The 71,305-nt window shown below is 44.4% G+C and overlaps 2 protein-coding genes and 1 long non-coding RNA gene across 3 annotated transcripts; 1 reads left to right on the top strand and 2 right to left on the bottom strand.

Moving 5' to 3' along the window:
• Positions 1-32,079: 32,079 nt before the first annotated feature.
• Positions 32,080-34,102, bottom strand: LOC115903610 (homeobox protein HMX1-like). Its single transcript, XM_030948220.1, has 2 exons — positions 33,608-34,102; positions 32,080-32,993 (listed from the first exon to the last, which is right to left on the bottom strand). Exons 1-2 carry the CDS (start codon positions 33,807-33,809, stop codon positions 32,416-32,418), a joined length of 780 nt encoding a protein of 259 aa, XP_030804080.1. The 5' UTR covers positions 33,810-34,102; the 3' UTR covers positions 32,080-32,415.
• Positions 34,103-40,076: 5,974 nt separating this feature from the next.
• LOC115903609 (homeobox protein HMX1) lies at positions 40,077-45,816 on the bottom strand. Its single transcript, XM_030948218.1, has 2 exons — positions 45,101-45,816; positions 40,077-43,516 (listed from the first exon to the last, which is right to left on the bottom strand). The coding sequence occupies exons 1-2, from the start codon at positions 45,363-45,365 to the stop codon at positions 42,942-42,944; spliced, it is 840 nt and encodes a 279-aa protein (XP_030804078.1). The 5' UTR covers positions 45,366-45,816; the 3' UTR covers positions 40,077-42,941.
• A 306-nt stretch (positions 45,817-46,122) lies between these two features.
• LOC115903474 lies at positions 46,123-66,812 on the top strand. The gene is made up of 4 exons (XR_004060693.1): positions 46,123-46,332; positions 46,672-46,845; positions 49,164-49,337; positions 66,722-66,812. It is a non-coding gene; the product is annotated as an uncharacterized LOC115903474 (long non-coding RNA).
• Positions 66,813-71,305: the final 4,493 nt, after the last annotated feature.

Genomic DNA, 71,305 nt, shown 5'->3' with positions numbered 1-71,305 from the left:
CTGAGACCATCCTGAAAGATCACAGAAAGAAATGGCCCCAGCATGTCAGTCACCTGGTCAGGGCCAGTATTTCTCTTGTATGCACCACTGGAAAGAAGTGTTTTAAGGAAGTTTGATGTAGAGGACAGTAAATAGGCAAATTTACTGAAGGACCCTTGAATCCTAAAGAAGTTCAAGTGTGATTGCCCTCAGAGCTGCAAGACACTTTCAGGAAATTAGAAACACATACCACAGGAGAAAGGAAACTGGGAGTGGGGGAAGGCTTTGAGGATGAGGACACATCTTACAAGCTGTCAGATCAGCCTAAAGGGCTTGGAGACCATAACAGGGGAATCCTGAAGAAATACATGTCTGTGAAGAAAGTATACAACAGATATAAGCTACAGCAAGACGTTTAGAAATGTGGAGCACCTCTGCTGAGGAAAGGCATTAATGGGCTCTTCCTAGAACTTACTTGCCACTTACTTCCCACTTACTAAAACCCTGCAGAGAATTCATTTGGTAAATACATTCTTTAAGTATTAGCTTCTGATTAAAATCTCACAGAGATTTTGCAGAAGAAAAGCAGTTGTTTCTAATTCTGAAAGTATTTGAAGTATCTGAAGGTTTTTTATAAAGGTGCAATAACAGCAGTCTGCAAGCAGCACTTCATCATTTGTGACTAATCAGCAAATTCAGATGGCACATAAATTGACAAGAAATGTCATCAATGTAAATTAACTTTTTCAAGCCATAAGAAAAGAGCACCAGCTTCATGTTACAACCAAAAGAATGGCTCCATTTTGGAAAGTCATTCACTATCATGGTATAGACAATCACCCCTGTCAAAAGATTTAACAAAGTTCACAGGTCAATGCTGTGGGAGGATCTCTGCTGTCCTGATTCTTAGTAATAGTCTAATCATGCAGAAAAAGTTTTAAGTGTTGATAATTTAGTGAATGAAATTCATGCCTTTTGACCCTGAATGAAGAGACAAGCAAGATTCATCTTGTCTTCAATTAAGTTTATTTTTAAGCACCTTATCTGAGCCAAGACTCAGGGGATCCCAGTACATTAAGCCTTTTTTTCAAGCTGTACCCTAAATTAAATCTGTAGATACTGGGTGTTGGGAAAACTTTTCCACCCAACAGCCATGAAATCCTGATTCTGCTGAAGCCAGTGGGAGTGCTGCCATTTCTTCCACGGGGCCTGGACTTCAGCCATGCTGTTTAAAGTCTCTGAGCGCTGCCTTGGCCACGCTGCCCACATGCTGTTCCCAATGGGTTCACTGGCAGGAAAAAAGACAAAGCTATGGAAATGCTGAATATTGCAGCTGAAGAAGAGGCAATATCACAATCTGAAGAATATTTCTGAGCTCAGTTATGAAATTTCTAAGATGCAGAAACCGTTTCATTATTGAAGCGATAAGCGGCACGCAATCTATCGGCGCTGAAACCAAGCTTATGTTAAGATGCTACATGAGGGTTTCACAGCACTCCAAATGTAAATAGTCTTGGTGTCACTGCATAGCAGAAAACTACAAGGCTCATTGACACTATGGACTACATAGATGCAAAAATTTCCACCCTAAGAATCTGTGATAAGCATAAGCTGAACCCAGAGAGTGACATCCACTCTCAAATTTCAGTAAAGGCTATACAGATAAATTATCTACACATTATTTTGGGTTTTTTGTGTACTGAGATGAAGGGATCATCTGTATGTATACAAAGCCAAGATTTCAGATTCCAGACTGCTTTGCTGTAAGGTCAGAGCTGTGAGAAGCAACACAGAAACATCCTAGTCAGGGCCACAGCAAGGGGGCAAGAGAAGTGGATAACACCCCCATCTTGCTGCCTTTAAACCTTCAAGCAAAAGGACAAATCAATGGGCACCAGAATATCTAAGATTTTCCCTGTAGCTTAGATAAACTTCTGCCAGCAATAGTTGCCTTTGTGACTGAGCTTGTCTGGCTTTCAGGGGTGTATTTACTCTATTGGCATTTTGATGCTAAATGCTTTACTCAACCACAACTGTATTAGCAGAGAAGGAACATCACCTGCCCATAATTTTGTGTTCCTGTGCAGCAAGGCATTCTTAGTGTAGTCAGTGTCTTACTTGCTCATTTTAAACACCTCCCCAAATTCATTGGAACTATATATCTATGCAAAATTAAACACTTACGTCAAGTGTTTGCAGAACAGAGCCTAAAGGTAGAAGAAAATCTTGTACTGGAAATAGCTGTAGCATAAATTGTTTATATTTTGCCTTTGGCTAGATTAGTGCATCTCTATTATCATTACTTTTTCATTTTAACATTATACCACTGAAGACTTAGAGTAGCACCCATAATAATCATATTTGAGGACTTAGGATAACATACCTATTAATTATATCACTTCACTCCTCTGTGTTTCTGGGTATGGGTCATGTTTGCCCTGCTGGAAGTCACAGCCCTCCAGCTTCCATGGACCTCCCAGCCATCACACAGAGAGCCCCAGCAGCCTGGTGTCCTGCCCACCATCACCTGCTGTGCCACCAGGCACAGGGAGCCTCCTGCCTCCAGACACTGCAGGATGATGAGCTCCAGCTCACAATTCCTTGCCCAAGACCAGCAAGCATCCCTGGGCCACAGCCAGCCACATGTTAGCTGTTAGCTCAGGCTGCTCGTAAATAACTTGTTAATGGCTGTACAGTTTTTCCAGGGCTAGGAGTTCTGCTCTCTGCTTTGATAAGAGCATGTTTTTGTTCAGGGAGGGTTCCTCAAGGACATGTTGGGATCTACTGGCTGAGCCAAACTAAACCAGGCCTGAGACATATGCATATGTCTGTGTGTCTGTGAGCAGCAGGCAGCTGCCATTGAAAGCTCCAGCCTGGCACACCAGGCTCAGGACTTTTTCCTCTTGAAGTCTCCCTCCTCTCTGTATCCTGTTCTCTTTACTTCTTGCACAGAAAGAAAAAAGTATTCCTGACTTCATTTTATGCAGGGGAAATTAATTTAAAATGTCTGTTGGTTCCCCATGAAGAGTATGTAACATGAAGGAAATTCTGAATGTGATATTAAAGAACAAAAAGGCCAGAATTTCAAAAGTTTTTGATGCCTCAGTTTTTAAGAGTATTACACAAACACATCAAATATTGCCCCATAAAAACAAAGGATTCTACTTTAGAAGGGTCCAAACTCTCAGACAGCCACAGCACATCTGTGGCAGGTATAGAGCAGCCTGCAGCAGTGTCCTGAGTGCTGCTGGGGGGCACAGATGGGGCCCACATCTTCCACTCCTTCCCCAGGTGATGCCTCCAGCACAGTGGGGTGGAGTTTTGAGCATCAATCCTGCTCGTGAGGGAGTCACTGCCTTCAGGCAATGGAGGGCTGACCTGGGTGACAGTACACATCAAATTGAAGGTATCCAGGGGATGATTTCCAAAACCTTTTCCAGCACAGGCCTCTCTGAGGACACAGATGCATTAGACCATATCAGACCTGCATCAAACACCTCATGCATTAGACCCTGTAAAATTAGAGATGTGCTCCTCCTTCACTGAGGTTTCCCAGTGAGCTGCATCACCCTGGGGCGGTGCACTGGCTGTCAGGGCAGTTACCCCTCTGTCCTGCTTTGGGAGGACAGAATTTGGACACAGCCATTCCTCAGACACCCAAATAACCTGAGCTGCCAGTAGGAAGCCATGGACAGAAGATCTCCTCTTGATGTTGCCTGCTACACAGCTAGGAGTAAGCCCTGCTGTGGGAATTTAGCTTTGGGAGCACTTTTTAGGGCTGAGCAAGTCAGGCAGAGCACTATGTGTGCTGTGGGGCAGTGAGAGCTCCCAGCACATTAGGATTGAGATTCTTAAGAGACAATTCCTGCCCCAGTGGGAAGCAGCCTGCCTACCTGTGGGCTGTCCCATGTCCCAGGCTGTTCTGCTGTTGCACCACTGCCCTGGCAGCAATGCTGTGCAAAGGTTGGCACCCCCAGGGCCAAAACCACAGGGAGAGTAGATGAGCTTGCCTGGGTGCTGATGTCTCTCAGAAATGAGCTGCCAGCACTGGGGAGAACAGGAGCAGCACTCCCTACACCCTCTTGGCTGAGGATAACTTTTCTCTCACTGGCACAGTGCTCCTCTTTCTTAATGGCCTTCCTTAGGCTCCTAGAAAACAGCTCCTCAGCAAAATTTAAGAACCAAGCTCTGGCCTTGAGGCTCCTCCTTTAGCTTTGTCATTAGCCTGTGACAAGCAACTCATTAAGAAGTACCCTGCATTTTTTCTGTATGTTTCTGTCTTGGCACTTGTAAGATGACAGCATGTGACAGAGCAGATGGGCGTTAGCCTTTTCAGCCTGACAGCTACGAGCAGGGGTTGCTGCTGGAGCCACAGGGCATCTTCCGAGAGAAATCATCCTCCAGAGTGTGATAGACGGACAGAAACTTGAAACATCTGTGGAGGCTGTAAAAATCTTGTGATAGGAGCCCCTTCAGAGTGAGGAAACGCAGTGCCTGTGAGACAGTGATCTATAGGGGCTGCCCTCTGCATGCTGCTCTGCCACAGTGACGGGGGTTCAGCTGTCCCTCTCCACACTGACTTGTTCCTTTTCATTAGTATGACTGAGACAAACTGGAAACTACAAGTGGGAGTTTATCCTGTCCTTTGCTGTAACCCAGGCAAATCCAAAATGCCAACTGATTTCAAGGGAGATTTTCCTTTTAGGGACTGGGCTTGCATATATTATATCTCTTATTATTATTATAAAAAAAATTGGTCACAGCTGTGGGTGCTTTATAGATGTCTGCCATGTAGATTTCTACTGCCCTTCCATATTTTTAGCGCTCTAAAATATGTTTGCCATCTGTTCCTGCCACAGCATTAAAAACAATCACAGTGACTCTTTACACAGAGGCCTTAGGATGGAAGTTGAATGGAGCCCACTAGATCACAAGTGACATGATGCCAAGTACAGTGAATATAATGAGTGTGTGGCCAGATTTTTAAAGAGCACTGTTGGTAACCCCCTTCCCTCCAGTGCTAAGGGTCATTTATATACATGTGTCAGTACAAAAATGTGCCTCTAAGAGCCAGTCTCAGAATCCAAATGGATGAAGCAACTGGTGAAAAGGCCTGAAGTTCTATGCCATGTTTTATCCTATTACACACATCTCAATTTCTAACCAGTCAATAGGAGAAACGATGGAAAACAGATCAGAAAGAGAGGACTTGTATTATGGCAATGCAGAAATGAATTTGTATCCTGAGAGGAATGTCTCCTTTCCCCCCAGCTCCACAGAGGATAACAGCTGATAACTTGTTAAGTCTTTGCCAAAAGCACTGCACTGAGCTAATATTGATGAAGTGGCTTTTTGTCTCCACCAAGCTAAATACCATACCCTGGGCCAAAATATTTCTTATTGTTCAAAGACAAGGCTCTCAATTTCCTTTGATTTTTAATATACAGGCAATCATCTGCTTCCATTTTTTAATTGCCCTAATTTCTCATTTTGTTGGAAAACTGGCTGTCAGCCAGATCCTTAAAAATCCCTCAATGATTACAAACAAGGAATAGTGAAGTGAAAGCAGATGATCTCTTTCCATGTCCTAAAAAGTACTAGATGACAGATGAATGCTATTTTCTTTGGTGGACTCTTTTGTTTTTCTAATGCTTGGCACAATTAGATTTGCAGGTAGGCCAACAGCATGGAACCAGCTTGTTTAATTCAGAGGGTACCTTTAGTCTGCACCCCTGGTTTTCTTCCCAGAGTTGCAGGCTGTCATTTCCATCCATTTTATCTGCCCGTATTTTTAAATGTGCCACTCCCTCTCATAGTCTGGATGATGAAGCATGCAATCATGATGCTCAATTCTGGGCACACCACAAAGAATTCCTCCCTAATTTGACATTAATGTCAATGTGGAGTGATTATAATCATAGCACTGAAGTTTTGTTGTGGAAACTAGACAAAGATGAATATAAGACTCAGAATCAAGGAATGTAAAGACAGAAACTACCCTCCCCCATTGTTTTTTCTGTTCCAAGAGGTGATAAACTTCTAGAAGTTCTGGGTCTGGGCTGCATTGTCGCTCACACTGCCCACAAATGTTTTACACAAGCATACAGGAACCCTGGGAAACAGAGACTCACTATTTTTATGGCACTTTTAACATCTGCTCACAGAAACCTCACACTGCAGAAAACCAGAAATAGCACATCTTACCATAACAGTATAAGTACCATGATAAATGAGGCACTGGTGGCACTATTCTGCCTCTGTTAAGACCAATGTAAAATCCAGTGTGAACAGGGCCATGAGGTTTTGCTACCAAGGACCAGGAGACTTGGCCCTGACTCCAAGGACAGGACCCTCAGCTGATAGTAACAGAATTATGGAAATTAGAGAATAGCTCTATATTTTAACAGAGCTACATAATTTATTACACTTTGTTTTCTTCTAGTCCTAATTCTTTCAGGTGCCTTTTTTAGACTGCACATATTACAGTCACAAAATAGACAATGTATCTACTTCAGCCATGATTTTTGATATTTTATTACACTGTGGAAAGCATTCTCAAGGCCAGTTCCCTGTGCTTGAAGCCTTGCAAATGCTCATCCCATGTCTGGAGATATCTTGATCTTGGCTCCACATTTCAAACATCTCTTCTGGACATTTCAACTGCTGTGACACTACACTGGAAGGCCTCTGGAAAGTTCCTTGATGGGAAATTCCTGATCTCAATCATCTCTTTCAATATGAGGTTTGAGAAATGCAAAAGTACTGAGCAAATCTATTGCTTAAAACTTCAGACCAAGGCATGCATTCGTCCTCCAAAATTCCCTGGCACAGAGCCACATTTCATCACTCCTGACCAAAAACTGCACTTTGTTCTATCACAGCAGTGCATACAAAATCATTCCATGGGAAGCTTTCCCATGTAATGCCTGTAATTTAAATTTTTTCAAGCTGTTCACAAGCTACTTCCTGTAGTAGCTTCCTATAGTAATAGTTCCATCTTTAAAAAAAAAAGGTTTGATAATGCTATCTTTCATGTTTTCCAACAGTCACAAAGTCCTTTAACAGTCAACCTGGTGCTGTGGAAGTTGGCAGGTGAGCACAGACCCTTTGTTTTCCTGTCCCACTTGCAGCACTGGGGTTTCATTTCTTTCTCTTGCCCCACGGCGCTGCGCAGATCTTGCTTCTCATGGATGAGCCAACCAGTGAACCTTTCTTAGGACAAAACTGAGTAATCCTGCTGCAATGTCACAGAATCATTAGGAAAAGACCTCCAAGATCATCAAGTCCATCCTTTGAGCGACTGCCCCCTTTTCAACTAGACCACAGCAGTAAGTGCCACATCCAGTCATTTCTTGAACTCCTCCAGGGATGGTGATTCTAAGCCAGAGAAGTTCAGCAAAGCAACAATATTTGTGGGATGGTTTAGAACTTTTTCTTTTAAGACAACGTTCTTAATGTGTTCAATGCCTCTCTTTCACTGAATGAACCTGCCCTAGACGTGGGGCAGCCATTTGTTTTTAATGCTTTTTAGAGTAGTCTATTCCTGATGTTCAACAGAGGGGAAGTGTGAGCAATCCAAGTGATAAGAAATCATATCACTATTTAAGTACTGCCCTACATATGGGAACTGTGGTTGTGAAGGACTTTATTGGGGAAATGTGGACTCATTTATTCAGGCAGAGACAAGGGAAAAAAGTTTATGTTTCTGCAATGATTTACATTTATGTTTCTGCAATGATTTACATTTTATTGAAATCAATTATATAAAAATAGTTGCTTGATTTTCTTTAGACACTCCTTGATAAATTTTTTCTGTTTGCAAGGAATAGTCTCTTCCAAATCTTTCCTATGCATTTTTATTCTTTATGGAGTACACCTGTGGAAATAATCAATCTTTTCATTGGCATTTGAAGATCTGCTTCCTGGGTTTGACATTATTATGTTAAAGGTTATTAGAACACATAGTAGTATCAATGACTTATTGCTGCAAAGTTACTCTTCTACCATCCAAAACCCTTTAAAGAACAGCAATGAAAATAACTCTGCTGTTATCCAGAAACAGCTTTTACCCAAACAGCTCATCCAGCTGAGTGCTGCCTGCACTGAATTTCATTTTACAGGCTAGGTGTCTGATAATTAATAAATCAAATCTTCACTAAATCTTTCAGCTGATTTTTCATCTTTTTCTGAAAATTAAGCTGTTTAAGTCTGAAGTTCATTCAAGCCATTAAAAATAGAGATCTAGCCATTTCTGCTTCGTACCCCGGCAGGTTTTTAATCAGCCATGCATGGCAGCGAGGAGCCAGGGATAGGAGCAGACTCTGCACAACATCCACATTTGTTTTTGGATGGGGTCTTCTACAGATGCTCCAGAAGAGGCTCCTCAGAGTCACATTAGAGGCAGCAGATCTACAGACATTGTTACCCTCTCACATCTGCCAAACACATGGAGAAAAGGCACCTTCCAGTTCTGCTCTCTCCCCAGGGATAGAGCACTGCAGCTTGCAAGGTGCATGCAGGCACTACAAGAGGATATGGTTGAAAATTAAAAGAGGAGAGGTTTAGATTACATGCCAGAAAGAAATTCTTTATTCAGAGCATGGTGAGGCACACAAATATGTTGCCCAGAGAAGTTGTGGGTGCTCCATCCCTGAAAGTGTTCAAGGCCAGGTTGGATGGGGCCCTGAGCAAACTGCTCTAGAGAGTGGCATCCTGTCCATGGAAGGAAGGTTAGGACTGGAAAATCCTCAATGTCCCTTCTAATCCAAGCCTTTCTATGGTTCTATGATATGATTCTATAAATAAAAAGCTACTACACCAAAATATATTCCTTTCACTGGTTTGGAAGGACAGGGCAGTTAATATTCTGAAGCATTTTGAGGACATCCACTTGTTCCTGTTCCTCTGGGGAATTGTTTCTCTTTTCCCCTGGGTTTGTACAGCAGCTCTCACAGTAGCACCTTCCAAGTCTTTGCTGGCTCAGAAACTCACCCCCAGTGTCAGTGATAGAAATCCTGTCTATGATTACATGGATGCTGCCATTCCAAGCTTTCATGACAGATTTATCTAGATATTTTGTAACTTTAAACAGATATTAATGGATCAAACATGTTTTTTCTTGTTGTGGGTGATGGTCTGCTTTTCAGAAGATAAATGCATCTATCCGCAGGTCTTAACCTGATTTTGTGCTTAAATGCTTTGCTGAGCCACAATCTGATTAACTCTTGCAGAAGTTTCTTCTAAATGGTAGCAGGCAGAAACAATAATGTTAATTAATATCTTTTCAATGATATTACATTTTTTTTCCTTTTGAACTGATTCTAAAAAAAACAATTGGTTTCATCTTCTTAGGCTTAACCAGGAAAACACTTTACATTTTCAAGTGGAATATTGAAGTATATATGAAGTGCAAAATCCATGCTTGCTGAAAATACCCCATGCTTCAGTAATTTTTCCTTTACCACTGACATGTATTTCCATGGCCAGAACTCATCTAATTACTTGTCAGTTAGGCTGGCTTTGAGCACCTACTCATACCAAGATGCAAGTAGACAGGTCTGTGACCATGCTGCCAGCTCTGAAGCAGGAGCTGAACACAAGCAGAACAAAAATACAGAGCCAAACTAATAGGGATCTCCTCCACAACAACCCTCTCCAGTGATGCAAAATGTACAGCTACTGCTAAAAATAGCAGGTAAGCACAAAGAGATGAGACTTGAATAAAATCATAGATTTAAACAGATTTCTCCACTGTGGACACTGGGAAACTAAATATATTAACAGATGAAACTGTGAAAAGATAACTGCAATGTATACTATTCAACAGTATTTCAATCATTTTAAAGGCAGATAGTTCAAACAGAGTCTTTGAAAGCTTCTGGGTAAGGAGGAGGGTGGGAAAGAAAGCACCTGGAGATTGCAGATGGGAAATCTGATGCTCAACCTTAAAACTGAATAGTGTCTGTAAGAGCTACAAATGAAGGCAATCAATACTATGTACAAAATGCCCCTGTAATGCTCTCTAGTCCTAGATATTGCTAAATGAATACAGATGGCATGAAGTACTTTGATCAGATGGAATATAACGTAGATTTTTGTCCCTAACAAAGCTCGACTCAACACAGGACACAAAATGGAATGGGCCAGAAGGTCATGTTAACCTTGTGGTTTTATAGCAAAGTGCAGTGGGAGACAAAAGTGGCCCAATGTTTGGAAGTTTTGCACATGGGTAGAGCCAGAAAGTCTGGCTGCTATCTGTTATCCTCACATTAGCAGGCAAGGGAAGAAGCATTAATGGGGGTTCAAGGCAAAGATTGGTAACCTAATATTAGTGAACCAACATGTCTGTCACTTTTGTGTTCATTAGTTTGATCAAGCTGTCAAAACTTTAGGAGACTGAATGATGGAAATAGATCCAGCTATTCCCGTTTAATTGCCAGCACTATTTCTGTCTGTATCCAGTGTACTTCAGCATTCTCCACCAGTGTGGGACCATAGCAGTGTCAGATGCTACAGCACTTCACATACAGGCCATGACAAGATGTCGAATGGTTTGGAAGCGGCAGAAAAAGACTGATCAGTAAGTTATATGTCATGTAGAGAAAATACTGAGAACCCAGATTCATCTTCTGAAAATACCAGTAAGTTTCACAGAGGCATTTCTATTCAATGCAAACTGTAGCTGCTTCAATTCAGAAATATCATTTTACAAACACCACTGGATGCAGTTTCCCAGCAGCCTTTTGAGATAACTCAGAGACAATCTCAGCTCTTTGGCAAACAGAAGCAGAAGGATCCATTTTTCCAAAGACAGTAGCCTGCAATTGAGCTTACGGCACTCTGTTTTTATACAGTCAGAGATTCAAGTGCCTGGCAAAGCCATCTGTCAGCTTGTAGGCACAAGGCTGAGACTCTGAAGACTCCTCAGTTCCTAAATTCATTTCCAAATCAGGATAGCTACAAATGGAAATGATTCTTCGAAATGAGAGACCAGTAGAGGATATCTACCACCACCTATGGCCTTGATGCTCAGGACTGACTTGTGTTTGAGATACAACTTCTATCCTTAAATGTCATTGAGTAAGGGATTTCTCTAGAAATACCATCATTAGTCTCTTATAAAAATCAATCCCTTGCCCTTCATAACTTCATGACTTTTGAAAATACTTTTTCCCAGTTTTGTGAAGAAACCCATAGATGACAAAAAGCATTGCTGCCTCCATAGTGTCATTATCTTCACTATAACAAAGTCTTTATTGCCTCAAGCTAAATGTAATATTTCAGAGTTAAAGAGCCCAAATCAATATTTTCATTATCCACACTATAAATTATCCATTAATGGAAGCTCATTAGGAAAGGACCATCTTTGTCTCCACCTCCGAGCGTTGCTCTGGGCTCACAGCTGGCATTGCAGGCTGTGCAGCATTCTGGAGAGTGTTTGCCCTGGAAATTACAGGGAAGCCTGCTGGTTCAGGGCTTCAGAAAGCAAGAAGGTAAGAAAATAAGGCAAAGCCAGAGCTCTCTTTCTCTTTCCTGTAGGCTCAGCTGGAAGGTAACAAATAAATCATGAATACTCACCTGCTTTGCAAGCTTTGAGCAGGAATGAAGCTGATGGGAAGGATTTTCTTTGAAAGGTGAGAGTGCATCAGGACCACATTCTCCACCCATGTTCAGACAAGCTGTATTTAAATCAGTTGCCTCCAAGAAGCAGAATATGGAGCTTGAAATCCACAGAGTGGTCACCACAGCTAGATTAAAATACCACAGGGTACTTAATTCTGCTGATTTCACTGAATCCATTCTCAGATCTCTGAGGTGCCCACTAATTCCACCAGAAAAGTAAATAATAGCCAAAGTTGGCAGATTCAAGTATCAGATGACTTTTCATGCACATTGAGCTAATTAAGGTAAAAGGGGAAGTAGATTGACTTAATCAGCTATTTTCCTAACATGAAGAACTGAAATATTTCATCCACATGAAAAATGTATCTGAATTTTTAATTTTTTTAAGTCTAGATTATATTTTATTGGATTTAAACTATGTTATTTAGAAAAGAAAGACAAATCCAGTACATAGGGATGTTACTTCAAACCACAGTGTTGAAGGGAGCTAGTGCTTCCTGAAGATCTCTCTTCTGGTACCCACTGGCAGGGTAGTTTAAAAGTTCAAACCTTTCATAGCTCTGACACGTTCAAGAAATCTGGAAAGTGGTAATATCATGCAACCATGTAACTGGGTGTTTTGCATTACCTTCTCCTGTGCTTGAGCACATCCAGCCTGACCATATACCAGCTAAACAGAAAAAAACGTGTAAAAGAAAAAACAGCAGATAACACAGAGCTGGGGAAGTGGTGGGAAACTTCATTTGAGCAGGTTATGTTGCCTGGTTAAGACACAGTGAGAAAATATGGGAGCAAGTCCACAATTTTTGCCATTCATGTGCTGATCAGACCACTCAAAAATGTGCAAGTTCATGTTCTGTAAAAATGTTCCTAACAGGCAGTTGCATTTCTTCTGGGGCTTTTTCCAAGTTGCCTTTTAAGATATTGCTGCTGAAGGAGAAACCAGAGGAAGTAGCTGCAATACAGAATGAAAGAGTTCTTTAATCCCAGAACATCCCAAAGGACAGGTTTCTAGGGCTGCTGAAAGAAGCAGAGCAGCAATGGACGTTGCTCTGGAGCAGAGGTCCTGGCCATTCCAGTGCTGCTGCGGGCTCCAGGGACAGGGTGGTGTGAGCTTCCAAAACAAGATGCAAAGGACTCCTAGAAGCACGTCAAAGGTATTTATAATTGTTCAACATTTGGGTGCAAGGCAGACACCCAGCATGTTCGTTTCAGCTGCTCTTCCTGGAGCAAAGGGTGTGAGAGGTGTTCCCACCACCGCATCCCGTTGGAGAGCTGCCCCAAGGACAGGCAGAACTGCAGCTACACAAATACTCATTTTCTTTTCTCCTCTATGCCAAAAATAATTGCTGAAGGATCAACTTCTTTATTGTTTTCTTATGGTATTGACAAAAAGTTTTACTTTCTTAAACTTCATCCAAGGTGACTCAACCTTTTAAAGAGCCTCTTAATTCTCATCAAGCCCCTCAGATCAGACTTGATGCCAAATGACCCGAGTGGACCTATAAGTAGATTTTATAACTATGACATGATAAGTCCATAATTAATTTCATTTATATTGTCAAAGTGCTTACAACTATGCCTTTTGTGCCAAGTAAAGGAAGAAACCCAGGTGCAATAGATTTTAATTTGGATGAGGAAAATACAGCTGAGTCACCTTCTGAGTTTCTAAGACAAACATTTCTTGGTTTATGCCAGTGATGCACCAAACTTTTGGTCTCAATTATTTTGACTGAAACATTTCTCAGGGGAAAAAAAAGTGCTATTTTATTTAAAATTTATTTTGCAGATATCCAGACTGAATGGAAAAATACTTTTCTCGTTCTTATTCAACCCAAACTTCCTCATTTTACTTGGATTAAAAATAAAAAGGAGTTACAGATCTCTCCTCTCATATTTATAGTGCAGAAAATTCACTTTTTTTGAGGGGAAAATACCAGGAATAACAGTTTCAAGCTGTCTAATATTTTCACCTGGAAAGCACCATGTCATTGAAGAGAATCTATTTCTATCTTCTCCATTCAACACTGTGACCTCACTCTCCAACCTCCAGGCTGCCCATGTGCTCCTGCCTTTTCTTTCCCCCGTGCAGCTCCATAACTTCACCCCATATCCTGAATCTGTTTGTGTGGGTGGCCATGGAGACACAGCTGAGCACTGGGGTTACCTCATTCTTCACTCAGGAACAAACAATCTGCTGCTGTTGCTGCAAGCAACCAAAATATGTGATATTGCTCCATCCTAGCTCTTCAAAGCTGCTTTTTTTGGTTCCTCTCTCTAATCTGTTTGCTATAATGGACTCCAACTTAAATTTGGCTTAAAGGCAATTTGAGGCAAGCATATTTACTTTGTGATACATTTGTGCAGTTGTAGCCCAGCCATAATGCATATGAGGGGTATTTCACTCCAGGCATTCAGGCTGAAGTCAGGAGGGTGGGATGAGCAGAGGTCCAGGTTCTCTAGAAAGCTTCAGAGGATTGCTATGGGGAGCCTGCTCACCTGTGGAAAGGCAGGTGAGGACCCAAGCAATTCATCCTCTTTCCCACAGCAGGCAGAGAGTTATGAGCAAAACCAGCTCTTGCCTCCAGCTTCCCATCTCCAGAGCCCTCTGGCATCTGCCAAGTCACACCTTTCTCCCTAGGGGCACAGAAAATCTTCAGAGTATTCAGTGTTTGTATTTACCATGGATAAAAAAAATCAGCTGGAAGGAAAACCCCATACAGCCAAATTTTCTATTTGTTCTGCTCTCTGTACCTCTGCTACAGACCTGACAGTGAGTTGAGTATGGACATTGTGGGAATCTGAGGCAGTGAATTTGTAAATATCCCTAGGACAGTTTGAATAAGTCAATAGCTAGGAGTGCTCAGCACCTTGGCAGGGGTCTTAGCATGATACAAAATTTAATATTCTCATTTTTAATTTCCTTCTTCAGATATTTCAAATTATTCTTATGAGCATCCATGCTTCACACCACAGCTCTACAGTTATTTGCAAAATGTTTCATATTCTTGGTAAGAGTGTATTTATCTGTTAGCTTCCCTTCTGCTTAATTTTATAATTCCTTTCTTTGGTGGTGACATTTCAGCACTTTTCCTACTGCTGTTTCCTTGGGTTCTGAGCAAGCCTGAAGTCCAAGGTATGATTACAAGTTTTCATCTAGTTATCATCTCTCCAGCAGCAATGTTTCCCCTGCAGCTGCCATCCAAAGCAAACCTCCACTGCTGTTCTGTGACTCCAGCCACTGCACTGGTTCACTTGTACTGTAGGAAATTCATCCATGTTAATAGCCACATATTTCAGAATTGATCTATGCTTTCAAGACTCATAAGCACAGACACTGTGGAAAAAAACAAAAACTGAGACTCACCAGGAGTGCTGGCAGGAGCCACGTTCCCTGTTTGCATTCATAAATCTTCACTGGCATACACAGCCATGGGCTCAATAATACATTATTTACCTGAGCAATTACCACTGATCAATAACTCCCATGGAGAATTCTTGAGTGGAGAGTTCTTGTGTGCGTGTGGGCTGAACACAGTGCATGAACTGAAAACCTCCAAACACTGTTTATTTAGATGGGAATAGCTGATTTCTCACAATGAATATTGGGGCAATCACAGTCTGTTTCTAGACATTCTTCTTATAGAAAACATGGCAAACTCTTGTGAGTCATTTGTGAGTTTCTCTCTGCTACAGCTGGAAGTACATAGAGAAGACATTGTGGCAAATGTACATTACAACTCCATCTCATAACTCAAACCTGCAGAAACAGTCAGATGGCAAAAAATCTCTATCATGCTCTGCTAAATAATATAAACTTGGTAATAATCACAATAAAAGAGAATGTTATAGAAGGAAAGGAAACAATGGCAGCTACATCTTGCATCAACTGGCCTCGGGATTAAGACACAACTTCTCATTCACTGGGCTTGTTTCAGCTCTTAGTTTTGGTAGAAATTTGCTTTGTTTCCCATCCCTTTACAGATTAGGGAAAACACACTATTTTTCTCACTTATTTAAATCAACAGTGATGAACAGTAAAATCAGTTTTAGACTGCCACCAAGCTATCACAGATGACAAATTAGCCAAACAAAACGCACTTGATAGTGACAGGTTGAGTTTTGAATCAATTTTCCAGTTGAAACACTTGCATGGAAGCAGCTACTGGTCTGTCTCAGAGCTCACAGTCCAGTTCACACAGGGGGAGAGTGAGCTCAAGACAGGACTAACAAGGCTGCACTGAACAGTCTGAGTGAAAAACCAGGGAATCCTACAAATTGCACCATGTTCCCAGCATAGGAATACAATAGAACTGCTTCTAGAAAACTTGGTTTATTGAGAGCATCCAATGGCTTTAAGACTTAAGAATGACTGGAGCAATGCAAAACCAAAGACTTAGTGGACACATGTGTGAAGCAGATCAGATAGAAAGAAAAAGAACAGGAAATAAACACTTAAGTCACAGAAAGATCTCTAGGGAGTCTGCACAACCTCTGGAGCATCGTGGGTTTTCCAGACTGCATGCAAACTGAGATTTTCAGGATTTGTCTAATTAACTGCCACAAAGTTATGACCATTAAAATAAGGCCAGAAATTATTCCAAGACTGATTACAGAGGAGTACAGCAAAATGGCACAAAAGGGTCTTGATGCCAGTCAAAGATAAAAATTATCTGGATGGAAGCTTTTTAGGATTTATTCCCAATCTTTATGATTTAATATAGAAAGAAAACATTTTGCATTCAGTATTTCTGATATCTGTTATGAGGCAACAGGGCCTTAAGTCCTGAATGGACAACACTGATGTGGCATCACGTTTCTCATTCAGCTTTAAGCTAAGACACATGGAAGTTATTTTTGTTTGTATTGGGCTGGCAGATGCATCCTTTTGAAAAAAACCTGCAATGGGAAGCTTGCTAGACAGTGACGCAACACAATGTGCAGTGCCAAAGCAAACTTTGTGTCTGTTTCTTTTCACAATGACATTAAATGAATTGGAAATAAATCCACTGAAGTGACTAGAATTATGCTCATCTAGAAAGCAAGCTCGAGTGAGACTCCCACATTGTTTCTTTGCATAAGCAAGGGAGCCAAGAGGTCCTTGTTCTGCAGATCTCCTTTTCCCCTGCTCCATTGGGGTGTGTGGGCAATGCTGTGACACTAAGAACAGTCAAAGCTTCACTTCAAATAAAATTTCATCCCCTCTCCTGCCTTTAAACACCCTGAATTTCATAGGAGGGAGATGATAGGATTCATTACTATCTTAGAGTGATTTTACTCAAAGCCATGTACAATAAATCAATATAGAATACAGTCTGCAAATTTTCAAATTTGTATGCAAAAACCCAAAGAAGTAAAGCACATTTAAACTTTCTCTCTTTAGCTATTCCCATATAGCAACTACCAATATCAACCTCCAGCTGAAAGTTGGGAAGACCCCATACTATAAGTCATCCTAAAAAAGAGTATCCGTCAGCAACCTCCCCATCATCCAGGACTTGTGTGCTTACCTTCAAAAACAAGAAGTCTGTGCAGTCCTGTGCTTCCAACCCAGGAAGTTTCCTTACAGACATCCCCTTGCCAGCAAAGGCTGTTAAATGTTCTCAAAAAGCACACAACAGCCTTTTCCTCTCTCTAAATCTCGTAACAGGTGTTTTTATTCTTTGCCTGCTACAAATGAAGCTCAGTTCCTGCCCAGGTACTTTATGTAGGTGTATAGCCAAGCTGAGGAGCTTTGCCTTTCTAGCTGGCATTTAGCCATTATGGTTGCTGCTCCTTTGGGGCAGCATGCTTACAGACCCATATGGATCTTTATCTTGTGCAGTTTGAGCTTTTTTTTGCTCTCAAAAAATTGTCAGTCAGAACACTGATCCAGAGCTAAATAAACATGGTCAGAGCTGAGCTTTTTCATAGGGCAATAGTTGGATCTATTCATGCATTCTATGAATCTCTTGGATGAATTTCAGTTAAAAAATATGTAAAAATGTTCTTATAGACTTTTCCAGGCCAATTTCAGGCTTTAAATCTAAACCCTCTTATTCATATATTTAACTTGTCACACATGACCAGTTCTATTGATTTCTCTTTATATTGAGTTCAGTGGAGCTACTCACGTGTGTCAGGGTAAGCAAAAGCATAAGTGTTTGTGGGACAGTGATTTAATTGCTCTGATCTCCTTTTTTTTAGCTATTCTTCATGAAGGATTGACTGTTAGAGGGACTGTTAAAAGGGGACAGTAAAGTTTCAGTCTCTGGTATTTTCAGCTTAAGTTTGCAAACATCTCCTGGAAATATGCATCACCAGTCCAAGGCAACTTAAATGAGAGTTAACTGGGTGAAATTTAACAGCCTGAAACAGGCAGAAAATCAGGATAAAGTTTTCTTTTTCATCTTAAATGTAGTGATCCACTGGAAAGAGTCTTCAACACTAAATATTTGACTCTAGCAACCTTTTTAATCTTACTAATATTTTCATGTTTTTACACTTATATGTGTACACATATGCAGTATGTAGTAAAACATATGATGTGATCACACACCTATTTCTATGTATTTAAATTCTATTCATGTATACAACATATTTCTATGTTGCATACCTACTAAATATATTTTCTTTGGACTCAAGGCAGAAGACAGAATATTATGCATACTATAGATTAATCTGACAAATACTTATTCCTTTGATTTTATTTCCCATTTCAAAGCAATCACATATTTGTTTTCACAAAATACTGATAATCCTGCACAAAATTGTACCTTGTTCTCATTCCTTTTCAAAATTTAAGACCACTGTTGGCTTTTCCTGCCCAATCAGTAGCTGGAACATTAAGAGAAAAGGCTGAACACTGAACCTATTTCTCAGTGTACACCAGCCTACCCTCGTGCTGACCATGTTCAAGAAACTGCACTAGGAATTTTCTTTTTCCTGCTGAGGAGAGGATGAAGGACGAAAGAATGACCAATTATAAACTTTGTTGTCTTTAGATGAAAGAACCTTTTTGTGGTGTTCTTCAATCTCTTGTTTGGGCTGTCAACAGCAATTTGATAAAGAATGTTCCTATGTCTGACCTGTTTTTTCAAGATAGTAACCTATATTGTGTATCATCTAAAGCCAGGGGATAAGCATCCATTATACTCTGTACCACTGTTCCTGCAAGCTGAGCACAGCCTTTAAAACCCAGATAAGTTGATTGATAGTTGTGTTGGGAAAGCTGCTACTAACGATATTTTAGTTAAAGGGGGAAAAATTAAAGTTTCTTTAATCTGATTCTCCCCCACCCCCAACACCACACTTCAGAGGCCAAAGCTCATGATAACTGTTTTGTGGTGAATGGTCAATTGTTACAAAATTCTAATTGGTTCTGGGTCAGTCCCTTTGAAATGGCTGCTGTGCTCTAGTAATTTTTTCAATTAATTCTTAACAACTGACAAAACTTTGGATCTTGTCAAAAATCGTTCAGATTTTTATAGTAGGCAAGAACATGGAACAAGATTAGCCTGGATTAAGAAAGATTCCTACATACATTATCACCAAGGTTATAATTATAGTTTAGCTCTCCCTTTTTCTTTGCTCTCAAAATAATGAGTAACTAGCTCAGCAGGGTTTTCTTCCCTGCAAGTACTTACTGAATACTTTTATAAGGATAGATTGTAGAAACATATATGTGGATTCCTTGGTTGACTTGTGAATAAATTGGGCAGATGCTATGCTCAGCTAGGAAACTTATTAGATATATTTTCTCAGAACTAGATTTTTGGACATGTCCAGTAGAGAACAGAACATGTGTTAGTCACTCCTATGTCCTTACTAAGTCAAGATGTGGCCAAGCACCAGTTCTCCAGCACTGTTACTCAGAGAAACCTCAAGATTGTTTTTCTATTGAGTTCAGACCTCAAACAGGTAGAGCATGTTGAAGGGCAAAGTCAGACCACATCTTCTTTCACCAGAAACTCTTCAGACAGACAATGAAACTACCTTTAAAGCCTCTTCTCCACAGGAAAAAAAAATCTGAGTATAGTGGCTGATAATATCAATTGCTTGTCTGTAAAACAAGCACATAAGTATGAACAACAGTGTGAATTTTTATTGGTCCCTCCTTCAGCAGAATTCTTAGAAATACTCAGCCAGGCATGTCAGATAACAAGAGTTCATTAGTAAATCAGATTAGATTATAGACACTAAATTATCTATAACTAATGTCACAAACGTTCTAATCACTTAAGCTTAATTATTTACATAGGATCTAGTTCATAGCTCTGCCATTTGCTCATGAAGCCTGAAGAAATGAAGTTTGAATCCTCTGCAACTCCAGACTGTGGTGTGAATCCTCCTGTCATAACTCAGGAACAGACACATGACTTAACTGAAGTTACCACAGCTTTAAATCATTGCACCTGATCAGAAGTGGCCACCCACTGCACCGAGATCAACTTTAATCCACATCACACATTTTCAGCCAGTTTGACCTGCTCTACATTTTCTATACAAACATCTATTTTGATGGTGGTTTAATAAACTCATTTTGATCACATTCATTTAAAACCAGAATATCACCATTGCTAATATCCAATATATAAGTTATAATGTAAACTAAACACATTTTAATCTAACAGAAAAGAAATGTCACTAGTAGTTATACAGACTGGTAACTTCCACTGAATCTTTCTCCAGATGTTGTAACAATGTGCAATTCCCTTCCCCTCCTTTTGAGCTCTCTTTCTATTCAAACAAAGCCAATTAAAACTGTGAATTTCTGACTTCTTTTTCAGGACTCATTTATTTGGTTTCTGGCATAACAACTACTTTACTAATGGTAGTTACTTTTCATGCCATTGGTACTTATTTTGCTTTACAGGCAAGTGGGGTCCAAATTCTGGAACATTTTTCTCAGAATTACTCCAACAGGAGTTTTTCCATCTGGGGAGCTTGCACAATTGAGCCCTTAACTATTAAGAAACATGATTTCCAATGACAACATGTTTTCCTCGTGGGATCTACAATTTGAATTTTGATGACACTAAATCTGATATATATAGGTTTTAAAATATTTTGAAGCAGATTTCAGTCTCCTCCCCAGGAATGTGAAAACTTCTGTTCAGTTTCTGCATTCCAAGTTCTCTAAAGTTTACATTATTTCAACTGTTCATAAAAACTGTGTATGCTACTTCTTCAGCAGGGTTGCTTAAGTCATGGAGAAAGAACCCAATTTCTCACTCTCTTCAGGGAAAAACAACCAAAGAATGGTGAAACATGTACACTCTTAACAGATTTGCAGTCACACTTAACACCTTTATTTCATGCTCCAGAGAGTGGTCAAGAAGCTCTTTCAAAGTGCACAAAGCTGGGCAAGCAGAACCATTTCTTACTGCTTGTGTAGACTCCATTTCTTACACTTGTAATGTTGAACTCCAATTTATTTCTTGTAAGCTAATCCATGGAGTGCTTCCAAAGCATAATTAAAATCAACATTGATTTCACCATACTGCCATTGGAAATACTGCTTGAACAGTCTTCATGCATTTACCTGTGCAGTAAAATGTGCCTGTGGGGTCTGGATTTTCTGGGTATCCAGACAACTTGAGAACCCAAAGCCTGGCTTTGGGTTGGGTTGGCCGCTAACATGACAAGAAGACAGCCTTAAATACAAGAACCAAACACAGTTTTGAATGGTGAAATTAGAGAGAAATGCTCAGAAGGATCTGAATTTTGCTCCTCTTTTATCCTTTTTGATTTTTTTAATTTGTTAATGAAATTATTTTACATGTCCACAAAAATAGTGATTTTTAAAATATTTGTCTTCCAAATAAATCTGTCAGAAATGGAAAAATAATCACAAATATTTGAAAATTAGTTTCTCTAATTGGTCAACGTTTTGTTTCTACTTCAAACATTTGAAATTTCATTCAGTTGATCTGTAATTCTCTTTCCTCTTTCAATGCTTTTCTCTTTCAATGCTTTCCTCTTTCAATGCTCAAAAATGTTTGAATACAAACATTGTTTCAAATCCCAAAATTAACACTTGCCATTTTAACAACCCTGCATCTAAAAGCTCTGATGATTTTGCCATGTTTCCAGAATGGCCAAGAGCCAATATATTTAGCCAAATACTTCCTTTCTCATGATACATTTCAGACAAATCAGCATTTACATTTAAAGAAATATTTTAGTGAAAGAATTCTCATCAGATCTGTAGCCAGTATTCCTTGTCTGAGGAGAAATAATAAAAAGGAAACAAGAACTTTGATATTCTAGACATTAAGATTGTCTTCCACCTGTCAGGATATCAAATTTCTGTGAGCCTGGGATCTCATCTTCACCCTGTCACAGATCTCCCACATAACCCTGAGCAGCTTGGTAGTTCTTCTTTAATTCTTCCCTCTTCAGTTTTTTCATCCCTGGTTAAATATTGCCCACTAAATACATGGCAAGGCAATATATATTATATAAGGCCAAATTAACCCCTGAAGTGCCCTGACACCCTGACAGAATGAGATCAGCTGGTCAGAAGCAGTGGGAGGGCGCCAGCACCAGCCCTGGGTGGTGAACAGGTTGTGCACTTCACATTCTGCAGCCCTTTTCTCCCACAGCAGGAATAGAAGGAAATTGGCCCAAATGTGAGTCTACAGTGCCCCTCTCCTAGAGATCAGCCAGCCCTACATGTGTGCACTCTCCCCTGACGTCTCTCTTGCACCTTCTGCCCTAAGGAATTTTGCTGCTCTTCCAGTCATTCCCCTCTGTTCCCAGGTATCCACAGCAAAATGCTAGAGTGTATTGCATGCAGATGCAATAGAGACTATGCCTGTATGTAACCATGGAAATCTTGGAAATCTTCAGGGATAGAAGGAGGTTCTGCTTTGCATATCTGTGTGTGGTGACATCCAGGACCTCCCCAACTGGGCTTTGTTCTCCAGCACACATGGTGAGAAATCTGCAATAGATTCCAAGTTACTTCTTGCGTTCTCTGAAGAGGATCCCTAACCACACCATCAGCATCCTTGTTGATGTGTGATACATTTGTGTTTGTCAGCACTAAGATCACAGCCAAGATGGGTCCCATTTTGCTATGCTAAACACATAATAAGCCATATTTCTTCTTTAGCACTTTCCCTTGGATATAGTATTCAGGGCAGTGGCGTCACTGGCAGATGCTCTTGAGAGAAATGCTGCTTACTTGAAATTAAGGGTAGGAGCCATAGATCTGCTTCTGTGAGCAAAATCTGTGGTGATGTCAATATGCTGCGGAGGGATTGCACAGCAGGAGTGAGTGAGATAGATATATTGATAGCCAGACAAGAGGTGGGTGGATATAGAGTGTAGAGGTAGGTGAATGATAGAGCCAGGTGTAGAGTGTAGAAGTAGGTGCCTTGATAAAAATATTTCCTCTACAAATAAATCTAACCAACTTATTAAAACACAGACCTTGAACAAAAATAATGAAATTATCAAGTTGCAGTGTATTGTGTCACTGAAATATGAAGAAAAGGGGATATTAGCAACTTTTTTAAACTTTGTACATCACCAGCTTAGGTACTACTTCCCTGCAGTATGGGCATTTCTAGCTGTGCATTTGGGAAGACAAGGCAGAACACATACAGTAAATACTTCAGAAAAGGGTAAAGAAGATCCACATCAATGGTAGGAGGATTGGATGGGATCCCAGCTCATAAACTTGAGGATGGAAGAAACTACACAAATTCTGATGACACGGCAAACCTTTCAAAAGTGAGGGATTCTAAGAATGTGAGAGCAATCAAACCAAGAAATAGAGCCTAAAACCAACCATGACACAACGGGAGCCGTTCAGTGTGGGGCAGGAGGGAATCATGTCAGACACAGCGTCAAGCCTTGGGAGAGAGTAATGGAGGTAATTGAGGCACCAGCACCAGAACTATTCAATAATAGATTAGATAAGTAGTAGAAATAATGTAGGGGAATATCCTGCATGGCACAGGGAGTTGAACTAAATCACCCAGGAGGAGAATAATTGCAATTATAGATCTGTTCCACCACCACTAGAAAAGAGTGGTACCAGGTGCAAGTATTAATTTTATCAAAAACTAAACTGGAATGTACACACTCTCAAACATAGCCAAAAGCCATGTATAATCTATTTCAGAATGAAACTCAACCCTCTTTCACAGATCTATATATTATTGTGTTAATTTTAATTTTTGCAAAGCTGGTGCTGTGTCACACTGGAAAAGGATTTGATCTATAAAGTCTGTTAAAGATAAGTCTCTGCTCCCTCATTTCATTCATGTTGGAAGTGTGTTGTGTTTGATTTGTGAATCTGACATTTCATTGTAGGTTTTTTATATTCATAAAGGATGGCTTGGAATAATCTGAATATATAAAGCAGTCTGAAAATACAAACCATGTATTCCTCTGATCCTTGTAGCACAAAGCAGAAACAGCACTGGAAAATTAACACACACAACCTCTCACATGATGCAAGAGTTTCTCTGTTAACCATTTCTCAGAGCCTGGTGTGTTACACATCTCAGGTCCTGCACCCAGCAAATTAAACCATGCATTTCTCAGCATTTTTATTGAGAGAAGGACTCATTTTATTTTTAGGAAAAAAAAAAAGACCATCAAAAGAAACTCATTCCAAGCCACTTGACTTACTTTGGTATCAATACCCCAATGAGTTTGCTAGATGTGTTATTCAGCCTCCAAGCAGATCTGAGGATCAGGATAATCTAGTCTAGCCTGACAATGGCACTTCTTCAAAATGCAGCTGTAGAGTGAAAAGCCACATGGTTACATCTGCATTCCTTTCAGAAGCTGCCAAAGTCTCTCCCCAAATTGCTTTCACTTACAAAGTTTCTGGGTTTGCTTACAGCAATCCCCAGCCAGATTTACTGTGCAAGGTGCTCTCAGTTCAAGAGCTGTCCCCTGCCACTGCTGTCACCATCCTAAGTTACCCCTTCCACACTGGACTCAGAGAATCCAGCAAAAAACATGAGGATCCATTGATCCTGGCATCTGACCCAGGGCAAAAGATTTTTCAATAAATGGACAAGTAGGCATATGAGGGGACACTTCCCCATTGATTTAGATCAGAGCCCAATGACATGACAAAGGGGACTGATGTTTTAACTGTATCAGTCATCTGCTATTTCTGATAGCAATGCTTATAGACTCTCTGTGTCCCTTGAGACGTGCAAGTGACTGAGAGATTGAGTTTCATTAAAGGTGGCATTTGTCTTGATAAGTGAGTTGCTAATTTTAATACCTATTTTCAAAATTTGCATTTCTAAATCAGATTTTATTAATCATTATTTTATTATAATATTCTACTAACAAAATAGCATCATGGAAATGCTAAGAAACAGTCTGAAAACAGCCTGTTGCTTGCTATGTTTTTAATTCTGTGATCTTCTTAACATGAAAATATAACTGAATTTTCCAGATATTTTTTCATAGGTTTTATGATGCAATCTGTAAGATTACAATGGTGAGCATACTTATTTTTTAATTTAGCTGTTATCTTTTCATCTATTTTGCCTGCATCCCAATTTTACAACTTCACCACATGGTTATTAAAAGCTTGTTAACACAAGGATATATAAACTAGTGCCATTCTCCTTTCCCACTTAAATGTCAGGTTTGGTAGTCTTGGGAGCAAATACATATGTGAAGTAATTATTTAATAATGGAAATTGAATGCAGATATTTAGTTACAAATCCACAAATTGCAGAGTGTTTTAAAAACACATGCACATCCTACCACATAGCATTTCCTACAGGGTAATTAGGGTTCTTTGCATCTATAATTTCACATTGATGACTCTCTAAACAAACACTGAAATTACACAGTAATGTACCATAACAGCTCCAGACTTCTTTCCTTGTGCTGCACAAAAAGGCAGAGTTATGTCACTGTATGGGACAAACAATCCTACATGTACAAAGCATGGGAGACTGCTAAAAACAAAACTTTTTCAACCATGCAGAGTTTTTCAGTGTTTTATTATATGCTAAAGCACACACAAACAATACCTGAAAATACAGGAGCACCAGTATTTACTCAGCTGATAATTGGGAATCACTGTAAAGATATTATAAATTTGTTTCCATGAAAGAACATGGGGATGTTCAGATCTTTATTCACACAAAGGATTCACTAAAATTCAGACAGTGAAAGATTCAGTAGACATTGCAACCATTGCAAGGGAAGAGTGAAAGACATTTATCCATGGGTTCCAGCTGTTTATTTGCAAAATAGATCTAAACTCATCATTTATTTACAAAAAATAATATGATAAAAATTGAATATTTATATTGTCAGGAGTGATTTAAGGAAGAGTATATATCTCACAGTGAGTATAGTCTATACATGTGTAGGCTGATCTGCATTTCCCAGAGGACTGGATTGCAGACAACATTCTGATTAACTGCCAGGCAAATCTCCTTTCTGATTTGAGCATTGGTGTCAATTTAGAAAGATATAATAACTGCATACAGTGATTATTTTTTAGTAAAATATTTTTGTTCATGACATTTAGAAAGAGCTAAGAGTTCACACCAATCTCACGGTCATGTTGGCTCTGTGTGTAACTTTGTTTTTCTCATTAGTGGTCACAAATGAAACTTTGAGTATTCTCAGATAAAATCTATAGGCAGAACTGAGGTTCTTATAGCTGCCCCATAGCTGGTTGTTAAAAGAAATGAGGAGCTGGATCTGGCAGATTTGGGGAGAACAGCCAGGATGAAAGCTGATCCAGATTCAATCAAGTGTTGATGTTCATCAATTATTGAATGACATCCCCACTTGATAAGAGCCATGCTGGTTCAATAATTTAATTCAAAATAGAAGACAGCCATGAAAAAGAACCCCCCCAGATGATTTCTCATATGATGCATCCTCTATAAAGGTTATACTTCTGATCTCTAGATCTAAGTGTGTAAGTAATGAAAAAATCAAAACTGTGGGAGAGGATGTGCTGTTTACTAAAGTGTAACTTCTTTCTGTAAAACAATTCACAAACTGATGAAAAACCTTTGAGCAGGCTAGGGTGGCCTCTGCTCCAACCAGAACAGCTCAGAAATTGCTGTCCCAAAGGACACATCTGACTGCAGCAGACTGAGGAACCAAAATTCAAAGGTAGGTCTGTACAATGAGCTTTACACAGTGTTCACAATGAGGTTTACACAGTGATTTACACGGGCATCATTGCCACCACACTTGTCCTCAGAGTCCCCCACCATTTCTGGTCTGGCACAATATTATAGATCCAATTGTCCTGGTAGACTCATGATTTGTAACTGCTTTATTGAGTTGCTGACTCTGGGTACACCTCTTGCTACTCTGACCACACAGCTGCTCCTCCTAAAAGCAACCTCCATTGCCCACCAGGACCTAAAGGTCTCACAGATGAGCACAACAAAATTTTGCTTGAAAATCTCTTACCTGCTGCTGTGGTTCTGCCCTCCTTAGAGCCACCTTCAGGCATGTCCATGCCTTCCCCTCCTGCAGATCCCTCTCTTCTAATTAACTGCTGATTTTCTGATCTTGCAGACTTTCTCTGCTTGTATAGTCTCAACTGCTTATTGTGCTAAAAACTTGATTTTAATGATACGGCTGGGAATGTTGTGCTGTGATTACAGTGGACATTCCTTTAAGTGTTTGGGTTTTTTCTAGAATGTCTGGTAATGTTTTCTGGTCCCCATTGGATTTTACGTAAAGATCATCACTAATGTAACTGATGTGTGGAGAGCAGAGAAGAGGCAGATATGATTGTTCCCTCTGTGCACAGATTACATTACAATCACCATTTCCCATTACAGAACTCACTATTTCCTCTAGAGTTAAATTCTTCTCTGAAATAAAAGGCTTTCTCCTTTTAGGAACAGTGCACTCCCAGGTACTGCAACCCAGAATAGGACAAAAGATAAATATTCCTGAATTTATGCTCCTTGATGGACCCTATCTTTAGTAATAAACACTTCACAGGTTTTTATTTTAAGCTATTTATATGATCTCTAAAGTGACAGATGAACTGGTTGACAACCACATCTCAGGATGCAAGAGCATGTTCAACATCAGTGTTGAGACAAACGTAAATGCACATTTGGGTTCAGGCATTTCCAAACCTTCCCAGTAAATCCATAAATTATTTTTTCAATATGGTTACTATTTTACATTGCAGCTATGAGGATATTATAACTTCAGATTCTTCAAAAAGGAAAAGATCTTAAGGATTCAATCTGACAAATTCTGCTCTGAGTCAGACATATTCTAGAGGTCTCATCCTTGTCTTCTCGCCATGTGTTTGTAAGGGAAAGCAGAATCAGTGCAAGCCCAAGTTTAACCTGCAAAAGGAGCCCACTGCATATATTCACATGAATATAAAAGGGAAATAAACTACTGACTTTCCAAGAAATAGTGCAGTTAGACCTCCACTGCACAGAAGAGGCAGAGGGATCATTTTTACTGTGTGCCTCTTTCCAAAATGATTTCTTCCTGTTCGTAATGATTTTCGATCATCCATGTTATTCTTCTTCTGAGGTTCTGCAATGAATTTTTATCTTCCTTAAGTTTTATTAATCTTGCCTAGATTCAAATTAATCTCTCCTGGGGGATAAAGCTGTGACTCCTGTTTCTTTGTCTAATTCCTCTATTGTCAATCATTGGTGGCTTTCTTGCACAACATAAAACATTACTACTTTTGGGGGTAACACTGTAAGCCTTCCTCTAGGTAGATAAAACCCTTCTTTAGCATACAAACATATAAAATGTTGGTATGCTAAAATATATAAAATGTTCATGCCTTTCCTTAAAAATTGAAGATAACTTGTCATTTCAAGTTAGCAAAACAAAACAAAAAAACAAACAAAAAACCAACCAAACAAACAAAGAGTCCCAAATCCATGAAAAGGGGAGAAGAAGCAGGAAAGTTTTCATATTCTAGATCAACACCTAGTAAGGCCATGGAGCTGTGCTGAGCAACTCTTCTCTCTCTGGTCTGCAGCACATCTTCCCTCACCTACTGCAGGTGAGCCCCAGTCTGGTCAGGAGCAGAAATATGAACTGCATGGGGTGGAAAAGGCCGGCACAGTGTCCTTGTGCTGGCCCATCAAGGTGTTTGTGTATGTGATGGTTGGAGCACAACAAAGCAAAGCAAAATAAAATGATAACGAGTGTCTGGTCCAGCCTCCTGATCACGAGACTCCAGTGGGAAACCAGTCCTAGGGGAGTTTGCTAAAACCTTCCAGCAGAGCAGAGAAGTCAGAAGGCTTGCTCTTCAGTAGAAAAATTTGAATTTTCTAATTCTCAGCACACTTTCATACAAGAAAAATAATGTGATTTATCATCCTAAGCTCTGTGAATTTTACAGGATAACAGGTGATCTGAAAATCAAGTTTTCTGGCGGTGCTGCACTTAGGATGAGCCTTGTGAGGCTTTTATGAATAGGTGGAGGAGAGAGAGATTGAGCAGATTTTTAAAGCCCTTTTATTGCTCTCTTTCAATGAGCAGTGCAGTTGTGTATGTATCCAACACATTTGTGTATGTATCCAACTGATTTTTAAATATATTTTCCTGGTGATAAATGTCATATTTAATTGCCATCTTTTTTTTTTTTTGGGGAGATTCAGGTGCCAGGTCTTACCCATATCTCTCTTTCCTATTCAGTTGATAGAGAATTCTGAGGGAGCCTGCTGGTGCATATGCACCATGCTAACACAGGGGATCTCCCAGAACAGGCAGGGGTTCTTGTTATTCTAATAATCATTTTAAAAAATCATTTTATATGAGCTTTTGATAGATGGTATCAAAAAAACCCAAACTTCTCAAGCAGTTGCACCACCTCTCTTCACTGTGTCAAACCTTCACAGTACGTTTTTAAATCTCAGTTCCAGCAACTAATCAGCTCTAGCACTGTTTGGAGTTGGGATGGGTTGTTTGGTTTGGTTTGGTTGGTTGGTTGGTTGGTTGGTTGGATTTTTTTTCTTTTTTTTTCTCAAATTCGTTGCTACCTCTGTCAGAGTTTTTTGGGACTTGAGGGTTTGGGGTTTTTTGGGTTTTTTTGGTTTTTTATTTTGGGGGTTTTTTTAGGTGTTTGTTTTTGGGAGTTTTGTTTTTGTTTTTGTTTTTGTTTTTTATTGAGGTTTGGAGGTTTTTGGTTGATTGGCTGGTCTGGGGATTGTTTGGGTTTATTTGCCTGTTTTCTTGTTTAGTTCTGCTGTGGTCTGTTTCATTCCTTGAAGTCTCTTATCAACAGGTTAGCTGTACAGTGGCTTGTAGCAATCTCCTGTTGCAATAAGGAGCAATTAATAATTGCAAACACAATTGTTTCGAGCTGTGAAAGAAATGTCAGTAACATTCAGTGTGACAAGCATTGACTGCTCGGCTGGGAATCCCGATGCATCCTGAACTTGGTTTGCTCCAGAGAAAGCCCCATTGCCACTGGCCGTGTTACCCTGAGTAGCAACAGGATAATTTGGATAATACTTCTGGCCAGTAGTCTCAGAACCAGCACTTCTACCTTGATAGGAAACGAATAATTTGGGGGAGTTATTTATTTTGCTTGGCTCCACGGCTGTTTCAGGCGTTCGTTGTTCATTAACTCCTGACGAGCTGGTCCGAGAGCAGCAAGCTGCGAAACCTGACCCGTGCTAACTCCTCTTGCCTGCAGAATTACTCTGCCCCTTGTTTCTGTTGACAAAAACAAACCTCCCGCCGTTTCCGTGGGTTCGTATTTTCCTTCCTTTTGCTTCTGTAACACCAGAAAAAATTTGAAAGGAAAAATAATAAAGCAGGGACAAGACTGAAAATGGTCGATAAATGTAGTGAAAAGTAGATTAATTGCAGAATAACGATTTCTTATATGGTTATTTTTCACCACGGAGACGTAGAAGGCTGAAGTGATGTGGAAGGACAGTGTCTTTAAATAAAGTTTAGTTTCATGTTAAAGAACTAAAGGAAGGGACCCTAGTGTATAGCTGTTGCATCTGGTTAAACTTCCATTGGTAGGGATTTAGAAAAAGGATTTGCTTCTATTGGTATTAATTAATATGGTAACAGTAGTCAAGTAAGGGGGTATAGACATGGAAACATTAGAACAAACAACCAAAGGAAGGTTCCAAAACAGATCACCAGTTATGAAATACAGACAAACAGGAATCACAGATTCCTGGAACCACAGCAACCACTCTGGGAAATGTGTTTTTTAGCCACGGAGCAACTCGCAGACTCAGACGATTTTAATTTCTTTGGCTATCACTGTACATTCAGACGAGAGAAGAGTGAGTCGTGCAGTCCAGACCGTCAGTTCGTCCCCTGCACCTTCCCGGGAGCGGCAGTTTGGGGAAACCTGAGCTATGAAGTGCCCCCGGCAGGTTCCCTTAAGCCTCTCCGCTTGCTGACACCACCCTCACCACAGCCTCGACCTTTTTATTATTTTTTTCCTTCCCAGAGCGAGGGGACCCTGTGAGTCACCTCTTACTGCTTGACACTGATTCAAAACGGATTTAAAAGCGAGAGGAGAGGTCTAACAACACTTCTAGATCACCGCAGCGGCCAGAAAACTTCAGAGAGCCGAGGAAAGCGTTTCCCCGAGCTCGGCCGGAGCCAGGCTCGGCTCGGCTGTCTCACCTCCCCGGCTGGGAGAGGAGCCCTGCAGCCGCCCCGAGCCGCGGGGATTCGCCTGCGTCTGTTCCTTGTGCACCTGCATCTATTGCCCACGGAAAGACAAACGGAAGAGTGAGAAAATGCAAGAAAACCTCTTCTTGTCTAGCCGAAACAACTATCGTTCTTTTTTCCCCCACTGGGAAAATCGATGAGTCTCCATTCGCGCGTGCAAGGGCGAATTTCGTAATGTCACGATTGTGTTTTTATTTTTAAATTGTGCCCTTTATTTGTAAAATAAAAACCATGGATGCACTCTAGGAAGTATCTTTCCTTTGATATTACCTAGTAGTGACTATTGAAAAGGCAGGAGTTTCAACTTTCTGAAAAGTTTCAACTTTCTTTATTTCCAACCTTAGGATATAAAGCGTGTTAACGTAGAAACCAAAGGACGACAAAAGCGTTTGCAAATTTATGTGTAGATAGATATAAAAAAAAATTTAAATCGCACTTCTTTACCCTAAGATAGCAGGTAAAACCGTCCCACGAGATTTCGGGGGCGGGATTAGCACAAGAGACAGCTTATCTTGTTCTGTAAAAACATCACACGACCCCCAGTCTGAGAACCAGTTAGCACAAAACATGTGAGAGGGATCTTGGGGTGTTCCTTCCGAAGGGGAAAAAAGCAGGAAAGTCACAGTTTAAGAACCAGATCTGAGGAAAGGTGTCTACATTTTGATAACGTAAAAGATGGGGAGAAGCTACTCGGAGGGATATTAGAGGAGGAGAGTTTGAGAGACAGAGAAGTACAGAAGGGCCCTCGCCATTACCAATCTGTATGAAACGTGACTCGGTTCACGGTAAAGCGACCACCACGAGGCTTGGGACAGATAGGGGGACACGGTCCCCACGGCCTGAGGCAGAGCATCGGCCCTCCGGTAAAACCGGGACGGGATAATTTGGAAGGGCGGCAGGCAGAACACGTCCCCGTTTCTTTGGTGGCTCCGTGTTATCTCCTCCGTCCTGACCACCGAAAAAGCGCTGCAAGAGGGAGAGCGGCTTGGCAGCGCCCTTCCGAGCTTTGGCAGCGTGTCGGCAGCCACGGACACGCGCGGGGGGAGCCCGGGCGGCCCTTCCGTGGGCCGGGTGGTGGCTGTGGCGAAGACGAACACTCCACCTGCACAGCGGGGTCATAAATAAAATCGGGGCGGCTCCCGGCCAGGGAAGGTCGGAGGCCAGGGCTATACATCCCCGTCCGCCAGGCTGAAGCGTTTGCCCGGCCCGGGCAGGCAGAGGTAGGGGATGGCGCTGCCCGGGCAGAGCAGGGGGAAAGGCAGCGGCAGCAGGCAGCGGCTGAGCAGGGGGCTGTCCTTGTAGAGGGCCGGGAAGGAGAGAGCCGAGGCGGCACTGGGGGGCTGCGGCTCCCCGGGGGGCTCGGCCGGCCCCGGGCCCTCGGGCTCGGATGACATTTGTCTCTTGAGCTTGTTGCGGCGGTTCTGGAACCAGATCTTCACCTGGGTCTCGGTGAGGTGCAGCGAGGCGGCCAGCCCGGCCCGCTCGGAGCTGCTCAGGTAGCGCTTCACATCGAAGGTGGACTCCAGCTGGAACACCTGGCTCTTGGAGAAGATGGTCCGTGTCTTCTTCCTGCCGCCCACCGCCGGCGATCTGCCGTTCTCCGCGCCGGAGCCCCCGGCCTCCCGCGGCGGCGGCTGCCGGGGACGGCGCAGCCCCTCCGTGGGGAGCGGGGACCCCGCATCGCCGCCCTCGGGGCCGAGGCCGCGGCTCGTCCCCTCTGCCAGGGGCCGGCGGGGCTCGCTGCCTGCAAGGGCAAAGCACAGCATCAGTCCCGGCCGCAGCCCGCCCGCGCCCCCGCCCCGCATGCACGCACGGCCCGGCGGAGCGCAGGGAGAGGCTGGGGGACAGGATGGGGAGGGGGCTGCCGAGGGCTGGCCGCGGTCCCACACCCTCCAGAGGGGAGAAGAAGGGTGAGGCGCTTCCATAAGGATCCAAGGGAATCCGTCTGCCAGCTGTATGACAGGAAAGTGAGAGGCTCCTGAGCACGGGCCAGCCGCAGGAGGCCGGGAGGGGGGCACAACACGCTGGAAGCAGGTGGGTGCGTGTGCGGCATCCCCCCGCGTCCGCCCGCGGAGCCTCCCCTCCTCCTCCTGCGTGTGCGTGTGTGTCTGTGTCCGTGTCTGTATCTGTGTGTGCCTACATCTGTGTCTCTGTGTCTGTGTCTGTGTCTGTGTCTGTGTCTGTGTCTGTGTCTGTGTCTGTATTTGTGTGTGTCCGTGTCTATGTCTGTGTGTCTGTCTGTGTGTGAGTGTGCGCTGGCCTGGCCCGGCCCGGCCCGGCGGCACTGGGGGTGCCCAGGTGGGGGCCGGACTGCGACCCGACCTGCGGGACAGCCTGAGGCGGCTGCTGGCTCCGTACCCGAGTCGCTGGAGCCTTTACTGGGCTCTTGCTCCTCAGGCCCCTCTCCCTCCTCTTCCTCCTCCTCCTCCTGTTCCTCCGGCACCGCGCAGCGGGCTGTGCCCCGCTCCCTGGCCGGCCGCTGTAGGATGCTGTCGATGCTGAAGGACGGCGGCGCGCCCGGGGCCGGAGGAGCTCGGCGGCCGCCGCCGAGCTGCACCATGGCGCGGAGAGCCGAGCCTGTCCGAGCCGAGCCTGTCCGAGCCGAACCTGTCCGGGCCGAGCCTGTCCGGGCCGAGCCTGTCCGAGCCGAGCCTGTCCGGGCCAAGCCTGTCCGGGCCGGGCGCGTCCGAACCGAGCGTGTCCGGGCCGAGCGTGTCCAGGCCAGGCGTGTCCGAGCCGGGCGTGTCCGAACCGAGTGCGTCCGGGCCGAACCGCGCGGAGCCGAGCCGGGCCGAGCCGGGCCGGGCCGAGCCGAGGCGCGGCACTGTCGGCGGCGGCGGGAGAGCGGCAGCGCAGCCGGGGCGGAGGGAAGGACGGGTCCGCAGGAGGAGGGGTCGGGGTGACGGAGGGAGGGGATGGAGCTAGAGGGAGCCAAAGGACTGAGGACGGGGGGAGCCGTGCAGGGGAGGGAAGACTGCAGAGAGGAGAGGAGAGGAGAAGGAAAAGGAGCAGGGACTGAGGGAAGAGGGGAGGAAGGGACGGGCGGGGGGCGCGCCGAGGTGTCCCGAAAGGTGCCCCGGGCAGCCGAGGCTGGGCAGGGCCGGCTGCCCTCCTGCCTTGGCCCTTCAGTGTAAGGGGGCGGAGGGAGGGCAGAGCCAGAGCCCACGGCAAAGGCGAGGAGGAGGTGGGATAGCAGAAGGGAGATCCCTGGATTGAAGGAGAAGAATGGAGCGAGAGGAATGGGAAGAGGGGAATGACGAGGAGTCCGGCGAGGAAAAGCAGCGATGGATGGATGGATGGATGGATGGATGGATGGATGGATGGATGGATGGATGGATGGATGGATGGATGGATGGATGGATGGATGGATGGATGGATGGATGGATAAGAAAGGAAGGAAGGAAGGAAGGAAGGAAGGAAGGAAGGAAGGAAGGAAGGAAGGAAGGAAGGAAGGAAGGAAGGAAGGAAGGAAGGAAGGAAGGAAGGAAGGAAGGAAGGAAGGAAGGAAGGAAGGAAGGAAGGAAGGAAGGAAGGAAGGAAGGAAGGAAGGAAGGAAGGAAGGAAGGAAGGAAGGAAGGAAGGAAGGAAGGAAGGAAGGAAGGAAGGAAGGAAGGAAGGAAGGAAGGAAGGAAGGAAGGAAGGAAGGAAGGAAGGAAGGAAGGAAGGAAGGAAGGAAGGAAGGAAGGAAGGAAGGAAGGAAGGAAGGAAGGAAGGAAGGAAGGAAGGAAGGAAGGAAGGAAGGAAGGAAGGAAGGAAGGAAGGAAGGAAGGAAGGAAGGAAGGAAGGAAGGAAGGAAGGAAGGAAGGAAGGAAGGAAGGAAGGAAGGAAGGAAGGAAGGAAGGAAGGAAGGAAGGAAGGAAGGAAGGAAGGAAGGAAGGAAGGAAGGAAGGAAGGAAGGAAGGAAGGAAGGAAGGAAGGAAGGAAGGAAGGAAGGAAGGAAGGAAGGAAGGAAGGAAGGAAGGAAGGAAGGAAGCTGTGAACCCTTCTCTGTGTTTGTACAGCCCCTGGTATGACCCCCGGCAGTCTGCCGAGGGCATTTTCTGCAGACTGTCCCTGCCGCTGCTCGGCAGCGGGGTAGGCTGTGGGAGTGCAGTTCATACAGCCAGAGTCTCTTTCCTGTGGTCCTTTCACCTGCAGACTCAGACTGAATACACATAGTTCCCCTGGGGAGAAAGGGACCCTTTCTTCCTCCCAAGGAGCCCCCTGGTGTCAGGCCACCCCAAAATCCACACATAACTTCCACACATTCCCCCCACACCTCACCATCCCCTCTACATCCCCTGCTCTCCCCGCGGGTCAGCAGAACCCTTCTGCAGCTTCCAAACGAGAAAGTGGCGGCCGGCTGCGTGGGGTGTGTGAGTTCTCCGAGGTGAATTCGCCTTTGGGAGATGGAGAAGCGTTCACCCGAGCTCTGCAACCTGGGGAAGGATCGATGTGTTTCTGTACTACCTTGAGAACTCTTGCTTCCCACACCTCCCAGCCCTGCAGCGTTTAAAACCCGTTTGCACCACTCGAGGCAGGACGCCCAGCGATTTTAGAGCCGCCATCCGTTGTGCATGGCAGGGAAACCTCTCCCCTTCTGCTGCCCCGTGTAAAGCCAGGGAAATGCTTCCAACGGCTTTTAGTGCCAGTCTCGAGGTTTCCACCACGAAACCTGCTGAGGGAAAGCGAGAAGTCCTTGAAAAAGAGTTGACAATAGAAATGCTGACAGGCTTTTAGAAATTGTGATGGTAGAAATTCCATGAGCTAAAATCGGGGGCATCTTAAGGCTTTGGGCTGCGTTAATCTTTAACGCACTGGTACTTGAGAGAGCGGGTTTCAGCTCTTTTTCATGATTTTTTTTTCACTTTATGAATACACTGAAATTTTAATGCAGCCTTCTGCTGGAGAGCTGCACATTTTCCACTAGCCGAAAAAGAAATGTGTCCATCTTCCATCAATACGATTATTAGCCAAATATCCGAACTTCTTGCATTTATCTTGCAGTTTCCTATACGAACTGGGCGTTTTATCAGAGCAAAATATCCATTTGAGAGAGAGCGAGGGAAGGGCCAAGGGAATGACCCAGGTAAGAGAGTTACAAAATGCGAAGAAGCAGCTGAAAATATAATTTAAGAAATTTGGTCTGCGATGGTAAAACTAGGAGCATGGGAGCCTTGGTCGCTCTTTGCACTCCTGTCTCGGCCTCCCTTCGCTCTGTCTGCGAGTGAGGCACGTCCCAGGTGCTCACATCTGTTCTTGCTGCAAACCATTTCCCTTCTAGGTCCAAAAAGAGAAAAAAAAAAAAAATCCGTCCTAAAAAAGTGAATGCCTTGATTCAGTGTATTTTCCTAGAAGACATTTTCTTGGAAGAAAAAGGAAAAGTTGAAAAAGACAGAAATAAGAAGGAAAGCGATGAAGGAGACATAAGTTTTAGTACCCTTTTTTTTTTCACCACAGCCCCTCCACTCCCCGCGCAGTCCAAGCCCAGCCCTGGGAGATGCGGTCCGATAACACCCTGCTGGGAAATGTCTGTCATCCGTTCCCAGAACCACTTTTCAAGCCCGGGTTTTTTGGTTGTGTTTTTTTTTTCTTTTTGCATTTTTGATTTCGTTTGGGTTCTTTTCGTGGTTTGTTTATTTTTCTTTTTGTTTGTTTGTTTGTTGATTGGTTTGGTTTTTGGTTTGGTTTGGTTTTGGTTTTGGTTTTGGATTTGTTTGTTTTTCCCCGATAAACTTCGTGCACGCTACAGAGCTGGATCTCTCCAGCCCCTGGGACAAGTTGGAATCAATTCACTGGCCACAAGAGGATGCGGGGGTGTCCGGGGTCCCTCTGCAGCGAGTTCTACAAGAACCGGCCTCCTCATGTCCTCTGCTAGGTCACTCTCACCTTCGGGGGAATCTAAAGACCAACAGGTAGAGCGCATCCTGCACAATCCAACCAACCACCTGCGGAGAGTCCTCCCACGGAGGGAGCGGGGATGGGAAGGCGGCAGAAACCCCCGGGCCCACTGCGGATCCCCTGCAACACAATCCGAGCCTCCCCCCCGCACTTGACCTAGAGTTAATGCGGGGAACAGTGTCCGACCGAGCGGAGGGGAGAGAGTCTTTCCCAAAATTCAGGAGTTTTTTCCCAAGAAATGGCTCCCGGGACGCGTGGAGCACCCGCGGGAAGAGATTGGTGTGGGCAGGAGGAACTTCGGCCGCACCTTCGCGTTCTGCGGGGATCCGGGCGAGCAAGGAGGGTCTGGGCTCAGAGAGGCCAGCGAGTGGATCCCTCACGGCCATGCCCCCCAGCACCGCTCCCGCCACCGCCGGTCCCTGCCGGGCTCCGAGGGCTGTCGGGCACAAGGAACAGCTTTTCCTGCTGTAGATGTAGGTTTTCCGACACTGGTACTCTTTCAGCCCACGCTTCATTTGCATTTTGTGTGTGAAGAACCTCGTTGTCTGGGACGTGTGAGGACACGGAGGCCGGTAGCGCACAGTGGCGGGGCAGGAAGAGCCAACCTTTTCCTTTTAGTAATATAATCCTGGAGTAGAAGCTAACATCGTGCAGAATGGAAACCTTTCACCTGGGAAAGCTTTTTACCAGAAATCACTCGTCATACATATCTATATTTCCATTTTAGCTCGGAGCACAAAAAGTCTCTTGCTCTGAACCTGATGGAAATGAAATCTGATTACACGGTACAGAAACGCCAAAGAGTCTGGTTTTGCTTGGTTTACAGAATCGAGTTTGGTTTATCCCCCGAGGTACTCGAGGGTAAAAGTTCCTCCCTGGATTTCACATCCCCTTGCAAGTAAGAGCCTGGCGATTGCGGACACAGCGGCACCTCGCAGCGCTCTCTAAGCCATCTCCGACGCTCTCCCGGGACACAGCCCTGGCCAGTGCGTCTCGAACAGAAGCGCTGTCCGAAAAGCTCGTTAAAATCGCTAGGCGGGTTCGGGCATTTCGGCGCTGCTGGTCCCTGAACAAAACTCTCTTTAGCGGTTCAGCAGTGGCTGGACATGAATTGCGGGTTGCTCTTGTGGTATCCCATCACCCCGGCAGGGCCCCGCTGGAGCAGGCGGAGGTTCGGAGCAGCGGAACATCCCTTGCCTGCGCCGGGCATTCCGGGAGGAATCGGGGGTGGGAGGGCAGAAAACGGCATCAGAAGAGGGAAAGCAACTCTCCCAGGAGCTCCCCAGGAAGGTAGCTACAGGCATCACACAGCCACAGGCTTTTCTGTGGAGCTGGGCTCGCTCAGAGGATGCTCCGGCCCAGGAGGTGTCGGGAGCATCCCGGGACAGAGCATCCCTCTTGGAAATTCTGTTTCCCGCTGAGATCAGTTCAGAGTCCTCTGCTAAATCGCCTTCCTCCAAACACCGTGCTTGATACCTGCAGAAAAATCTGGAGGGGGATTCCGAATAAAGCAAATAATGTCCAACTGCTTAGGGGGCTGGAATTGCTAAAGATGGGAAAGGGAAAGGGAAAGGAAAATAAAGGAAAAGGAAAAGGAAAAGGAAAAGGAAAAGGAAAAGGAAAAGGAAAAGGAAAAGGAAAAGGAAAAGGAAAAGGAAAAGGGGAGAAAAGAAGAGAATAGAAAGAAAAAGAAAATAAAGGAAAGGAAAAGCAAAGAAAAGCAAAGAAAAGCAAAGCAAAGCAAAGCAAAGCAAAGCAAAGCAAAGCAAAGAAAAGAAAAGAAAAGAAAAGAAAAGAAAAGAAAAGAAAAGAAAAGAAAAGAAAAGAAAAGAAAAGAAAAGAAAAGAAAAGAAAAGAAAAGAAAAGAAAAGAAAAGAAAACTTTAAATTTTAGGTGGACATTTAAATTTTCATTTATATCTTTTTTGAATAGGCCTTCATGTATCTCACTACATAGAAATTAAATCGTCAGCAGAGTTGAGAAACTCAGGATAGTTAAAGGAAGCATTAAGACATCCACCATAAAGTTACATTTGTCTGGAATGAGAAGGGAAATGTAGGAATATTGCCTGGATCTAATTTGAGGCTGACAGCACTGCACACTGCGGGTCCGCCGGAGTCTGGGGCGAGTCTCCCTGCGATCGATGGGGCACATTGGCAGGGGCACAGACAGACTATTCCAAGATAATGCAGTGGAAAAGGAAAAAAAAAAAAGGATCGATCCAAATATATTGTTGAACAGTGGAGCCAGCACGCACCTATGAGATTTATCAAGTATTGATTTGCATGAATATTTTAGACTCGTGCCTACGAGAAAAGTTATGGGCCATCTTAAACCGGTGAGCAATGTACCATTTGCAAAGTAGCCATTTAACAAGGTACTTTCCAGCATATCGATCATTTTCATTTAAAGTGTAATTAATAATAACGCCTTACTGCAGCTACTCTAAGAATTTATTTCAAAAGGGCAGTTCAGAGTCTATTTTGATTGTCGTTTGCTTCGTTTAAAAAAAAATCTTCTCACTGATTGTTTTTATTAGCGTCCAATAAACACAAGTTGTCTTTGTGAGTAATCTGGCAAGGTTCTCCTTTGCCTCGCCTCTGGAGTGCCATCTAGCTAAGCTGTTGTAGCAACATTCATTAAATAAATGTCAACAGACAAGGATTTATGCTGCATAATAATATTACAGCTGTAGTATAACTGGATTTATTTTAAAGCTATTCTGAGGTTGCTTTGATCTACAAAGCAGCAACGTATGTCTCTATAGGTCATAAACAGCCTTTGCAAAAGTACTTCGAGCTTTACAGTCCATCAACATTTTTCTTAGAGCTTTCTGTTTGCAGGAACAGCACAAAGCGTGTGACTCTTATCTTTTTTATTTGTTTAATAAAAAAGTACACACAAGGAAGAAAACTGTGAGGAATTTGCTGTCCTGATTTGAGGGATGGGCTTGGGTGTTCGGGTGTGGGGGTTTTACCTATTTTGAAATAGTCAATGCACATACCTCAGGGGCTGCATCTGGTGCGAGGTGTTTCTCTGCACCCAGCAGAAATTTCTTGCCATCAGATACAGGGAAAAGTAAAATTACAAAAGCTACGAGGTAAAGAAACCTGAGGTGTAGATGTTCCTACTTTCAGCACATACTTTTAATAAGCCACTATAAATCATTTTCTGCACGTACAGAATAAGGCATAAGTAAGCACTTTTTCTTAGATGACTTCACGTCTTGCACCTTTTAATATTTTACCATGATCATAAGTTACAAATACAGTGTATGAAAAAAATCTGTTTATTGATATAATCAGCACATCTTTAAAAAACAAACATACTAATGTCAAAACACATTTTAAAAATCCGATTGATCGTTTAGCCCTGCCAGTTCCTTAACTTCAAGGAAAGAATATTTAGTAGAATCAGAAGTATAATAATCTCATATGTTACTCCAAAGAAAAGGCATGTGGAGAGTGGCAGGCATGTTAAATTTCTCGTTGGATTACAATCTACTCTGATATGACTGTAGTGAGTCAGGATTTTACTCCAGTAGGTAACACTGGGAGATCTGGGGAGCTGGATATGATGGGAAAATATTTTAGCCGCTCTCTTCCAGGGGCAGCCAGGCTTTGAACGGCATCAAAATCAAGTGCTTGCACCCTGAGGAAGAAACATCGCCCCAAGTCACCTCCTCTGGCATGAAAAGCTGAAGTCCAGCCCGGCCGCTTTTCCCGCGGCCGGGGCAGTGACGTCCCCAACTTCGCCTCTGCCCGGTCCTTCTTACACCGCTCGGGGACCAGGCTTTAGAAATGTTCATCTCAAATTCGGCTGTTTGACGGATATGCCAAGAAAACGGCTGGCGAATATGTCCGGAGATTTCTGGGTGAGATCAGCATCAGTTGGAAAAAAAAAAAAAAAAAAAAAAAAAAAAAGGAAAAAAAAAAAAAAAGAAAAAAAGAAAACAAAACAGAACAAAAAGAAAAATTTCAAAAGAAAACAGCTTCCAGAAACAGGGCTTACTTCGAAACCAGTATCCCAGCAATTTAGTACTTTTCTCAGGAGCCCATAAATATATTTATATGGATACATATATATGCAATTCTCGACTGGTTTTGAGGCTTGCAACATCCTGACTTCAACTGTGCAGGCTAGTGCTCAGAGCCATATTTCAGGTCAAAGCAGAGGGGAAAAAAAAAAAAAAAAAAAAAAAAAAAAAATAAAATAATAAAAAAAAAAAAAAAAAAAAAAAGAAAAGAAGAAAATAAAAAAAAGGCTGGGGAAAGTCCAAAATTGTGTCGAGGTTATAATCCACCCCTGACCCTTCTTCTAGGGTATTGTATCAAAGCTGAAGCTCCACCACATCTTGTTGATCGATTTCATAACCAGAAAAAGATTGCTCCAATTATAATGAAAAGCGTAGGAAAGAGTAAGAATTAAATCGCCCTTCCTCACAGGAGACAGGTCCGCATGCACATTCCCCAGCAGATCCAGGACCTGGCCTTGCCTGCAGGGACACCGAGTGCTCCGAGCTGGTTGGTTCAATTGCAGCTGATTATGCCCTGGAACGTACGATCAAAGCTTGACTTTCCACCAAGGCCGAGTTTTATAAGGTCATTTCCCCCTCAATATTTGAAAAAAGAAATTCAAACTTTTAGAAATAATGATAGTCCTGCAATTCATTTCAGGAGTGGGTAGGAGGGGGGAAACAAAACAGTTATTAAAGAAAAACAATAACTTGGCATGCATAATACTTCATATAATATCACGTTACAGGTTCGCTGGCATAATCAGATATACAGCTCCCCAGTCTGTTCCCATCTGATTCTTTTTCTCTCCTTTCTTTTTAATTGCCAGTGAATTATTAATCGATTACACAAACCGATCCCGTAAGAGACGGACAAGTCGAGGTGAGCTTTCCTCAACCTCTCCAGGAGACTAAAAAAAACCGGCAAAACCACTTGTAAAATACAGCATGTAGAATTACATATATATGTGTGTACATAAACCAGTGTATTTTGGCCGGTAATTTGCCAGGGAAATAAAACGAAAACAAAGAAACCAAATCCTCACAGCTCGGATTTCAGCAGGGCGATTTCTTTCCAACACTTTGCCTTTAAGTTGTTTCAAATCAAAACTTCTGCATCGAGAAGGACCGGGGGCACCAGCACATGCTTGGGTGTCGGCAGTATGGAAATGAGAGTAACGGGAGGGGGATATGTACGGATTAAGTGGCTGAAACAAAGGGCCCTGGAGAAGCCGCTGCGATCAGCAGGGTCCCTCGCTCTGCACGGAAAGCTGCTGGGGCAGCGGGGAGGCTGAAAGGTTTCCCCGGCAGGAGCGCTGGCCCGGGCCCCGAGGTGCCGGGGAAGTCTCTCGGCCGCGGCGGGGCCCCGGGGCTCGGCCGAGCTGTTCCGTACATTCGTGTCACGCTCGGCAGCTCCGCGGGGTGCAGGAGGAAGGCTCGGGGGAGTCTGCTTCCCCCCGGAAAACTCCGCTCTGCGTCAGCCCCGGGCCGAGCCGGCCGTGAGGGTTTTGCCGCTGCCGCGGGGCTGGATTTTCTTTGGATGCGCGGCGGTGAGAGCCCCGCCGACCTGATCCCTGTGCATGGCTGGGGTCTTGCAAGTCCCTTCGGCTCCCTCCGTAACTCGGACGCTCCGAGTTAACCCCAAGAGTAAGTTTATTGCACGTTTAAAAAAAAATCAAAAAAGCAGAAAATCAAGAAACGTGTAAGTTGAAAATAAAAAGTCCGTGGAGGAAGGGGGGTGGAGCTGGAAGCCGAGGGAGGGGGCTCGGGGGCCGCTGTCCCGGCAGAGGTGGGCGCTCAGACGAGTCCTGTCATCTGCGACCGTAGGAAAGGGAGGGAGGCGGCGGGGAAGGTGCCCAGGGGGTAGCTGACGCCGCTGGAGAAGCCCACCAAGGGGGGCGACATGTGCGGCAGGGTGAAGCCCAAGGCGCTCGCCGGCGAGTTCTCGTGGTACAAAATGGGGACCCGCACTATCCTTTGGGCGGCGTGGGAGAGGTTGGCCGCTTCCAGGTCTGCGGCCAGCTGCCGCTTCCACTTGTTGCGGCGGTTCTGGAACCAGATCTTCACCTGGGTCTCGGTGAGGTGCAGCGAGGCGGCCAGCCCGGCCCGCTCGGAGCTGCTCAGGTAGCGCTTCACATCGAAGGTGGACTCCAGCTGGAACACCTGGCTGCGGCTGAACACCGTGCGCGTCTTCTTCTTGCGGCCGGCGTTGCGCTGCTCCGGCTCTCCCGGCTCCTCGCCGCGCTCCTCCTCCTCCTCGCGGCCGCCCGGGCCGGGCCGCCCGCCCGCCGCGGCTCTGCCCGCCGCCCGCCCGCCGCCGCCCGCCCGCTCCGCCGGCTCCTCGGGCAGCTCCGGCGAGTCCCGGTCGCTGGCTGCAATGAGAGGCAGAGGGGGGCTGCAGGGATGGAGGGAGCAGGGGCATCGCTCAGCCCGCCCCGCGCCCTGCTCACCGGGAGGGGAAACCAGAGCAAGGCCGGGCAGAGAGGGGCCCGAGTAAAGGCTCCTGCCGCTGCTCTGCCTTCTCCGATAAACTCCCAAATATTTCTGAGTGTACACGCACATAGGCACGCGTGCTTATATGGAAACACAAGCCCTGTATTTTATATATATAAATACACTGATCTACGGACATGCTCATGGTTCTGCGTATGCGTGTGCACACACATAAACGCACTCCTGTGTATGCACATAACACGCACATGGGCTGTTTCCAAATCATAAAACGCACCCGTGTGTGTAAACATACACGTGGATATGCACAAAAGTACGTTTGTAATTTTTATATGTGTATGTACACGCAGGAATACCCGTGACCTCTTATTTATATACACACGTCTGTATTTACACACACACACACGTATACATACTTAAAAGTACATTTGTGAGTAAGTATATTGTGTCAGAGGAGTAAACATAATAGTGCGTCCGTGTGCAAAAAAGAAATAATTCACATTATTCTGGACTTCAAAAAGCTAATAGATGGGGACAACTATTCTAGTATTGGGACATACCTCCATGAAGTCTCCAACACTGTGCATTCCAATTACAATTTTAAAGGGGAAAAATATTTCCTACTCTTTATAGAATAGAGGAAAACCAGAATTAAAAAAAAAAAAAAAGCCCAGTTGTTTCTGGAGTACTTTGATTCTCTATATGTACTTCTGAGAGAAATTCAAAATATTAATAATTCCATTAATGTAAAAAGAAACTATTTGGATTACAAATCACGCCTCTTTTCCTTATTGAGCAATCATGAGATTTCTGCAGGCTCGTATAGGGTCACAGAGATGCGCCGAGGCGTAATGTTTTTTCTATCAGGAGATAGAAAATAACCACTAATGTCAGCTCATTCACTCTGTCATATGTTAATTTCTGCCCCGAGCCCCGGCTTCTGCTCCAACACCCTCTCCATTGGGATGCCTGCAGCGAGAGGCCGCGCTGCAGCGGGGCTGGCTCTGCAGGAAGGGGAGGCCGGGACCGAGCCCAGCTGCTCCCCCGGCTTCCCAAAGTCTCCACTGCGCTGCTGGGGGACGGTGCTCCCAGCTTTCCGGCTTGATGGGGAGTCAAAAAAAAAAAAAAAAAAAAAAGCCAAATCTGCCTCTTAAAAAATATTTAAAAAATAAAAGGAGAGAAAATAGAGAAAGAAGAAGAGATGGGGGGAGGGAAAGGGAAAGAAAAAAAAATCCCCAAGCAAGCCAAGAATCCCTGTTTACACTTAGGGCGGCGGGGCGGAGGCTCCAGGTGCCTGACACACAGGGAGCATTTCCGGAGATTTGCCCCGAGCGGCCGAAAACGGGCAGGCAGGGCGGGGGCTGCGGGGGCACTCCGTGCATCCCCCTCGGCCTGCTCCGGGACCCGGACCCCCCACCCCGGGGGGAGCAGGAACACCCCCAGCCCCAGCCCCATCCCCATCCCCGGCCGGGCCCGGCGGTGAAGGGTGGGGAGAGGCGACTTACTGTCGGGGCTGGCGCAGCCCAGGAAGGCGGCGTGCGCCCGGCGGTACCAGCCCACGGCGGCGTCGCGGAGCGGGCAGCCCGGGGCGCCGATGCGCAGCGGGGAGGGCGGCCCGCAGCGCGGCCCCCCGCGCCCGCCGCCCGCCGCCGCCGCCGCCCGCCGCGCCCCGCTGCCCGCCGTGCCCTCGGTGCCCAGCAGGTCCTCGATGAAGAAGGACGAGACGCGGGCGGAGGTGGAGCCGGCGTTTTCCGTGGCTTCGTCCGGCATCGTCGGAGAGAAGTACGGGAGGGGGTCCCGGCTCCGCCGGCGGCTGGCTGCTCGGCTCCCCGCTGCCCCGCGGCCGCCTCTCGCCTCTGCCTAGCCCCGTGGATGCTCTCCTGGTATAAAAGCTTTTTTTTCCGGAGTAATCATTTCAGATCGCGGTTTGCCATCATTTCCTGCAAGCTAGGAGGGGAGGGGGGAGGGGGAGGAGGGGAAGGGAACGGGGAAGGAAAAAAAAAAAAAGGCAGCCCGACAGCCCATCGGAGGCGCCAGATTCTGCGCGAAAACGCTAATAACGAAATAAAAATGTCATGCGAGTTAAACGGCGGGCAGGAGCGGGGGATCCTGCCGTGGGCGGAGCGCCGCGCCGAATGGGATCTGCGCGGGGAAAGCGGCGGGCGCCGGGCGCTGCCGGGCGTGTGCGTGTGTGTCTGTGTGTCCGCGTGTGTGTCTGTGTGTCTGTGTGTCCCTGTGAGTGCGCGCCGCCCTGGGGCCGCCGTTCACGAGCTCCTTATTTAGGTCAATTAGGGAGCAAATCCCGGCGCGGGGGGGCGGCGGCGGCGGCCCCGGCACACGGGCCGCAGCCGGGGGGGCTTGGCCGCTCCACATCCTGGGCCTTCCATTGGCTGCAGCGGGCTCAGCGGGCAGCCCCGACAGCCAATCGGCGCCGCGGACATCGCGCTTATATTAATATCATTAATACCATTAATAATAATAACCCCCCGCCCACCCCCCGCCGAGCGCTTTCATGTGGCGGCGGCGATGCACGGAGGAGATGCGCCCTCCGCCGCCCGGAGAGCCGGCTCCAGCCCCGCGGGCCCGGCCGCCGCCGCCGCGGGCTGTCGGCGGAGCGGTGAGGTTCTCCTGAGCCCGGAGCCCCCCGGATGAGGCGTTGGAGTCGGTTTTGGGAGAGTGGCGGAGGGGCGGCCGCTGCCGTGAGCAGGCAGTGGGTGTCCTGCTGGTGGAGGTGACGGTGCGTTCTAGGGAGGGGAGAGGACTCTCCTCCGAGGGGTCTCCCGAAGTCTGTTTTGCTTACCTTATATATGTGTATATACCTATACAGATATATTTTATGGATGTCCGTACGGTGTCTGTGTAGTTTATTTAGAAAGACACCCAGCCCCGCTCATGGGAGAAGACCCGTCCGGGACTCCCTGGCGGGGAGGCAGAGGCGATGCGCTGCCCCCTCCAGGACCCGGCCCGTGGTTCCTGGCGTTACCCCTCCTCAGCCCGACTTTTTTATCATTATCTTACTGTCATACCATTTCGTGGGAAGCTCTAAAGTCCTCCTCCCCCTGCCCCTTTTTCCCAGCCTCTGGAGCCAGCTTTGGGACATGGACCCCGGCAACGCCGCCAAAGTGCCCCTGGCTGCGGGGCGCCGGAGCAGGAGGGTCGCCCTCTGCCTTTTCCCTTGGGACCAGGCGAGCCAGATTAGTGGAGGGGCAACTCGGTCCAGAGCGCACGTCGGAGACCCGTGGAGCTTTGGGTAAGTACAGAGATGCCCCTGCGATGTGCATCTGCTGGTCAAGCCTCTCCTCCTCTGCCGGAGGATCCCTCCTCGTTCCCCTTTGCGGTGCTCCTGGACAAGTTCCCCTTCCCAGGCCCCGCCTCCCCCTCCCGCCGTGGAGCGGGGGCACCGGTGGTGCCCAGCGGGAGTGTCCGGCGGGGCAGCCGGGAGCCGAGCCGGCCTCCCCGCCACGGAGCGGTCTCGCTCCTTTCCCGGAGCGACACTGGGGACCTTTGAGGTCAGGGCCTATTTTTGAAAGAACATATTAAAAAAAATGAAAACAATCCCCCCCCCAAAAAATTAAGATAAGGGAATAATTCTCCTTCCAACGGCTCCAGAAAGATGCAAACAGTCCGAGCTCTGAAATGAACTCTGGAAAAGTGGGAATTCTCTTACTTGGGCAGAGACTGAAGGCAGTCTAGTGAATTGTAAACCGGGCGACAGAGCATTTGTCACTTGTTGCACAGAAGTCACGTTAATAAATATTATGGCTTTTATGCTTTGCACATTTTGCTTGTTCCTGCATAGGAAATAAGGATTTGGCCGATAGTTCCTAGGCATTCATAAACCGTGAACTCTATCTGACTGCCAGACTCAGAAAATATATGTGTGCTTTCCGGAATAAAGAGAAAAATGTGGCCCGTGATTGCTTCTGTACATAGTATATGCAATCTGCGCATCTATAAAAGATATGCTTGTGTCCCATACCCATTTTTTTATAAAGTGTCCCTACAGTGTGATCATGCAATTTATGTAATATTTTCTGCTTTCCACTTATAAATAGTTTAATAAAACCACCACGATTAAATTTGCTCTTGCTTTCCCCACCCCCCTTCATATTTCCTTGGTATAACATATTACTGTTTGGTGTGCAATAATGCTGAACTGTGCTTGTGAAAATCACGTATACTCAGATGCGCTCCTGAAACACAAAATCAGGATGAGTATAATTCTATACCTGCAAATGCAACACTTGTATGCATGTCTGTGTTTACAGGGTTTTTTTAAGCTCGCAATTATGTTTACACACTTCTTGCATTGCTATAGTGACATTACTAACATTTCAGGCTCCCTATCCTTACTGCTTAATATGATTATGAGAATAAAAAGGACGTGTGTCTCCCGCAGCCGTCCATCAGGGTAGGAAGCAGAAAAATCACGCAATGACGGTATTTTCTTAGTTTAACGTTTGAAAGGCATCCTTGGCCGCTGTCCTTACGCCTTTCGGAGTCACCTACCGGGAGGCAGCGGGGGCGGAGGGCTCCCCTTGTGCCGAGGGCTTTGCCATCACCCGGGCTGTCCCCGCTCCGGGCAGGGACGGCGCCGCCGCTCCCGGGCCGTCCCCGCGGGGTTCAGCGCGGCCACGGCGAAGCGAAACCTCTCCTTCCCCACTGCCTTCTCTTCCTCGGCCATCTCTTTGCGGCACAGTGAATCTTCTTCTTTTTTTTTTTTTTTTTGCAGGCGGGAGAATGGAGGGACTTTCCCTGTGCAGGTCCTGGTGCCTCCGGCGGGTCAGGAGGCAGAAAGAACCACGTGTTTTCTACAGAGTTGGCTTTGAGACCGGGTTTAGACTAGAGGTGTTGAGGGCTCTTATTTTTCCCATGCTTGGCTCTGTTTCTTTCCCAGGTGTTTTTCTCCGAGGCGTCGGAGACTTCCATGTCCAGCGCAGCTCCGCTCCGTGCGGGACGGCCGCGGGCTGCGGCCCCGACCCTGCTGCCAGTGGGATCTCTTCGGCTGAACAACCCTGGCTTCCAGCAGTGGTTCGTGCCCACCACTGGCCTGGGATGAACAATCCTGGCTTCCAGCAGTGTTTCGTGCCCACCACTGGCCTGGGATGAACAATCCTGGCTTCCAGCAGTGGTTCGTGCTCACAACTGCCCGCATGGCGTAGGGGTACCCGTGGGGTATCCCCCCACCACCATCTCCGACGGCTCCTGAGCTCGACAGCGGCTGCCGCGCAGAGGGCGGACAGAAGTGGGGATTTGGGGCCGGGCTCGGTGGAGAATTAGCAGAATTAGCAGAATGGCTATATTTGGGGCCGAAAACGCGTATGTGAGTGTGACAAGAGCCTCCAGCTAGTCACGGTGCTGGCGGGCCAGCAGTGCCCCCGCTGCCCGGCCGCCTCCCGCACGGAGCGGAGCGGAGCGGCTCCACAATGTGAATGCAATTACCCTGCCCGTGTTTGATGTCTCCCCTCGCTCTCCCTTCGCTGCCTCGATGTGTCGTAAAATAGAAGCGAAATGAAAGGCAGGCTTTATCGCTCGCACCCCTAACCTCTGCTCCTCTTTGCTTTTAAGGGCCGCAGGTTTTGGAGCCCGGATCTTTGCGGGGCACTGTTGACCTCCAGCGCCGCGGGCAGAGGTGGCTTTGGGCAGGGGCACCGTGCTCCCTTCTCCGCGTCAAACAAGCCGTGCTGAACAGATCGCTCAGCTCTTGGCACCTTCCTGAGAGATCAGACGGCATCGCTGGGGGTAAGGGAATTCTTAGCCAATATCTGCCTCTGGTATATATATATATAAATACATATTTATAAGTTATAACTATACACATAAACCCCTGTATACATATATATACATATATATTCACACATATAGACATATATATGTGTCTGTGTGTGCGTGTGTGTGTGTGTACATGGATATGTATACATGTGTATATCTGTATGTGTGTGTGTGTACTTAAAAATAGCGTTTCAGCCATGCTCTGTTCAGGTGGTTAGGTATCAAAATAAAAACAAATAAAGGCTGTATTCACATTTTCAGTGACTAGTCGTGAGCCACCAAAAAGCAAAAAGAGTTCCTAGAAAGCAGTGTTGCTTTTTTGCGTCCAAAACTCCTTCAGGGGAGCAGAGGGGGTGGGATGGTTAGGATAGCTACTTAGAAGCAATAATAAAACAAGAAAACAACAAAATAACAAACAAACAAACAACATCCATAAAATAAAGGAAGATGATTGTGCCCTCCCTAGACCTCTGTGTAACACCTTCCTCTCCTGCTCCTTTTTAGGAGAGGTGGGGGCCCGCTCACCTTCCTGGGAGCCACCCAAACTCTCCCTCTGTGATATCTCTCGTCCCTCTAGAGTTTGCCAGGTCTCTGCACAGGCTCTGCAGCCCCCAAAAAGTGGCAGGTGCAGAGCAGGACCCAGGAGTGGCGGGTTATGTCCCGCTGAGGCTCGCAGGGACAAGCAGAGGGGACTTTTCAGAGGGGTGTCCCTGCCAGCCCCATGGCTGGGTGGAGGTCCCATGCACAGCTCACAGGGATAACCTTTTTTTGGGAGGCCTCTGCGGCAGGGAACATGAAAAGGACAAGGACACGGCAGTGAGAAACTTTTTCTTGCAGGTAGAATACCCTAGAGCCCCTCAAATGTGAGTTAAATAGCACTTGAGTGCAGCAACACTTTGTGGATTCCTTCCTGAACCTGCAGTAAATTTTAACGGGTCCCTGAAGATGGGGAAACAGAGCAAATTATTTTTCTTTCCAGCGTCTTTATAAACCCAGTCCAGCTGAATTCTCACCATCAGTGAGACTGGAAGAGAACTTTTCCCCTCTCAAGGGCGCTGCAGAAGCCATGCTGCATCCCATGAATGTGTTCATTATTCACAGATAGTCACTAAGTGCTTTGGATGGAAACTTCCAGCCTGTGGCATGCCCTGACTGCCCGTGATGTCTGTTTATTGCTCGTTAGAGATGCCATACAACTCGCAGCATGAATAGCATCGCTTAAGAACTGGCTTCTTGCTAAGTGAGGGCTATTTTAACCCATGACAAATTATCGAACTGGAGAATGTCCTTGGGTAACTGAATATATTAACTAAGAAAACAGTTTGAGAATGAATTTGGGGAATTTTTGTGTTAAAATCTCAGGGCCCTTCCAGAAATATTTAATTGTTTGACTGGACATGAGGAGAGGGAGAAAATAAAATATCATCAAATTATATGACATTTTAAAATAAAAAAGAGTAGTCCGTGCAGAAAATGAGATAACAATTATAATACAATCCAGTTTTAAAATGACTTTTCTAGAAAGGTCTTTGGCATTTCCTTATACAATTTTAACTTTTTTTTTTTAATGTACAGTGAGAAAATGCATGGTTTTATTGGTACTGGTTAGGGTCAGCCACAGGAGAATTATGGAGGTCATGTGAAATAGGTGCCAATAAAGCTTTTATTATTGTTATACAGACAAAAGAGCATTATGGAAAGAGATCCTTAGCAGACCTAACCATGGATATTTTGTTCTGTTAACAATCACGCTGAAAATACAGAGACACTGTAAAAAAGAAAAAGCCCTGACTTTTCAAAGCTTTTCACAACATTAACCTATTATCAAGTAAGATTGTTGGAACTATTTTCCCCCAGAAAATTAAGGTGTCCTGAAATGAAGTACTGCACACAAGACATTATTTTATCTAAATCAAAAGAGCTAAGGAGCTAAAAGCAAAAATCTTGCACTGTCACAAGACAATAATTCTCAATTTTGAAATAACATTTAACATTTGATCTTTGTGTAGTGCAACATACAAAACTGACCAAATTATTTTTTTGAATGAAAAGGTACTCTTTTTTTTTTGTTTGTATGTATCCACTGTTTGAATCTGAAGATTTTCTTCCAAAACTTGAAGTTGAGGATTCTGAAGTAAAAATTAAAGTGCTGTTCCCCTTCCTTTATCCAGTCGTGAATTATTTTAGCAGATCACTAAACTTTGTCAAGAACTGTAGTGAACATTCACATGTGTTGATAGATTGGATTCTCAGATCAAACTTCAAAAACTGTTGGAGCTTAGTGAATTTCGTAAAAACTCATACCTTCTTAAATCTGATTGACTCAGGAGTTTTAGATTAATTCCAGGATAGAGCCATTTTCAATCAAAGAAAGTATTAAGAACTTACAGCACAAAACATCCTTTGTACTTTTACAGTTGTGTAAAAGGAAAATGGATTCACGGATCAAAGTTAGCCCCCAGATATTGTTAACATTGGAGCAAAAATCATACTAGCTTTTACTTTGATAGCAAAATATTTCAAACCATGTACATACTATGGGGATAGTCTTATGTTCAAGAAAACTTGTGAAAATTACATTAAACTACATGATATTTAAAAATCACATATAGTTATGATTTATATTAATAAGAAGCAAGTGTGCTCTGCATAGATAGGAAACAAAGCATCTCCTTTCCACTGACTTTTGAGTCGTTCATCATAAAGGAGCACAACTATTCAACCTTTAAAACTGTCATTAGATCAAGGGAAGTGTTTTCCCTTGTCATGTGAAAATTATGCTTCTCTAAATCATATTTGAGTAAAGCATACATATTCCACCTCCAAACAAAAACTCTTTCACCAGTGATATATATGCAAATGTAAAGCCATAAGTTTTTGACTAAGTCCAGAAATAATCTCTACAGAAATCCATAAGTAGTTAGAGTTTATGTGAGTCATTAAAATCTGGGGATGAATGTAGTTTTCAAGTGGTTCTGCAATAGATTATAAATGGTTTTGCAATGCTTCAGCATGTGTGGAGATACATATCTGGAGATATATACAGTTACATACATATGAATATGCTTATTATGGTATACAAAAAATTACATTTTCATGCAGCATGAAAATAGTGTTGAAATGCTTTCAGAAAGGCTTGAAACAAGTCAAAATTAATATTGTAATGAAGTCAAATCCTAATGTAAATCCATGGAAACCCCAAATGCATTCACTTTCTTGTTCTGAATTATTTTGTTATCAATTCTGATTAGTCCTAGAAAACCCTGAAGCAGTAGGAAGGCTGGGTCAAGCACTGAGTGAACTCGGTGGTAAAGCTCTGTTTGCTTTCTCTCCTGGAGCAGCACTGGGAAGTGCTATCTTCCCCAGGATCTCAGTGGGGCTCGGCAGGAAACTCAACCATATCTGCTCCTTCTCATAAGATTCCCCTTTGACTTCCCAAGCTCCTTGAGTTGTGGTAGGATGGCCGAGCCAGTTCCCACAGCAATTCATTGTGAAACCTGAGCACCTCAGCTCACATTCTGCCCTTGCCAGGACATGAGAAGTCAACCCAGAAATTTACACAAGCCTCTGGCTATGAATAATAAAATCTACACTGCAGTTAACTGAAATTGGAGCAATAAGTGGCCTTGCTGCAGGAAAATTTCCATATTAGGCTTTGTAAATGCATGCTTTGCCCAGAGGAAGCTAAAGTTCTATTTAAATGAAGACAGTACTGAAGAAGTGAGTGAGGAGAGCTGAAGGTGCAGCTTAGCTGTCTGCCACACTAAGTGGGAAGAGTTGCCAATGCTCCTTTTTTGTCCTTCTCTCATGCAAAATTCTCCCCCCACATCTGCTGGAGGGGACTAATCAAACTAAGTAGAGACTTCTATGTTTAACCTTTTCATCCTGTGCTACTCTTAAACATAGAGCATACCTAGCCAACATTTCCACAGGTTTAGGGGGCAAACATCATACAGGAAAAGTCAGGAGAGTTGGTTTGTGTGGCCCCTTCCAGCTGTCTGTCTTGGGGAAGATTTTTTGGTGCTCCATGACAGCACACACCACAGTGCAGAGGCGTGAGGGCAGCTCTGCAGAGAAGATGCAGCCAACTGAATTTTGTGAGGGAAACAGCTCAGCTGGAGCTGGGGATGCTCTCTTTAGCCATCAGTTTGTGATGGTGTGGCCTCTCCACTCCAGGGCGCAGAGGACTTGGTTTTGCCCTGCTCAGATACTCCATATGGCTTGGCTTTCTTGTCTGAGTGTGCATGGGCAAGTTAAAAAGGATCACGGCACAGGTTTGGACATATGTTTGTTCACAGTCTTTGCTGTAAACGAATTCCCTGGAGGTTTTTGGCCATTTCAGTCTGTGTCAGGGCAATTGAAGGAGGATAAAGCCCATAGACTGCTGCTGGTGGATATCAGACCACCCTGTTTTGGCAGGGAAGAACCGAGCCATGTCGCACCTTTGCACTTAGGACTAGAGGATGGAGACAGCAGGGATCAAACCTGAAGCCCCCAAAGCTCTTTGGTGCATCTGGAAAGGGAGCCCAGTTTCCTTAGTGGGAAGAAGAGGTGCCCTTCCATCAGGGGGTGCAGTTGTGGCAGTTTGTGTAGGTGATAAGTACTTTGCAAGGGGAGTACTCCTTGCCTAAGCTTCCTCATCTTCCCTGCCAGCATCCTTGCAAAAGTCTGGCAAACACCAGCCCTCTAGCAGTATTTATAGCTATATCTCTATCTGATGAGCCACTCTAAAAGTAGGTTAACTCAAAACATACTGCTTTGCTGCTTGGAAATACAGATGTGAAGGGATATCTGGTTCTAATATACAGATCACCTTATGGTGTGGCAGGTTTCAGTTTCCACAATAGAGAGTGCATTTGTGCTAGGAGTGATTTAAGCCATTTGGGACCTTCAAAAGCAGAAACCCTTCATGAACCTTATTGGAAATGACTACACTTGGTGAAAAAAAAAGGAAGAGAAACTAGAGGGGTGATCCAAGATCACACACATCTAAAGAGCGGAAAGGAAACCTTTTCAAATGTTGCTTTCTCACTAAAAATGCCTAAGATAAGTGTTTCAGAATTATCTCCATTCCTCTGTTGAGCTATGAAGTCCTTTTAATGCTAATGGAACTATAATTTCATTGCACAAAGCCACCAGATTTAGTAAAGAATATTCAGTTTATTAAATATTAGCACTATCAATCATTATACTTTCTACTGCATTTTCCATTTTGCATTTCCCCTTTTGCTGAGGGAAGCAATGAGGAGGACAACAAAGCAGGTTTTTCCTTTCAGATACACCTGGTGGATTTCAGCTCTGATATTTCTCTTTCCCTTAATACATGGAAATCCCCTAGGAAGAGCAAAATATCAGCATAAAGATCATCTGTACAGATTGGAAAGAAGGATTTTGCCCTTGGGTCCACAATCTGGAATGTTTTCTGCAGATCATAGGCTCCATAAAACATATGTACTTAATAAATAAGCAAACAAGCTTGTGCTTTAGTGAGGCTTCCACGCAGTAAAGGAGAACAACATTTGACAAGTTGGGGTTGAAGGGTTGACATTTACACCCCTTGCATCCCACAGCCACTTTTTTCAAATATCCATTTTTCAGGTTCAGAGTGATTGCACTTTGGAGGTGCACAGGAGGAACTTTTCAGAAGCTTATACCAGGTGATCTGAAATGCTGCTTATTCACAGGTCTGAGCGACCCCACGCAGAAAGTGCGTGGGATACCTTGCCAAATGGGGAACCTGCCTTGCCAAAGGGGGAGCCAAATGAGCTGACAAGCCTTTCCTCATTCCCATCTACCTCCTCACTGCCTGAACAGGTCAGCAGGGAAAAGAGCAGAGGGGAAGCAGCTGGAACAACGCCAGCACTTGGGGCTTTTGGCAGCCCTCTGCAGCAGGAGCTTGGGGTCTTTTTGCATCCGTCTTCTGTGGAGCTGTCAGCAGGTAAAGCACTCTGCTGTGTTTCTCAGAGCTGCTGAAACATGATGTGCTCTGTCTCCACCTTTGGCAGAGCTTGCCTGACCCTGCCTTGCTCCTTGCTTAGGGTGAGGCAGATTCAATCCCCTTGGCATCCCTGATGGGTCACCCAGGCTTGGTCAGGCCCGAGGAGCTGTCCTCTTACATTTAGCAAGAGGAAAAAAAGCCACCAGCTGCTTGCAATTGCTATGACACTAAGCACAGATTTTGGTTTCACAACTGAACATTTGGCAGTCATGATAGCCAGACTTAGCAAGATCTTATCAGTACCTCTGGCTGTCAGGCCAAAGGCCTGAGCACCTCCAGGTCTCTGCACCAAATCTCCACAGGGCTGGCTGGGATGGAGGATGTGTGTGTTAAACAAGGTGGCTCTCCACAGCAGCAAGGACATCATTCCAGAGCCTCGTGGTCCCCACTCAGAACAGGAGCCAGACAGAAAGCCTGATAGACTATCTTGACTTTTACTGTGCAGAGAGGCACAAGGGACACCTGTAGAGCGTCATCTATTCCCCTTTTCTGTGCATCCCTACTTGGCAGGGATGATGGCTCCTGCAAGTGCTGCCAAAATCGCTGAATTGACATTGGGCACTGACATTAAACCAAACACAAAAACTTGATGCATGTAGAAAACAAGCCCACCTTTATTTCTTCATTTTCTGGTTGTTTTTATATTGTTTGGCCAGAAAAACCCTTTCCCTTTCCTCCATTTGTGCCTCTTGGTGTGAAGAACAGCAGAAGCAGATCAAGGACCTGACTCATCACCCCATCTTTAGCTTATCCTTAAAAATGTATGCACATAGCCTCAAAACTATGTCAGTACAAAGCTGCATGGCAACCACTCCCTTTCATAAAAGGCAAGTTCTGTGTAGTTTTGACCAAATTATTACATGATACAGTGAAGTCAAACTAAAGTTCAGTTGAGGATAAGAAACACAGTAGATTATATTTGCTTAGATTTGTTGTTCTTTTAGTCCACAGGGATAAAAAACAATGATTCATCTGGAACTCTTAATTTCCACCATAATTTAAATTGTTTTGTTAAGTGCAACAACTATACTATTCCAAGTTAACTACATTTGGTCATGTGTTCAATTCAGAAAAAAAACATGGCGTGACAATGAAATATTTCCTTGGACTTTTTTTTTTTGTGTTAATCCAGGAAGTTTTCTGGGCACCCATCCCTGAGATCAACAGAGAATTAAAAAGAGACTGACTCAGAGTCAAAAAGAGCAAGCATCTTTTTGCCTGATGCTGGGTTGTTCCCTTCTATCTTGTGCTGGAATTTTCAGTGTTTTTACACACAGGCTTTCCCTTTTCATATACCTACTAATGCCAGTTTAAAAACAAAACAAAACAAAAACCCCAAATCCGCTGAGATCTGACTCAAAGAAGTGATACCTTAGCCTTATGAGGTATAAATTCTTGTGCAGGTTAACCTTGAGAAATATGAGTCTGAGGAATCTGAACTACTTTTTTCCATAAGGACTAAATCTAATGATGGGTGTGAAGGATCAATGAGAATTTTAGCAGTACTTGCATCTTGCTGATTCTGAGTAACATTCAGTATTTAGAGAGCTTTGGGAACCTTTCTGACACCTAACAAGGACTTATAGATACTTTAGTTTAAATTTAAATTCAGATTAATATTCCAGATTAGTTTGCTACTACCAATTTTGCAAATACTAACAAATGCCAGTTATTGTATCTGTACCTAATCAGATATTAATCAGGATATGTAGATGCAGATTATTTAAAATTCTACCACAATCAGCATGATTAAGAAAAGAATCATAAAAATCTGAAGGCTATCTTTCACAGAGTCTAAATCTGGGGAAATTTTTGACTGGTATATAAGTTTATATGGCTTCCATTTAACAAGAGTAGTTTGGATCTGAATGAAATCTGAGGAAATAAATTATAAAACTGTGCCTTTCCTTGAGCTGAAATCTTCTGCATCTGACCTATTTCAAGGTAGTGATTTTGACCATAGACCACATGTTCTTTGTTTTGGACTTATTTCTATTCTGCAGTCTTATCTGATGTTTGTCCCATGCGCACATTTAGCCAGCCTTCCTTGGTATGAAACACTACACTTGTGAGGCAATGCATGGGAAAGAATTTTTGCTAGCAGGAATCAGCATTTTGCATCTTTTCCTTGTGTAAATTAAGTCAATAAGAAAAGTGTCTGGTCATAGAATACTTCCCTTCCCACTGCTTTAGTTTCCTCCTCTAATCTTCTTTCAAAATGTGTGCCTGTATTTACTTGAAGCCGCAATTAATGTAAGCAAAACATAGGTGAAAATAAGATGATACAGAGGAACATTGCTAATCCTTGACTGGGGACATGATGTGTAGATACTTTTTGATTGCTTAAACACCAGGGCAGGGTTTGGTGTAACCGAAGACCAAATGGACATTTTCACAGCGCACCTCGAGGCTATATCCCTCTCCTGACCAGGCACAGACCTCTGCAAAGTGCTCCCAGCGCAGTCTGACGGGTGTGTTTTCCTCATTTCTCACTAAAAGTTTATTCAAAGTGAAGCACAGGTGAGATCTGTGGTGTAAAACTACTCCAAAACTGTTCTGGTGCTGCAGAACCCCTTGGGGGTGTTCCAGGTGTTGTGAGAGCACAGTGCAGGTAACCCATCTCAGACAAAAGGCACTGCTGAGGTCCAGGTGGATTAAGATTTCCTTCTAACAGTTCTGTACTGCACAATCCAAATGTACACTAAACTTAGATCTGTACTTCTGCCAAGTAGCAATTCATAAATAAAAGGCTTCAGAGCAAGCCAATTTTCCTACTTAGTTTTAATAGCTAATACTCTGAAAACCTCAAGGCTAATTAAACTGTTCATTGTCCTGCTGCATTTAATTACTCAGATATGGATCTAACATCTTAATACACAAGACAAAATAGTGACACATTTTATATTTGGAAATGGAAAAAATAGGAAGCAGATCTGCTTTGAAAAGCATTTAGCAGTTAAAAACTGAGCTCAAAGAGTATTTCCAAGTGTTGATTTTTTTTCATGATTCACATAGACTATTTGTCTACATTAAAGAAAATGAAAAAATAAGAAAAAGAAGTTTAAAAAGATAGAAAGAACCCTAAAAAAAGAATCCAAAACAAACAAAACCCTACAGAATTGCCCATAAAGCCTGCCTCAAATTTCACATCTAGCTGAAAAAAATACCCTGGACAGTAAATTACCAAATCCACGTGTCTCTACAAAGATGGAGACAAGTCATTTGTAAAACCAGAACAGCACAGGGCAATCCTGTGTTCAATTCTGACCCTACATAAGACAGCCTCTGACCTTGGACTAATAAATATTTAGCTTGCCTTTTTCCTCCACTGCCTGAAAACTGAGCCTCATATGTTTCCCTCTTTTACTGTTGTCTTAATTGAGGTCCCATCTTTCTGAGATGGGACTTGGTCTTGCTGGCTACTTAGCCTTGGGACTGAAATAGAACCCCACACAATACAGAAAAAGCTGCTCTATAAAAACAACCTTGTCAAGGTTCATTTTTTAGAAAGAATGAGTTTGTGCTCCTCCTTAGGTTTTTATGTTGTTGTTGTTGTTGTTGTTGTTGTTTTGGGTTTTTTTGGTTTTTTTGTGGTTTTTTGTTTGGTTTTTTGTTTTGTTTTGGTTTTTTTTTTGTTTTGTTGTTGTTGTTGTTGTTGTTGTTTTTGTTGGCTTGTTTTTTCTTTCTGTTTTTTTTTTTTTTTTGTCCCCATTTTAATATCTTGGAAATATCATCTCGTTCCTAGGAAGCTTTCTCACAACTTTTTTTGGAAAAGCTATTTTCTACTTCCCAACCACAATATGTGAAGCTTTTGGAGAATGAGAAACACAGATGTTCTGGGTCCACCAGCGTCACTTCCACTTTTATTGTAACATAAAACAGAAAAAGAGAACCTGGGTTATTTATAGTGGAAATAATCTATAATTTAGCCATTTACAGCTGACCTAGACACCCTAATGTGCACAGAAACTCATGAATGTAGCATACAGTCTGTCTCATCCACAGAACACTCTTAGCAGAGGCACTGTGCCCTGATAGTGCCTGATAAGCTCCACTGACTCTGAGGACAGCTCATGCTGATGTGTCCAGGACATCATTAGGTTTATGAAGGCAGCTTCTTAGTGTGTTTTGATAGTCCCAAAGTCATCCAAGGTATCTTCGTAGGACTTCAATTATGATCCAGGACTTCTGGGAGACTCTCACGGTGCTGGAGCAGGACCATCTAATGCTACATGGCTTGAGTGATACCAAACACATCACTGATTCCCACCTGCAAAGACCATGAGACAAATGGCCTTATTAACTTCAAGGTTTGTGGGTTTCTTGCGTTATTTTGGTTTTTTTCCCCCAGAGGACACGCTGAAAAAGCAAAGTGATTTGCCAAACCATAGGCAACAATTCCCGCTGGATTTGATTTGGCCTGCTGGATGCAAGCCCTATGGACAGAAGATCCCTTGGAGGAGAGCTAAATCTCCTACTATGGAGCAAGAAAAAGACAACAATCATAGAGCAATTCAGTTGCATTAGCTGTCCCTCCAGCGACACTTAGGCTGCCTTCAATTTGCTTCTGGGGCACAAGTAAAAAAGATAATGAAATTAGCAGAAGACAATGGGTTGCTCTTGACACCTCTGAAATGGAGATTTCACTGCAAGAGAAATGCAGAGGGCTGACCCAGCTCTGGGGACTTTTTCATGCAAGGCAGAACAGACCAGACACTGTGATGGGAGGGCAGAGACAAAGGGCTATAGTGAGGGAGCACAGGAGAGAGCACTAGGCTGCAGGAAAGGCTTCCTGTGCCTTCATCCATGTGAACGTTGTGCTTCCACTCCAGACTTTGATCTTGCAAGCTGTTAAGATCCTATGGCTGGTCATTAGATAGTTCTGGAACCATATTTTTGTTGGAAAGAAGTAAATTTAAATTTTTTAAAAGCATCATGTATTTCAGTACAATGGCTCAGCAGGGGACTGACTTAAAGCTTGACAAATGGGAGGCATTGTTTTATGCAAAAATGCAGTGTGCTCTGCCTTGCACCAGGAGGAAACATGGACCTTCCCTTAATTGTATCTAACATCAGTTATAGGTAAAATATCCATACAGGAATAGCATATGGCATCTGGTCATTATTGCACAATTCACTGGCTGGTAACTCCTATGCTGTGTCTCCAGCTCAGAGTAACTGACACCAGATAATGCAGTTGGGATTAATCCAGGCCTTGTAAAGTGTTCCAAAAACTCGGAGCTAATTACTGGGCTTGAGATTCCCAGATTGGCATATGGTGTTAAAAAATGTTGTGCAATTGAAGGGAAAGCATAAATTTTGCAAGAGCTGTATTTAGCCAGAAAACTTGCTTTCCCCTCTGATTATTTATTGCTAATTGCAGGGAAGTGTCTTACATGTGTCAGTGAGTTTCTTTTTGAATCTGCTAGTCCAGATCCTGGTGTCCTTTAAAAAATTTCCTTATAAAAACCTTCAGAAAAATTCTGGTTTCCAGTCTGGCAAAGACAGTGGAATTGACTGTCATAAACTATAGCAGATCACTTTGCAGTCACATTAAAATCAAATTTAATAACATTAAAGCTTGTACGTGATGGGAAATTCCCCTTTAAATTCCTTCACCATCTGCTGCTTAAAAGTCAGCCATGAGTATTTCTCTTCCATTTCTCTTTTCCTCAGAATGGTTAATGCACAGACACAAGATTTTAAAAGCTATACTCAGGGTGGGGTGTTGGAAGGGGAGCAGAAGGACCTTGGCTGTGCTGGAGTGAGAGTGGCATCTGCTGATAGATATCAGGGACTGAAATTTCACTCACCAGAAACTGTTTTATCACAGTGAAATTGTTCAAGAACTAAGTTGGTTGTTAAGCCTTTTCTCAATTGATCTCCCCGGCTCAGATTTTTTTTAATTATTGCTGGAATAACCTGCTGGAGAGTTACAGAAATTTAGGTGAACCATTTATTATTTATTATTTATTTATTTGTTTCACGGTATATCTCTTTACTGCAGCTGTCCGAGCCCTTCCCTCTGCCACCTAAACAGCACCATCTTCAGGCACATTTAAAACCTATCCATTTCCCAGCGGTGACCTAGCTGTTCCTGAACGGGGAATGCTCTCTTTCTGGTGCTGAAATTGCACATCTCCACCTCCTGGTTTTCTCTGGGCATCGTCTTTAAGTCTTGACAGTTCTCAAAATTACTCTATCACCCCAAGATGTGACCACCAAACCCCTTCCAGCTGCACCCATTTTGTCTGTATGATTGAATCTTTTCTCAGCTGGACACTTAAATTTTCTTTAAAGTTTCACCATTATACCTGTTTCATACTGTTTATTTCTATCATTCACTGTGATCTTTTTTTCCTGATTTCCTCTGTGGAAAGAGCAAAACTATTTTCATTGGTACGTTCCAGCAATACATTTCCACTTTCTGTTTTCACCCTTGAAAGAAACAAAAAGATTTCTAGATCGACTCCATTTTGTTATCTCCTTGTCTTGAACATATTTTTAACACAAGTAAAATGCAGTTAAGTCAAAAGAAACACATAAGTTATTAGGCTCTAGCAATTATGTTTGTTTCATATATAAACAAAACAAGTCTCAGCTTGGTGAGTATTAAAACCACAGGAGCATGCAACGAGAGATAATTCAATACCTTTAAAACGCCATCATAAACACCTACTGTTATTTCTGCTCAACAAAATGTCATTTGCGTAGTTTATTTATTCCTTGGGGTTTTTTAAAAAATAGTCTAAAGGCAAACAGAAAAAAAATCTACACAGCAGGCTGTGTTCAGTCACTGTGCAGTTTTCTGGAGCTGTTGGAAGAGGAGGCAGAGATAGGCAGAGCCTCATCTCCTCCATCCCAGCACCCACCCATGGACTTTGTGCAAGGCGGAGTGTAAAGCGACTTAATGCAGTTCTTTACGGCAAGGTTTGGCCTCTAAGAAATACAGCAACTGCTTCTGCTCTTTGCTCTAGTAGACAGCTAGTAAATGACGGGGAGAGGCAGTCCCTCCTTGCTGCCCTCTCCTTGCAAAGAAGAGGACAGTGCTTAACTTCAAGGAGGGTGTTCACATGCAGCGTTGCCTCCAGTGAGTTTCCCCCGACTCCGTGGGGTCTCTCCAGCTGTGGCTATTGCGTCTTGCAGCACTGATAGAGAAAGCACAAGTTCTCCTGCCTTTGCTTCATTAGATAGACCAACAACGTGGTGACACTTGAGGTTTTCGTTAGTCCTTATTTGTGAAAGAAAAATCCCTCAGTACTAAAACCGCTGCATTTGCCAATTTTCAGTTTCACCGCGACAGATATTTTGCCGAAGTTTCACATGGTAATTACAGTTAGCGTCTGCAGGAAATGCTGCAGCGGGCAGCGCTCGCCAGGCTCCAGCCGTGTTCCCAAAGGAAAGGGGAGCGCAGATGCGCCGGGGCCTGTCCCGGTGTCCCGGCCGGGGCCCCGGGGGGAAGCGGCGGTGGGTGGGTGTGTGATCCTGACGTGCAGCGCTTGGGACACTGCATTTCCCTCGAGAAACTGGGGTTGTTGCTCGGCCCTGCTCGGGCCAGGCCGGGGCCCACGGGGCTCGGGCGGCGCACGGCGTTTCCCCGGGAAGCGGGAGGGAGATGAGAAGGAGCCTCCTGAACCATCTCCTGAGAGCCGGCTCCAGCCGTGTCTCGTCCCCTTGGCCCCGGGTGGAGGCTGAGGGGAAAGGACTGTGCGGAGGGATGAAACTCGGCGCTGAAGAGGGGCGGCAAGGTTACCCCTCACCCTGGATAGGAACCAGGCTGCTCGTAATAAAGAGGCTTTGCGATGCCTTAGAAGCAATGATAAAATTCTTGTGTCCTACATTTGGGCGAGAGATCGCCTTTGTGGGTTAATTTAAGAAGACGAAAGAAGCTGCGGTACAGGCCGGGAGGGAAGGGGAAAGGTGGGAGAGAACCGAGGCCACGCTGGAGGAGCCGGCCGAGGGCAGGGGGACAACGCAGAGCCCCCCTCGGGCCCGGGCTGATGCTCAGCCCCTCTCCAAGGCCAGCCGGGTCTGTCTCCGTCCCGCGGCTCCGGCCCGGTTCGGCAGCCTCAGGTTCCGCAGCTCCCTCAGTCACGGGCCCAGGCCCGGGCTCAGCTCTGAGGGGAGAGCAGGGATCCGTCCCCACGGCGGCGTCCCGACCTGTCCTGTCCTTCCCCACGGGGGCAGATGCCATCCCCTGGGAGGGCAGGGCACATCCCCAAGGTCCCCCTGACAGAGTGGTCCCCGAACAGGCCCCAGAGGGCCTGCGGCTCCCCCGCCCTGCTCCAGAGGAGCCGGGGCTCGGGGAGCTGCGCCCGGCGCCCCTCTCCGCTCCTGAGAATAAGCACAGACAGAAGAAAGGATTCTTTTCTTTTTCTTTTCTTTTTCTTTTTCTTTTCTTTTCCTCTCCTCTCCTCTCCTCTCCTCTCCTCTCCTCTCCTCTCCTCTCCTCTCCTCTCCTCTCCTCTCCTCTCCTCTCCTCTCCTCTCCTCTCCTCTCCTCTCCTCTCCTTTTATTTTTATTTTTATTCTCATTTTCTTTCCCTTCTTTTCCTTTATTTTCTTTATTTTAGCCCCCTTTTTGGTCTGGTTTATTCTCTTTTTTCCTCTGATTATTTTACTTCTTGAGATAAACCCGTTTTTCAAGTTCATTTCGTTTTGCCAGACCCTGTCGGCCCGGAGCCCAGGTTCACGGCCTGCCTTCGGGAGCAGTGCGGAGCTCGCACCTTCCCCGACGCCTTTGGACAAACGGGACCAGTGCAGCCGCGTCCTCAGCGGGGAGGCGAGGAGGGATGGAGGGCAGGGCACTAAATTTCTGTCCGCGCAAAGCAGCTTCTCTTCACGGGTGGGAGGTGAATTCGATCCGTCCCCAGCGCTCCCAGCCAGCCGGGCACCCCCGCCCAGGGACCCCAGAGCCCCGCGGGGGTGAGGAGCGACCGAGTCCCGGCCCGCCGGGGGCGCTTCATTCGATGGCTTTCCCTCGCCCCTTGATAAAATGATGATCGTCTTTGCAGGAGAGCACAGATGCGGGGTGAGGGTATCCTCACAGAGCCCTCCTGAAGGGAGGAATAATTTTTCTTCAGGCATCTGTCTCCTTCCCTCCTTTAGCTTCATCCCAAAGCAGAGCAGTATGTTTTTTGTTTTGGTTTGTTTTGTTTTGTTCATTTTTGCTTTTGTTTGCTTGCTTGCTTGCTTGTTTGTTTGTTCATCTATTTTTTCTTTAAAGTTATTTTTAGAGGTGTCTCTGTCTTTATTGGCTGTTCAGAAAATTTCTGCAGTATTTGCTTTTGTTTAAATAAAAATCTCATAATTTTCTTTTTTTTTTTGTTTTTGGGTTTTTGGGTTTTTTCCCCCTTGGGTTTTTTTTTTTGTTTGTTTGTTTGTTTTGTTTTGTTTTGTTTTGTTTTGTTTTGTTTTGCTAAAACTCCCAGGGACAGGACCAAACACAGATTAGTCTTAAATTAAGTCACAAAAAACAGGTGGCCATCCAAGATCAAAGATAAATTCCCAGCTACGCAGGTGTCATGTAGGAAGGCCTTGCACCCAGGTGTTCCCTACTCTTTTCCAGGTTTGACTTTACAAAGGTGAAGGTATTTTAAAGTAAGTTTTGGTCCTTCTCTAGTATGCACATCCTCTGTCATTTTTCTGTTCTAGAGCCTTGCACAAATTCAAGAAACTTCTACCTGTTTTTGTTGTTGTTGTTTCTGTGTCAAAAATCAATAGCAGAACAAGTATATTTCTCTGAGAAAAGCCCCACAGAGGAGTGCCCTGCTCCCTGCGAGCCATGACACAGCATCTGAGCCTGGGCACTGAACTCTCCATGAAATGCCAATCACAGCTGAAGTGCTGCACTCAGTTTGCAGCAGGTTTTCTCCTCTCACCTCTGCACGTACACCTTCTTTCTCTTTTCCTCATCAACGGGACTCTCCAGAGCCCTTCTCCAGCTAAGCATATTTGTTACTACCCCACATTTGGGGTTTACCTGATTTACTTTGCTATCACTTCCCTTCATATCACCCCTCTGAATTTTTGTTTTCTTCACACCCAGAAGTGATGGTGTCGGTGTCTGAACTCTGCTCTTTCACATAATATTGTCAACAGAAACAATATTTTTAAAAAGAGATAGGTTTAAATAAAATGTATAAAGGATAACCAGAATAAAACATACACCAGATCTTTTAATTTTTTAATGGTAGGGTGTCTTTTGCCCTTTTTGGAGTCTTCTGAAGTTGTTAAGATATTATTCTGAGTGGGAATCTCAGACATTATATCAGTATATTGCTGACAGAATTTCCTACTTCATAGAAAACAAGCACCTAACTATAATTTCTGCAGCAACAGAGATGCTGATCTGACTCTTCTGTGCCAAATCTAGAATATCATTATTGCCAAAGGTTTACATTGTTTGTGCTTGTGCAGCTTTGTGAGAAACATACTCCTCAGGTAGCCTGTAACCTCTGGCTGTTTCCTGGCAATGTGATAGATTGTTAATGGACCCTAATATTGGAGAGATGCAAATCTGTTCATACACTGAATATCTTGGAGTTTTGCCTTTCAGAGCTTTTCCAGTTCTGTAAGATATTTAAGCTTCTGAAATCAATTTTGGTCGCTTGGGAACTCATTCATATCATGTGAAATCTTACCTACAAAGTTCTTCAGCATGAGGAAATGCTGGAACCAACTTTGCAAATTTTTTCTCTGTGATCATGTTTTGGGAAAGTCAGACCTACAAACAATTAGTATTAAGAACACATGAAAAAATTAGAGAATACTGAAAGTCATTGCCCAGACTTTGGCTCTCCAAAACACAAACCACATGTCTTCAGGGTCTAGGTTTGAACATCAAGCTGAGTTAATTCAGATCTGATCCTACATGCAATTATGGATAATTTACTGGACCAGTTCCATGCCCCACTCGTAGAACTGTATGTTTGTGGTATCTGCATCTTTTGGTGAGGAAAAGAAAATTAAGTGTAATGCAAAAACATTTGTATCTCTCATCTGGATGAAAGTATGATCTGTGTGGCAACATTATTTCTGGTCATGAAATAATTTCTCTGTCTTTTAAGAGACTTTCTTAGTGTTTTAAGAGATTTGGTATGCAGATGTTAAGCAGAGTTGGCCACACACTTGCTCTTGAACAGTCCAAGTGCCTCTCTCCTACCTTGGCCATACCACAGCAGCCTTTGCTTGCCCGGGGGCTGCTGAATAATCCAAATTCCCAATATAGAGAAAACAAGGTGTCTTGAGCTGTGGTGTGATCACACTCACTGAGTCACTCTGGGGAATAGCTGCCCCAGATTTTAAGATTTTTTTTGTAGGGATTCCATTTTTTTCTTCATAACTATTGTTCACAGGAGCCACATCCTTTAGTGCTGCAATTCATTTCCAGAGCTCTGGTTCCCTCCCTGCTCATCTTTCCAAGGTACGTGCCTCACAGCTCCCAGCCTAATGGCATTTTGACATGCTGCTTGCAGAGTTGGGAAGCTTGGCTGCCCTCATAATGATCAACAGGAAAGAGTCTACAGGATAAAGGAAATCTGGAAAACATGAGGGGTGAATGATGTGCCTTTGTTTAAACTGGGGAAAGAAAAGAAAAAAAAAAGAGTAGAAAGAGAGGGGACAACAGTGTTCTATATGTAAAATGTGGCTACAAATTTGCTGGTAACTTATGAGCAACTGAAGAAGTATGAGAAATCACTTAAACTTGCAGCAAAGAAAATGAGGATAAATATTAGAAACAGAGTCTGTTTCTTAAAAGGATATCCAAGAAAAGGCTTTGATAGAAATCTCAGGACTTATGCTACAGAAATGCAGATGAGAAGAAATATCTATCAGATATTATCTAAAGTGATTTATTTAACTATGATGCAGAGGGTGGAATGGTAGGAGAGTGGCCTGGATGACTGGATGACTTCTCTTTCAGAGCTTCACTGCTACAAAGCTATCTCACCCCCTGAGGCAAAGCAACTCTTCAGCTGGCTGACAGCTGATGCAGGATGGAGATTAAACTCAGCTGAAGATTGACTGTGGTGCTAGAAATATGTTGATTCATGTGGAATTCAGGCTCTTAATTCACACCCAAACCAGCAGAGCCACTGCTGGCTTCAGTAGCTCAGCACCAAGTTCTTATCTGGCTGGCACTAACATGTCCTTTTTGCTACATTTTGAAGAAGAATCACAAGATTTGCCTCACCAAATCCATTCCATCTCTGTGAAATATTATGGCTATTCCAGCATGAGCTGTATGGCAGTCAGAGATCAGAATGGCACAGAACATGATTAGGCTGTTAAGTTCACTAGGTTATTAAATAAAACTATTCAGCTTTTCATTCTCCCCTTTGTGGTTTCATTTGAACAATTGTTACCCAGGTTTTGGGTATTGAAATTACTGCCTAAGAAATGGTCTCAGTGGAGCAGAAAGGAGGCAAAATGGACCAACTAATAGGAAGGAGACCTGAATTATTATTTTTTTTCAGTTACTGGGATAAGAATTCAAAGGAGGAAGCACAGTACTGTTTTTCTAAATTCTGGTCACAGAGGTCCTGTTCATGGAAACAGTGAGGAGGGGATCAGCTTCACTTTTTGACTGCATTTATTTGTTTTATTATGCTCTGGAATAGATTAGGAGTGCTCATAGAGGCAATTGTGGCACCTCTGATGGGGCATGGCAATAAACAGGAGGGAGGTGGTAACTTTTTCTGTTTTCATATTTGTCTGCATTGTAAGAGGGAAAAAGAACACAGAGCAGAATGTAGTGAAATGGGTGGATGGTGAGGCAGAGAGAGGAAAAGAAAATTAGGACAGTGGATGTAATAAGGAGAGAAGGACAAAACAGTGGCAGGAATTAAATGGGCTTGGAGTCATTGTGGAAAAACACCACTAAATTATCTTGTGGTGAGTAGAAAGTAGCTGAAGAGAACAAGGTGAGGGATGTAAGGATCTAAGTAAGAAAGGAAGCAGGCAGAGACATGGACCTGGCATGGGCATGGCTGGAATTGGCACAGGAAGGTGGCAGGGTTTGCTCATAACAGCCCCTGGGCCTTCCTTCAAATATTGCTCCAGGAGTCACAGCCCACGTCTGTGTGTGGATTTTGGGCATTTCACAGCTAAGCCTTGGGATGGAGGGTGGGGAAGCAGGATGCTTAATGGGGATAAGCAGGAAGGAGTCAAGGGCCCAAGTTAACAAATGACTCAGCTGAGCAGGGCAGGGCAGCCCTGAGGACAGGGAGAGCAGTGTCACAGGGCCCTTGATGCCCTGCTCAGCTCTTGCCATGCATCTTCCCACCCTTTCCCTGTAGCACATCAGGCCAAGGAGCCTCAGTGCCATCTCCTCCTGCCTCCCCCACTCACAAGACCAGAAATGAAGCCACCCTTGGCTGCTGGCACTCTCCCTGGGAGGCGGCAGAGCCAGTACTGTTATTAATCTGCTCTATGAATAAAGCGTCAGCAGGAACCATCCCTGCCCTAGGGCGTCTCCAAGAAGCTGCAGTTCAGATGTGTACTGCACTGGGTATCCACCTCAAAATGGGCCAGGAGAAGCTGAGCTAAAACCTGCCTGTCTGCAGGGATTTACCCACCAGGAATCCTCTCCCAGCAGAGTGCCAGACCTGCAGCCACAGTTGAAGGAAGGTGAAGGCTGCTGTTACAAGCCTCCTCTGAAGACTGAGGTGCTTTTAATTTTAGTCTGGGAACTTCCCCTCATTACCCTTCTGACAGGATGGGTGCAGACAGCATTAGGGATGCTGGGCTAGACACTGGCCCCAGAGGAATGTCGTCGTCGTCCTTCTCCTCCTCCTCCTCCTCCTCCTCTGCGGCAGCACCTCAGCACAGGGGGAGGCACAGCAGCACTTCCAGTCAAACACCTTCCCTTGCAGGATCTCAGTTTCTCCAGCCAAAGGCGGCTGCAGGACTGTAGGAAGCCTCCACCCCATGCTCAGCCCGGCTCCCCACAGCCCTGCAAGTGAGTCTGGCCGCTGCCTTTTCCCAGGGCTAAAGGGGATCGCTGATTAAAGGGGCCTTCTGACCAGCTTTCCCCTAAAAGGAGCTTACAAAGCCCGTTTGTTTAACCTTTTCACAGCAGCTTGACCCTGTCATGAAGAACAAATCACTCCCAAACAATGTTGAAGTGTGGGACTGACGGAGTTGCTCCCAGCCTCTTCCTCCTCCTCTGCCATTGCAGACGGGGATGAGCCCAGCCCTGGCGAGGAACAAGGATCCTTTTCTGCCTCCCTCCAGCCCCACAGCTCTGGGCAGCAGCTGGGAAGTGAGGGCTGGCTCTGGGTGCCTGCTTCTCACCTCCCTGATAACAGCACTGGTTCTTGCCTCCGGTTTGTTTTTTTTTTTTCCTGAATATCGGATGAACTTAGGGGATTGTATATTTTTTTCCTGATTTCAAATCCTTTGTACAGCTTTTGGTTTTCTATTGCCTGTTTTACACCTTTTGTGTACTTCTCAGCAGTGAAACCAGAGGACAAATAGACTCACCGGTTAAGTTCAGAAGAAAATATTTAAATTTTGTTACATTGCTTGTTTTATGGATAGGGAAGGAACTGTTCGTTTAGAAATAACAATTAAATGCTTATTGAGATTCTCAGATTTTAAACAATAGTTCTCTTTTCCCTTTAAACAAATTATCAAAGCAAGAATGCATAAATTGGACAAAAGTTATTATATTCCAGTGTTTTCATGAAGTGATTTTCTACATGAACAGGAAAATGAATCTTAATTGCTTACCACAAAAATATCCTCAGGCACTGGTAGTACAATTAAGAGTTTTTCTTTAAATAGCATGCAAGAAAATGCAGTACATATGGTGCCATTAGCAACTTCAAAACAGTATTTGGATATTCATTTAATTTAAAACAGCATGTGCTAACACAAAACTTAGCAGTAATAATAAATGTAAACTTGGGTAAGAAAGTAAACAATGCCATCTCTGTTGAGTGTGTAAGCCATTAGTCAAAACCAACAGAACCAGATTTTGATAGCAAGTATAAGCAAAAACTATTTTATAATAGCTATTTTTAAAGTCTTGTTTTGTTTGGCTTTGATTTAAAAAAAAATAATAATTGTACAGAATTGTGTTTTATTGTGCTCAGTAACTTTGCCTTTGTGAATGCTGAAAAATGGACAACAACAGAACAAACTAAATGTGTGAAATGAGGGATTGGATAAAAGCTGGATAACTTCGCATTTCTGTTGCAACTGTGTGTGTAAATTTAAACACCACACTGGCATTTTGTGTTTGTACCTAATGTTTACCTGATGTTCAGTGCAGAACAAACAAATACAACCCAGGGTGCTGAGGGTGACATACTCAATGTAAAAGTCCCATGGAAATCTAGCTGTGTTAGTGGCCAGGTGCTTAAATAAAGATCCTTCCTGTAAAGCAGACTGAGCATTTAATCTCTGCCTTAATCCTGACACTTTTAAAGAGTGAGATGCTACAGAAATTAAGATTGTTTGTTTGTCGAGGATAACACAACACAGGACATTCCCACTTGCCCTTGCAGGGGAAAACATTAATTTTCCATCTCAGTGAATTTTATAAAACATTGCCAGCTGGGAGAAAAAATAACTGTAGTGGCACTGACCCTGGAGGTGTAAAATATCCACAGTGAAACACTTCAGGAGAAGCAAACAGGATGAGAGTATTTTACAGGTTTCCTTCTTGTAGAGGAAGCTCCTTATTTTCGCTGTCCCCTCCTCACAGCAGCTCCTGTGAGCCCTGGAAAACCCTGCAGAATTTGTATTCCCTGCTCCCACTCGGAGCCTGACCCTCACTGCAGCTGCTGGGCTCTCCTTCTCTGCACAGATGGGGAAGGGAGCCGAGGTTCCAGGGAGTGAGGCACAGCACAAGGCTAGTTCTTGACCCTGATGACAAACGAGTCACTGGTGGGCAGGGGGCTGTGCCTCCCTCAGCCAGGATCCCCCCCCGT

This window comes from Camarhynchus parvulus, chromosome 4 (genome assembly GCF_901933205.1).
Source record: "Camarhynchus parvulus chromosome 4, STF_HiC, whole genome shotgun sequence".
Taxonomy (NCBI): Eukaryota; Metazoa; Chordata; class Aves; order Passeriformes; family Thraupidae; genus Camarhynchus; species Camarhynchus parvulus.
This window is presented reverse-complemented; position numbering and strand designations above follow the sequence as displayed.

Coding starts and splice junctions, on each gene's coding strand:
- LOC115903610 (XM_030948220.1), bottom strand. CDS start 33,809: ATGGTGCAGCTCGGCGGCGGCCGCCGAGCTCCTCCGGCCCCGGGCGCG. Junction 32,994..33,607: donor TAAAGGCTCCAGCGACTCGG/GTACGGAGCCAG, acceptor TTGCCCTTGCAG/GCAGCGAGCCCCGCCGGCCC.
- LOC115903609 (XM_030948218.1), bottom strand. CDS start 45,365: ATGCCGGACGAAGCCACGGAAAACGCCGGCTCCACCTCCGCCCGCGTC. Junction 43,517..45,100: donor GGGCTGCGCCAGCCCCGACA/GTAAGTCGCCTC, acceptor CTCTCATTGCAG/CCAGCGACCGGGACTCGCCG.